The sequence below is a fragment of the Protomyctophum bolini genome, assembly GCF_963924005.1.
Source record: "Protomyctophum bolini genome assembly, chromosome: 14".
Lineage (NCBI taxonomy): Eukaryota > Metazoa > Chordata > Actinopteri > Myctophiformes > Myctophidae > Protomyctophum > Protomyctophum bolini.
The window spans coordinates 2,310,304-2,382,392 of NC_137875.1; the positions used below are offsets into that span (position 1 = coordinate 2,310,304).

General features: G+C 43.3%; 4 protein-coding genes across 4 annotated transcripts; all 4 read right to left on the reverse strand.

Annotated features, from left to right (window-relative positions):
• Positions 1 to 2,284: 2,284 nt before the first annotated feature.
• On the reverse strand, positions 2,285 to 3,439 carry LOC308328321 (kelch domain-containing protein 3-like; the record flags this gene model as incomplete). The annotated part of the gene is made up of 1 exon (XM_080782092.1): positions 2,285 to 3,439. The coding sequence occupies one exon, from the start codon at positions 3,437 to 3,439 to the stop codon at positions 2,285 to 2,287; it is 1,155 nt and encodes a 384-aa protein (XP_080638218.1).
• Positions 3,440 to 13,595: 10,156 nt separating this feature from the next.
• Positions 13,596 to 26,629, reverse strand: LOC308328705 (transmembrane protein 41A-B-like). Its single transcript, XM_080782776.1, has 6 exons — positions 25,871 to 26,629; positions 20,088 to 20,238; positions 18,730 to 18,891; positions 17,851 to 17,908; positions 17,205 to 17,285; positions 13,596 to 16,730 (listed from the first exon to the last, which is right to left on the reverse strand). Exons 1-6 carry the CDS (start codon positions 26,083 to 26,085, stop codon positions 16,489 to 16,491), a joined length of 909 nt encoding a protein of 302 aa, XP_080638902.1. The 5' UTR covers positions 26,086 to 26,629; the 3' UTR covers positions 13,596 to 16,488.
• Positions 26,630 to 41,637: 15,008 nt separating this feature from the next.
• LOC308328322 (threonine aspartase 1-like) lies at positions 41,638 to 43,074 on the reverse strand (the record flags this gene model as incomplete). The annotated part of the gene is made up of 1 exon (XM_080782093.1): positions 41,638 to 43,074. The coding sequence occupies one exon, from the start codon at positions 43,072 to 43,074 to the stop codon at positions 41,638 to 41,640; it is 1,437 nt and encodes a 478-aa protein (XP_080638219.1).
• A 1,469-nt stretch (positions 43,075 to 44,543) lies between these two features.
• Positions 44,544 to 45,548, reverse strand: LOC308327897 (glyceraldehyde-3-phosphate dehydrogenase 2-like; the record flags this gene model as incomplete). The annotated part of the gene is made up of 1 exon (XM_080781522.1): positions 44,544 to 45,548. Exon 1 carries the CDS (start codon positions 45,432 to 45,434, stop codon positions 44,544 to 44,546), a length of 891 nt encoding a protein of 296 aa, XP_080637648.1. The 5' UTR covers positions 45,435 to 45,548.
• Positions 45,549 to 72,089: the final 26,541 nt, after the last annotated feature.

Consider the following 72,089-nt stretch of genomic DNA (forward strand, 5'->3'; position numbering starts at 1 on the left):
AAGCTTGTAGGTCTGTTATTTTTGAAAAATCGTGAAAATGCGGCACAAATCTTTGAATATATATTCTTTCAGAAGACTTTTTGTTTTTTTGTTTTTTTGTTTTTTTAGGTCAGGCCTAAATGTTTTTTTTAAATTGCGTTAAGGCACCCAATATCCTGGCATAGAACACAAACAGCAGCAGCAAACAATAATAATAAAAAAACAAGGTTCCTACTTTGAGCCATCTTCATCAGTGGTGTGAGTCTCACTTCTTTGGACTGGAACCCAGACAGAGAGATGTGGACGGTTCTGGGTCTTCATCAGTGGTGTTGAGTTGGACTGGAACCCAGACAGAGAGATGTGGACGGTTCTGGGTCTTCATCAGTGGTGTGAGTTGGACTGGAACCCAGACAGAGAGATGTGGACGGTTCTCGCTCTGTCGACTCGCTCCATATGAGGGCCGGGAGAGAAGCCATACTACGCCTTGAGTATCTGAAAGAAAGAAGTTCATCATTATGTAACATTACAATGAATGTAGGACCCCCTGGGGGTCCCCAGAACCCACTTTGAGATCTACTGGACCAGACAGTGGCCTTGTGGTTAGAGTGTCCGCCCTGAAACTGGGTGGTCGGGGGTTCGATCCCCGGCCGGGTCATACCAAAGACTGTAAAAATGGGACCCAATACCTCCCTGCTTGGCACTCAGCATCAATGGGGTTGGATTGGGGGGGGTCAAATCTACTAATCAAATGATTCCCGAGCGCGGCACGGCTGCAGCTCAGCGCTCCTTGGCTGCGGCTCACCGCTCCAAGAGATGGGTCAAATGCGGAGAACAAATTTCACTGTGGTAACGTGTGTGATAAATCGTATGACTTTGACTTTTGACTTATGTAGAGCCCGACCAATGTCATAATTTTGAGTCCGATGCCAGTCTCGATTTTGCAGAGTCCTAGAACCCCGATTACTGTAAAAAGTGCAACATTAGCTAATCAATTTGAATTGAATTTGTTTGAGTAAAGATTGTTTTTGACAACATCTAACTAGAATAGCAGATACAGGCTCACAATTGTGAGCTGGAAGATCTGCTATCTTGGAAGGGTTTGAACATTTTCACAAATTACATGCCCAAAACATATGGACGCAAGTTGAAAGCGGTGCTAAAAATCATCGTCAACGCGTTTACTATCAAACCTGTGAGCTACTATAGAGCGTCGCAGTCCCTCCCCCTTTCAGAACAACGAATGGCCCAGGAAATGGTTCTCCATTCATTTTCACCATAGGCGATTCCTAAATTATTTATTTAAAGACGGTTACGCCGCGGACAAAGCCAACTCGGATCGTGACAAATCATGACAATGAACACAATGTTTTGGGCCAAACAAATAATTAGAAAGTAGTTGTTTTTCTTCTTATAAATGGTCTGGACCAATTTATCTGAATGTCAGATAAAACAATTCACTGTAAAGCAATTATTTTTTCCAAGGGGCCAAATGAGAAACAGAAAATATTTTGGAGGGCCGGTCCAAAGGGCTCAACTTAATTATGCATAATATAAATTGTATTTTATTTCTATATAAAAAGCAGTAAATGGCATTGTTTTGCAAAGCAATGGTAAAAGAAATGTGAAACAGTTAACTCAAATTATAGGCAGTGATTATATTGTTGAGACTTGGCAGCCTGGCAGGCATTGATGTGTGCACGTTCGATGCACACATGACGCATGTGTGCAAAACGATGATGGAGTGTTCCAGCAGAGGTGCTAGAGGTGCATGAGAGTAGCTGACACTGAACTGAAATAATTAAAAAGGATATCACAAAAAGAGAATAGTACAAAGTTGATTTTGGTTTTTATTTTAAAAAGTATATCAATTTCATAACTGTGGAAAAAGAATTGTGTAAAACAGACTGAAAGATAAAGGACAAGTACATTCACTAAATGTTCATGTTTTTGTATATTATTTTCTTTTGTGGATTTTCCATGTTTTTTGTGTCAAACTGTTATTCGTGAAATGACAAAGGAACATGGATACTGTTCATTCAAGTGCTGTGGCTGATACAAAACATTTGAAAGGGGAAGGGTGGCTGCTGTTTAATTCTCAACTGTTCTGAATCTCATTATTTACATCACAAGTTATGAGCTTTCTATCTATAGCGCCTCTGCTGGAACACTCCATCATCGCAGTTCCTGTTTACACTGAGCATGTGCAAACCTCCCGCAGGAGCCCAGGCCGCGCCTCCGTGCACCATCCTCTTTATTCATTCCTGGGTGCCAGCAGATCCCTGGCAGTCCGCAGCGTGTTCATTAATCACCCAGTGATTCGCCGAAAAAAGGCCATTAAGAAATCGCCTCCCATGAGTTGTGTCTGCTGCACTGTACAGGATCTTGCTCCAGTGATTTGCATAGCGTCGTCAACACGGGCGTCCTCAAAATCCAAGATATACAGGTCTTCACCATCATCCACCTCTTTGGGTGACGATGAAGACCGTTTGTCATCGGGCTTAAAACCACCCTTAACGCATCCAAAGAGGATCAAACGAGCTCCCAGCATGCAACAGCCCTTCCCCTCTCTCCCGCGCGGGACCTCTGCCGGGAGCTTGGTCCAGGACTTGCTCTCTGGGTCGAATTTCCACAGATCGTTGAAGAGGCGCTTCGGTACGTAAGTCTGGCCGCCGAATATGTACAGCTCTCCGTTGTAGGCGAAGGCTGAATGTCGCGCGCGTCCTTCAGGCCTCAGGGGTGTCCCTGAGGCCTGAAGGACGTCGCCTCTCTGCCAGGTGTTGTTCTCCGTGTCGAACACTGTGACGTCGTTGTAACAGCTGTAATATTCCTCTTCCTGCGGGCAGCCCCCGAACACATACATCTTTGACCCGATCATGGTGGCAGAATGGTCTTCTAAAAGAGGTGTCGGAGGGCCTTTCGTTTCAATTGAAGTCCACTCCATTGGATATGGGCTGGTGTCCAACTTGTAGACGCCAGCGTGTGGAATCCACTCTCCATCCCACTCATGCCACAATCCGTAGACATACATGACCCTCTCCAGGACGCAGGCGGAATGGAAACGCATCGGCTTCTTTGGACCGTCCCCGACAGTCGGAGGCTTGAACCATCGGTGAGTTTTGACATCAAATCCCCACAGCTGGTCGCAGAAACCCACCGACCTTTCGGTGGTCTTTTTCCCTCCAAACACGTAGACGGTGTCTTCTACGAGGACAGCCGTGTGGTACACGCGCTCAGAGGGGAACTCGTCCTTTTGGGGGAACCAGCCACGGGACACTTTCTCCCAGCGGAAAGAGTCTTGGTCCGTGTGCAAGACGTGCACGTCCATCATACCTGAGGTGAGACGGTGACGTCCCTCCAGCCCTCCGAAGGAGTAGATCTGGTTCCCCACGGAAACCACAGCTTGGCAGAAGGTCTTCAGTGATCCTACCGACTCCACCCGACGGAACGAATCTCTCACCATCACCACTGTGGCTCCACGGGGTTGGTTAAATCTTGCTCACCGGTATGGCTCCACGTGGTTGGTTAAATCTTGCTCACCACTGTGGCTCAGTGAAGGCTCTCAATGGGATTGGTTCCTGAAGATTACTGGGGAAACTCACTTCAAACTGAGTCCTTATAGTGATAACGTGATAGCACTTTATATTCATATTATGACATCACCACGGAGCTGTCTAATGCCCTAATATGGCGTGGACGTTCGAAAGCTCTTGAAGGTGTCACACACAGGGCTCTCCATATATGGGCATAAAAGGGTCACAGACAAACAGAGGGGAAAATGGATGCCTCATTGGCCTCTGCGTGTGTGTGTGTGTGACATTTGTGATGATTTGACTCAATAACTCAATGGGTGGCTCTTCATACGTAGAGATGACATCATCACTGACATCACCAGGAATTCGGAATATAAAAGGCGTAGCTGGCAGCAGATTCCGGCTGGCTGCGCACTGAGACAAACAGCGGGAGGCAGTAATACACCGATGGGCGTGAAAAGAAGAAGAAGATTACGGCCGACGCGCTCAAGAGCAGATATTTGATTCGACTGAAACTTTGTGTTGAAATCTAATGGAGAAGGGGAAGCGAGCGTCGCTCTGATCATCATACATCATCATATTCTGTCTCAGCCAATCAGCTCAGCACATTCCGTGCTCGGACGGACGGACAGACAGACAAACCAAGCTGTGCGGGCCAGCCTCTCAAAAATGGCACTACCGGTAAATCCAAAGCGTCTGAATAACTTGAGTGATTGCGAACGCAGTGAGCACTTACTATGAGACCTAGCAGATCATGTCTGTGTGTCTGTCTGTCTGTCCATGTGTCTGTCCCGCTATCCAAATATGGAGTGTGTTGCATCAGCAATCACTCAGCTCCATATATGGGCACAAAAGGGGCAAGTCCCCAAAGCAGCTATACGTCCAAAACCCAAATATGTACGAGCTGCGTTCGCTTCCCGCGTTTGCGCGTCTTACTCGTATAATTGCTATATCGTCCGACGTCAGACCGCCGCGCCATCGACCACAGCTGATGGTCTTTTTTGCATGGAATGTTCAGTTTGATGGTGAACCGTAAGAAATCCCTCCCACAGGCAATATTTGACCCAGAAAGTATGAAAAGCGGAAACTACCGTAATAAACCTTACGGAATTCATCCTTTTGTGGACAATGACAATGACGACACGTTTGTGGACAATGACAATGACGATACGTTTGTGGACAATGACAATGACGATACGTTTGTGGACAATGACAATGACGATACGTTTGTGGACAATGACAATGACGATACGTTTGTGGACAATGACAATGACGATACGTTTGTGGACAATGACAATGACGATACGTTTGTGGACAATGACAATGACGATACGTTTGTGGACAATGACAATGACGATACGTTTGTGGACAATGACGATACGTTTGTGGACAATGACAATGACGATACGTTTGTGGACAATGACAATGACGATACGTTTGTGGACAATGACAATGACGATACGTTTGTGGACAATGACAATGACGATACGTTTGTGGACAATGACAATGACGATACGTTTGTGGACAATGACAATGACGATACGTTTGTGGACAATGACAATGACGATACGTTTGTGGACAATGACAATGACGATACGTTTGTGGACAATGACAATGACGATACGTTTGTGGACAATGACAATGACGATACGTTTGTGGACAATGACAATGACGATACGTTTGTGGACAATGACAATGACGATACGTTTGTGGACAATGACAATACGTTTGTGGACAATGACAATGACGATACGTTTGTGGACAATGACAATGACGATACGTTTGTGGACAATGACAATGACGATACGTTTGTGGACAATGACAATGACGATACGTTTGTGGACAATGACAATGACGATACGTTTGTGGACAGTGACAATGACGATACGTTTGTGGACAGTGACAATGACGATACGTTTGTGGACAATGACAATGACGATACGTTTGTGGACAATGACAATGACGATACGTTTGTGGACAATGACAATGACGATACGTTTGTGGACAATGACAATGACGATACGTTTGTGGACAATGACAATGACGATACGTTTGTGGACAATGACAATGACGATACGTTTGTGGACAATGACAATGACGATACGTTTGTGGACAATGACAATGACGATACGTTTGTGGACAATGACAATGACGATACGTTTGTGGACAATGACAATGACGATACGTTTGTGGACAATGACAATGACGATACGTTTGTGGACAATGACAATGACGATACGTTTGTGGACAATGACAATGACGATACGTTTGTGGACAATGACAATGACGATACGTTTGTGGACAATGACAATGACGATACGTTTGTGGACAATGACAATGACGATACGTTTGTGGACAATGACAATGACGATACGTTTGTGGACAATGACAATGACGATACGTTTGTGGACAATGACAATGACGATACGTTTGTGGACAATGACAATGACGATACGTTTGTGGACAATGACAATGACGATTCGTTTGCCGTTAAAACATCGTACATCCTCGGTAATATTAATGTCAACAGTGTAAACGAAGCCAATAAGAATGATGTTTTGTGGTGTTGGGTGAGGAGTCGGTATAGAAAAAAAGGAATGGAAGCTAACATGGATAGGATCATCTTTGAGTATGACTATGAACGTGGTTATATTACCAAGGTGTTCCTTACTCAACACGTATTGGGTGACAGTAAGTTATATGACCCCGGGGAAACCTATGAAATCTCCGACAATCTTTTAATCAGTATACGTAAATCGATGATTTTGGAAACGGCAAGCTGCTTCACGTTTCTCTCCATCAATGATTCCATCATCAGGCGCTTATCCGCAGTCCTGTCTCACAGGCAGAAGGATTCTGAAGCTACCGAATGGAATAGAATTACCGGTAAACAGAAGGGAAGCAGACTGTTTATCGGAGGCATCCCTACGCCCACTAACACCCCAGACCCAGAACAGAACACTGAAAGTGAAAAGGAGGATGAACTCAAAGAGTTTTTTAAGGAGTATGGGATTGTTCTGGATGTAAAAATCAAGACTGACCAAAACGGAAGTAAGTATTGCTTAGTTACACTTGATCAAACAATTGACAATTTAGCAGGAAAGCTTGGGTTGCATTCAGAACCATATATTGGGAGTTGGATTAACAAAATTAACCCATTCTGACCTGAGATCAGATTCATACGAGGTTTCCACTGGACACACACTGGTCTGATGAACCCATTCTGACCTGAGATCAGATTCTAAAAATGTCAAGTCGTTCTTCGATTTTTCAAAAATAGCAGACCTACAAGCTCGTAGCGCGCCACTCGGTGGCGCGCTATGAGCTTGTAGATCTGCTATTTTTCAATAGCTAAAGCATAACATGATGCTAACACCAAAATGGGCTCCCGTTCAGAATGGGTTAAAATACTATATAAAATGCATTCACATTAACACAGCAACAGTGATCATAAAGCAGTGGGGATTAGACTATTTAAAAATATATATATTTAAAATGTCCACAGCAGTTGGCAGTGCACAAACAAAGTTTTGTAACCCTTCTTTTTAGCCAATTTTGCCCTAAGCCTCCTGCCCGATGGAAACAAGTCCAATTCAGAGTGAAGAGGATGGGTAGAATCATTGTAAATATGAATTGATTTTTTGGTTATGTGTATATATATATATATATATATATATATATATATATATATATATATGTCCTGAAGTTGCAATTGTTTGTCTCCAATGATCTTACTTGCAAATATTGCAAAAAGGCATGGGCTATGAAGTATGAACTGCCCACAGCCCTCCTATGAGACAGAAGACTGAGTAGAAAAAATTGTGGTATTTATTTTCATCATGAACATTAGTGAGGACCAATTATATGAAGATAGGTTACACATATTTTCTATGTGTACCATGTTTTTTTTTTTTTTTTACTGTGTTTTATGTGATTCATGGGTCTGCCTGTTATGCTTTGCTCTACACCAGATGGCCCTTCGGGGACAAACAAATAAATTAACCTGAACCTGAACATAATCACTTTTTTTTTTGAGCGACAGTTCATTGTCACGTTTTTTTTTTTTTAATGTCCGAATTTGTGACTTTTGTTCCGGTAAGGGGGTTCGTACTTTGTCTCACCATCAGTTGTCTTCAGAGGAGGCTGCTCTGTTTGAGGATTCCAGACGAGATGGCAGGTGTACGTAGGGGCCGCGTGGACAACCAGGGGACTTCCAGACGAGATGGCAGGTGTAAGGGCCGCGTGGACACCAGACAGTGAAGTCCGATCATCACACGCGCGGAAGGGGACCTTCCGGCGTGCCTGAGGGAGTGGTAGGGTCAGCCTAACTAGCCCATCTCCCAAAGGCAGGGTCACCCCTACACACCTGATCACATCTGAACCTCTCCCACCCTGTACCGCTGTCGTTCCAGGATACCAGCCATTATTTTCCTTTAAAAGAAAATAAATAAATACAAAAAGGATTAAACTTCTTTCTTCTTTTTTTTTGCTTTTTCTGTTTTTATATGCGTCTATGGAGTTAACGTTACTCTTAGTCTAATAGAACACTGCAGGTGTTTTAAGCATTATGTTGTACTTTAGCTATTGAAAAATAGCAGATCTACAACCTCGTAGCATGGCACAGAGTGCCACGCTACGAGCTTATAGATCTGCTATTTTCATGTGCGCAACACTGGCACCCGACTAAGTATAACCATTCTTTAGAGGAAAGCCAAGACAATTCAAAGAAATAGCCTAAACATACACACCCACAACACCATTCAGTCCAATTCAGAGTGAAGCGGATGGGTAGAATCATTGTAAATATGAATTGATTTTTTGGTTATATATATATATATATATATATATATATATATATATATATATGTCCTGAAGTTGCAATTGTTTGTCTCCAATTATCTTACTTGCAAATATTGCAAAAAGGCATGGGCTATGAAGTATGAACTGCCCACAGCCCTCCTATGAGACAGAAGACTGAGTAGAAAAAAAATGTGGTATTTATTTTCATCATGAACATTAGTGAGGACCAATTATATGAAGATAGGTTGAAAAGTGGTCCTTTGTGAAAACTCTTCATTCCCCTTTCATAATAAGCCATACACTACTGCACTCCACCCCGCTTCCCACTAGGTGGCAGCAGAGTATCTCTCATGACAGGGCAGTGGAAATATTGCATGATCATCATTGTAACATCTTCTACTTTATCACTTTGCTTGATGAGAGCTGATATATACTGTATATTATTAATATTAATGAAATTGATTGAAAACCAACTGCTTCAGACACACCAGTGCAACCAGTGGCATGTTGAATGACTAGCCTACTTTGAAACACTGAAGAAATGTGTCCGTGATAAATGTAGGCCTATACGGCCTAAAATTTACACCAATAGCAGTCTAATAATAATAATAATCAATAATATTAATTATTAAATAATATTATAATAATGTGTTTTGAGTCAAGAGTGCTGGTGATATTGTTAATGTAACACCACGTGACGTGTGTCAAACACTATAGTTATTATTTCAAGTTTCTTCTTACATTATCATGGCTTTCCTTCTCTTCTGTATATTTATACTGTTATGGATAAAACCTCACCCAAGTTCAGCTGTTCAGACCACCGAAAGCCCCCAATATGCCTCACGCAATAGCCTAATATAGGCATGAATCTACTTAATTAATGTCATAAGTCCCTTTATTTATGGACATACTTGTTAATCTTAACCCATTCTGAACGAGAACCCATTTTGGTGTTAGCATCATGTTATGCTTTAGCTATTGAAAAATAGCAGATCTACAAGCTCATAGCGCGCCAGTGGCGCGCTACGAGCTTGTAGGTCTGCTATTTTAGAAAAATCGAAGAGCGACTGACATTTTTAGAATCTGATCTCAGGTCAGAATGGGTTAATCAGACCAGTGTGTGTCCAGTGGAAACCTCGTATGAATCTGATCTCAGGTCAGAATGGGTTAATCTTAACGAGCTGGCCTCGTGCATGCAGGTGGTGCTGTGTGTTTAATGTTGCGCAGTTACAAATTGGCTCGCTGCTGTTCTCCATTCGTCGAGTGCTTAATTATGTTTATGGAGAAAACATTTAAAATTAAAAGTTATCTTTTTAATAACTCACGTATTTATCTCCTCCTCTGCTGTCACGGTGTGTGCTTTCCCGCTTCATTTCCCCCTCTTCTCTTCTCTTCTCTTTTCTCCTGCAAACATCAAACAAATAAACAAATAAACACCTTCACAGAAGGAAAGTGGCGCGCGTGAAAAAAGCCTGAAAAAAATAGGGGGGGCGGGGGAAATAGGCCTAAAGGACAAAAACCACGTCCACCTTGCCTGCATGAAAGTAAAACGATGTAATAGTTATTATAAATGTTTGTATTTTTGTTCCATCTCTCCCAAAATACACTATTGCGATATACTTCACTATATTAATTCATGAACCATGTATGTAATTTTAAATTGGGTCCCAAAGCGGCACTAATAAAGTGTTGCCACAGTCACACAGAGAGAGGCTATACTCATACAAATTACAATGTCACTGTTTACTTTGTGGGCCACTTACCAAACAGTGTGTGTTTGTAAAAAAACAAATATAGGCATAAATGTACTGCATTAATGTCATAAGTCCATTCATTTATGATAAAAAGTTATAAACTCAACATGTTAAACTTAATGGAGTGCATGCATGGTGGTGGTGTGTTGTTGCGCAGTTTAATTAAATTTGTCTCGCTGTTGTTCTCCATTCGTCGAGTGCTTTATGTTTATGGCGAAAATATTTAAAATTAAAAGTTATATTTTTAATAACTCACGTATTTATCTCATCCTCTGTCTCGCACGGTGTGTGTTTTCCGCCCTCTTCTCCTCCTGCATTCTCTCTGCATCAAAGAAACAACTTGCCTGAAGGAAAGTGATGGCGGTGGCGGCGCGCGAGACGAAAACATCAGAGCTACAACATCAGAGCTCGCAGCGCATACAGCGCTGCGAGGGCTTGTATGTCTGTGCTTTTTAGGCGCGCAGCCTGAAAAGTAACCTCGCGAGCTTTAATATCGTTGTGTATGTGAGAACTGACGCACATCAATCAAGGGTATATACAACGCAGCTGCGCGCAGGACCTAAGAGCACCTAGCACAAGGCAGAGTGCTCTGCCACATAAAGTAGTCCCTGGAGAAGCAATACACTACAGATATCTTTGTAAATAAAAAAGGGGGGGAAAAAAAGGAAAACGATGTATTTAATAGAATAATTAGTCTTTCACAAATGCTGCAGCTTCTTTGCTTTTTTTTTAAATTTATTTTTATTGTGTATAGGTAGGCTATAGGCAACTTAAGGAGAGGATAGGCAACTTTAGGAGGATGAAAGACATAAGAATGAAAGTATTACAAGTTACAATTTCTCACTTTGGGTCCCAATTTATTTTCGCACACTGCACTCACTCACTGACAACTCGAGTTCAACACACAACATATAACAGAAAAGGTGGAGATTTTTTTTTACATACCGAGGTGACCGTGAGCAGCTGCGGGTCGAGTTCAATAATCCAATCGAAATGTCACTTTAATCCAACGTCACAATAATGAATAATCCAAGCCGACACTGTCCCAAAATGGGCCGTAGAAATGTAAGACTGCTGGCTGGAAGGGTCCTCATCCTCAAATGGAATTAGGCTGGTGGCATTTTGCTCCACCAAAAGGTATGGCTGGCGGTGGTTATTATGGTGGATCCACATCGTTGGTGGTTCGGTGGCGGGACCATCATTAGTCTCTGCCGGGGCATGGCTACTGTTGCGGGGGGGCAGCGGTGGCACTGACACCGGAGGGGCCGGTGTGTCAGATTTGGATGAAATCAGATCAAAATGAAATGACATCATCCGTCGCCGTGGAAACGGCGTCTTCGGCGCAGATGTTCTAACGGCGACAGAACGCGTAGCTGTCCTCGCAAATGAAACTAGGGGCTACTAATATATACTATTCTCTGCCTATCGGGACGTAACTCGGACGGCGCTGAGTCGGGTCTGGTGGCCGTCGCAACGCTCGGCACGGCGACTCGCTCGGCTAGCGCCTCGCTCGGCGGTGCCTTACGTGGCTCAAGGCCACCAGACACGGCGCGCCTCCGTCGCGAGGCGAGGCGATTTCAAGTTGATCTGCTCTCACGTTAAACCGGCTCACCTGTGTCAGATTTGGATGAAATCAGATCAAAATGAAATGACATCATCCGTCGCCGTGGAAACGGCGTCTTCGGCGCAGATGTTCTAACGGCGACAGAACGCGTAGCTGTCCTCGCAAATGAAACTAGGGGCTACTAATATATACTATTCTCTGCCTATCGGGACGTAACTCGGACGGCGCTGAGTCGGGTCTGGTGGCCGTCGCAACGCTCGGCACGGCGACTCGCTCGGCTAGCGCCTCGCTCGGCGGTGCCTTACGTGGCTCAAGGCCACCAGACACGGCGCGCCTCCGTCGCGAGGCGAGGCGATTTCAAGTTGATCTGCTCTCACGTTAAACCGGCTCAGGTGAGCCGGTATATATACTAATATATACTATTCTCTGCCTATCGGGACGTAACTCGGACGGCGCTGAGTCGGGTCTGGTGGCCGTCGCAACGCTCGGCACGGCGACTCGCTCGGCTAGCGCCTCGCTCGGCGGTGCCTTACGTGGCTCAAGGCCACCAGACACGGCGCGCCTCCGTCGCGAGGCGAGGCGATTTCAAGTTGATCTGCTCTCACGTTAAACCGGCTCACCTGTGTCAGATTTGGATGAAATCAGATCAAAATGAAATGACATCATCCGTCGCCGTGGAAACGGCGTCTTCGGCGCAGATGTTCTAACGGCGACAGAACGCGTAGCTGTCCTCGCAAATGAAACTAGGGGCTACTAATATATACTATTCTCTGCCTATCGGGACGTAACTCGGACGGCGCTGAGTCGGGTCTGGTGGCCGTCGCAACGCTCGGCACGGCGACTCGCTCGGCTAGCGCCTCGCTCGGCGGTGCCTTACGTGGCTCAAGGCCACCAGACACGGCGCGCCTCCGTCGCGAGGCGAGGCGATTTCAAGTTGATCTGCTCTCACGTTAAACCGGCTCACCGGCGGCGGTCCGGGAAGATCATCCATCATCTTCAAGAACCATCCAATATAACAGCGGTGCTGCTGGAGCTGCTGCTTCTAGTAGCTTCTCCTTCTCTTAAGGCTTTGGAGACGGTTTTCGAAACCAATCTGAAATCCGTTTTTGAGACATAATACTAACTCGTACTATAGTGTGGCCGACGTGCGCGCATTCGATTATTGCCCAACTTCTATCTACTTTGATGCCGGATGTAAACAGGAAATACACCTGTCCAGCGTGCACCGCGGTGGCCGGCCGTGATGACGTCTTCATTGTGTATATTTTTGTAAATATTGCACTAAATCCCCCACAAATAACCAACAAGAACATACACTTTATGCAAAACATTGCTTTTAATTATTTGAGTTAAAATGGTTATGATATAATTATTTTCCATTAAAATAAAAAAGGAAAGAAATAGGAAGAAATTCCCCTCCAGACCACTGGGGGTGCTATAGCCCTACTTCCCACGGCTATGTCTAAATGTATCATAGGGCTACATTTATTTCTATGCAGGTCTAATATATTCATAACAAAAGCTTGCAGCTAAAGTTTTTAAAGCTCAATCTTTTCTGATGTAGCCTAATAGTTATTATAAATTTTTGTATTTTGTTCTTTCCCTCCCAAAGTACAATATTGTGATGTACTTACAATATATTAATTCATGAAACCATGTATGTAATTTGATTGGGTCCCAGAGGGGTACTAATAAAGTGTTGACTACAGTCACACAGAGACAGTGGTCCTTGTATAGGTGCCAATTGTCAATGTTTTTATGTTTAAGTGAATTCATGAGTAAGATTAAGAATTAGTTTGGTAAAAACAAAAAAAGGGTAAAAAGCTATGCTGGTTATTTGATTGCATCTTTGAAACACAACGACTCACTGGCCTTGGAACATCTCGGGATCCCCCAGGAGGAAGTCACTAATGTGGCGGTTGAAGATGGACGGATGGATGGACAAAGATTGCAAAACAAATGCCTAAATAAGCTGAATAAATAGTGCAATTTTATTAAAACGACAATACATTATCACTATCAGTGTAATCTCATTTACTCACACTATACATCATCATTAGGTCACTGACACGCATGGATATACTGCAGTAAAGTGCAAAATCATTCCAACAAAGTGTGTGTGTGTGTGTGTGTGTGTGTGTGTGTGTGTGTGTGTGTGTGTGTGTGTGTGTGTGTGTGTGTGTGTGTGTGTGTGTGTGCGTTTTAAGTAGTAAAGGGCAAGTCTGCGTTTCACATGGACACAACAACATCACATTGATGAATTGAACATGGTGGACCCTCTTTGTAAACAAGTGTAATGCTTTATTGCATGGGTCGTCCACTCACGGTTAACAGTCTTTGTATTGACTTTGTGCTTGAAATGTACTGCAAACTGTTAATAAATATTTCAATCAATCAATAAATCAATCAATACTGAAATACTGTGCCTATACAATTTGGAGGTATTTGTACTTTAGCTTACGTACGTCCAATTTTCAATACTTTTACTTCTACTCCACTACAGCTCCGATCCAAATATCCAGAAACGACAACAAAGTGTTTCTACATTGTGGTATTGTTGCACCCATTTAGGCCTAAGGCCGATTCTAAAAACGCCTCTAAATCCTGACCTAAGGTTTCTCAAAAACTTCAAATATTTATATAGCAGCATCAAAAAATTAACATTTTTGAATACTGTACATACTGTACAGAACCCAAATATGGGTGCCCGGCCTGAGGGGGTAAGATACCAATAGGGGTTCCCGCCCAGAATGGGTTAATATTACACGAGAGGGTGTGGTTTAACGTGATTATTGCCACGACAGTGATGCGGTCAGTAACGAGACGTAGTCGAGTTCCGCAGGTTAGTGTTAGGGAATATCTATGTGGAAAAATGAATGTTTTGAACTGTACTTTCTTTTTATTTTTTAAACCCCAAAAATCCCTCCAATTAAAATTCAGATGACTGAGGTTTATACAAAACTAAATATCTCTAGGCTTTGGCACTTCATGAACTTCATGTCCCAGGGGGGGGGGGTTGTAAACACCTTCAGCCCGGCCTCTTACTTTACGTCGTTGATACGTTGGCGTTTAACCCGACTTATTTAAGCTTCTTGACTTCTTCCTACTTCTTCTTCCTCTTCACCCCACCTTCGGAAACGTTGAGAACCCCTGCGACAGCACACCGACTAAAATGCTGATTGCTTGTGTATCGTCCCGGGCCAAAGAAATACACGAATAAATACAAGACTAAATAAATTCATAAATAAAATACATTAAAGTCGTCGTTATACGATTGATCGCACAAGGATAAACATTTAAGACACTGAGGCTGTTCAAATAAAATGTGTAGATATTAGTAAATCAACATAATAACACGCCGATGTTTTTAGCAAGGTGACGATGTTGGGACGGCATGGCTATTATTAATTAAAGGGTCACTTCACCCTTTTTGCAAAAAAATATATGTTAATGACGTTTAGAAGCTTTAGAACACTTTCCTGGGGGTCTTTATGTGTGTAATATGTGGTTTTAGATATTTTAGATTGTAGCAGTGAGCCTGTTGTCTCTGATGTCATGGACACTGGGCTCACTTCCTTCCTGGACTACATGTTGTCTCAGTAAGACAGCTCTCCCCCCTATCCACAAGGAGGAACAGTGCACCAAAGAATTATGGGAATTGTAGTCCAGGAAGGTAGTGAGACCAGTGTCCATGACATCAGAGACAACAGGCTCACTGCTACAATCTAAAATATCTAAAACCACATATTACACACATAAATACCCCCAGGAAAGTGATCTAAAGCTTCTAAACGTCATTAACATATATTTTTTTGCAAAAAGGGTGAAGTGTCCCTTTAAGGGGTGCAAGTGTCTGGTCCGACGTACTAAACAGTGCGACAGGCATTAGTCCGACGACCCCAAACCCTGACGTAACAACGCTAACCTAAACCCGACCGCAACGCGGAAGCCACGGGTGATTTTTAACTGGCCTTACGTCGGGACTGTTAGTATCTTTGACCGACGTATGCGCCCCAGTTATTAAGACGGTGGTGAGAACCCAGCAGGTCCGTGTATGTAAATATAAATATAAATATAAAACGCTCTCGCTCCCTCTGCAATCACAGTGGTGGAAAGTAAAAGGCCTATTCATAGTGCAGTTTTCGGTGAAGAGGTGACCACCGGTTGGTAAAAACAGAGAGATGTGTTTGTGTGAGCGGTGGGTGAGCACCGCGGCTTCAGTGACGTCATGTTGTAGTTTTAGTAAAAACAGAGAGATGTGTTTGTGTGAGCGGTGGGTGAGCACCGCGGCTTCAGTGACGTCATGTTGTAGTTTTAGTAAAAACAGAGAGATGTGTTTGTGTGAGCGGTGGGTGACCACCGCGGCTTCAGTGACGTCATGTTGTAGTTTTAGTAAAAACAGAGAGATGTGTTTGTGTGAGCGGTGGGTGACCACCGCGGCTTCAGTGACGTCATGTTGTAGTTTTAGTAAAAACAGAGAGATGTGTTTGTGTGAGCGGTGGGTGACCACCGCGGCTTCAGTGACGTCATGTTGTAGTTTTAGTAAAAACAGAGAGATGTGTTTGTGTGAGCGGTGGGTGACCACCGCGGCTTCAGTGACGTCATGTTGTAGTTTTCGGTGGCCAGCTCTTCAGTGACGTCATGTTGTAGTTTTCGGTGGCCACCTCTTCAGTGACGTCATGTTGTAGTTTTCGGTGGCCATGCTCTTCAGTGACGTCATGTTGTAGTTTTCGGTGGCCACCTCTTCAGTGACGTCATGTTGTAGTTTTCGGCTGTATAGTTGTAGTTTTCACCTCTTCACCGCAAACTGGACTATATATGAATGAACAGGCCTCGGCGCTCTTCGTCGCTCCCTCTTCAATCACCGCGTCTTGCGGCTCTCGGGACACGCGGGTCCTCCGTCGCCGCCGCCGCTGGCATCGAGTCCGTCCAGCTGGAGGTGTCCGCGGCTGTAGCGTCGGATCAGCGCGCCGGGCAGCAGCGCCACGCAGGCGATGCTCAGCAGCTGGGCCAGCGTCGCCCACGTGAAGATGTCGTCCAGGGACGAGATCTCCGACAGGATGGAGCCCGTGCGCACGCAGATGAAGTTGTAGGGAGTCAGGCCTGTTTATAGGGACAGAGGTCAGATTAGAGCAGATCAGAGGTCAGATTAGAGCAGATCAGAGGTCAGATTAGAGCAGATCAGAGGTCAGATTAGAGCAGATCAGAGGTCAGATTAGAGCAGATCAGAGGTCAGATTAGAGCAGTGGTCCTGAGCCTACAGCAAGTATACCACAACGCACGCACGCACGCACACACACACACACACACACACACACACACACGCACATGCGCACGCACGCACGCACGGCAATAACAACACACCGCATTCATGTCTCGTAGCGTGCTGTACAGTATATAGTGAATCTGCAATGAATGCATGTCCCCCATGATGTCATACGCCCCTCATTTTTGCATATGTGTGTGTGTGTGTGTGTGTGTGTGTGTGTGTGTGTGTGTGTGTGTGTGTGTGTGTGTGTGTGTGTGTGTGTGTGTGTGTGACTGTGTGACTGTGTGACTGTGTGTGTGTGTGTGTACCTATCAGAACAGAGAAGAAGAAGATAGGCAGTGGGACAGACAGGATGGGACAGGTGATGTTCAGGAACCAGTTTGGCGTCACTATAAAAAGACACAAAGACAAAGTCACTTATATTTTATATAATATCATTCTGACTGAATGTATTGTTCAAAGAGTGATCTTATTATCTAGACTATTTAAACACCAACAAGTGACTATAGAGCGCCGCAGTCCCGCCCCTTTCAGAAAAGCGAGTGGCCCAGGAAGTGGAAGCCCCATGCATTCTCCCATCGGCACTTTTAATATAATTTATTTAAAGACGGTGACGCCGCGGACAAAGCCAATTCGGATCGTGACAAATCATGACAATGAACACAATATTTTGGGACGATCAAATCATTAGAAAGAAGAAAAGAAAGTCAGGAGACAACACTATTTGTTTTGTTTTTCGTCTTATAAATTATTTGATCGGCCCAAAATATTGTGTTCATTGTCATGATTCGTCACGATCCGAATTGGCTTTGTCCGCGGCGTCACCGTCTTTAAATAAATTATATTAGAAGTGCCGATGGGAGAATGCATGGGGCTTCCACTTCCTGGGCCACTCGCTTTTCTGAAAGGGGGCGGGACTGCGGCGCTCTATAGAGGCAGTATTAATTTACTTACTGGGGAAGAACCGAAGGAAGAGCAGGAAGAAGAACAGACTGCTGCGATTCTCCTCCACCTGTAGGGGGCGACGGAGAGATTACAATGAATCACACTTAACCCATTCTGACCTGAGATCAGATTCTAAAAAACGAGCTTGTAGATCTGGTGTTTTAGAAAAATGGTGACAATGCGGCGCAAATCTTTGAATATATATATTATATATATATACGTTTTTAGCTCAAAGCTTTGCTTCTGGGGGGGTCCCTGGAACAACATATTTTAAGATGGGGGGCCAATTACATATATTCTTGGGGGTCCCTGACATGAAAATGTTTGAAAACCGAAAAAACAGCTCAAGTAAAATTGTATTCAATAAACTTGAACAACTGTCAAATCAAACTAATAATAATATAAAACAATGGCACAGCACACGCACGCGCACACACACGCGCACACAGTGCCACGCGCACACAGTGCCACACACACACACACACACACACACACATTTCGATTTCTTTATTTGAATCCACAAATTACAATTAATTTCACAAGGAAACAAATATAACGGGGTTGACAGTTCATGTTCACTTAAGGATATACATGGCACCTCCTTCTCCACACAGACAAGCTGCCTATAACAGCCCAAACAGAGCTCAGTATTTGGCAAGTTGTCTGGCTCTGCTTTTTGTCATTTTTTTGCCAGCTATTCTTAGGCCACTCATGGTCAGTTTATGCACACGGCCCAGGCTTCCGAATATCAGTATGGCAAATCTACAGCAATACCCCAAGTTTGTTATACTTCCAAGTAATTGTTGATATTAGAATAACACACACACACACACACACACACACACACACACACACACACACACACACACACACACACACACACAGTACCTTTCTCTGCAGCATGTCCACCTTGTCAGGGAACAGCTGGATGACGTACTTCTTTCCGAACGTGGCCGACAGAAGGTAGCAGAAGGTGGAGCCTATGGTTGCTAGGAGACAGGCCAACGCCAAGCCTTCCCACGGCCCGAAGATAGCCCCCGCTAGCATGTTCTGGGGAGAGTACAAACACTCATACTTTATTTACTTGTATTTAGTGTAGAAGCCAATTCACTGTGTTTTTTGATTATTATTTCTGTTATTATTTAGCCAAGAATATTCTGAAGATACTTGGTTAATTGGGTTAGTGGGTTCGGCATAGACGGGCACGCCTCCAGGCCTAGGGCTTAATTATGGACAGCCTGTGTGGGGGAATTCATGCACCTTGTGGATACATGGTTTTTACCAGCAACATGGAAGATGTTTGTACCATGCAGTTTACTTGAAATAAAAGCAAAGAAAATGAAGGTACCAAGTGGACAGTGACATTCTTCCTACTGCGTACACCTAAACCCACAGAATGGGTGCATCAGTGAGTTTGTTATACAAAAGGTCGAAAGCTGACAAACTAGCACTTACAATGAGTATTATTTAACCAGTGAAAACACACAGGAGTCGAAGGAGTCAAACAATTGTATTCATTATGTATTCAATTAATGTATGGCCTTAACAGGGATCACACAGAGTGAAACACTGGATGTTTAATTTGTTTTTGAGTGGTGCAACCACTCCAAGGAACAGCAATGCCTGTGTTCACCTATACTGTATGTGCCTATGTTGTGTTGGTTAATGAGAGAGAGAGAGAGAGAGAGAGAGAGAGAGAGAGGTGGGGGGTGGGGGGGAGTTGCACCACTCAGTTCACACGGGTGTGATTTTTAATTGATATGGACTGGAGTGAAAATAGTCAGCTATCTATTCTCTATGTTTTATTGCTTAATTGTTTTTGTGTCTTGTACCAAATGGACCAATAGTGTCTGCAATGCAATGAAGTTTATCATACATCATCATAGTAATACTACTCTGTTTGTACAGGTGTGTGTGTGTGTGTGTGTGTGTGTGTGTGTGTGTGTGTGTGTGTGTGTGTGTGTGTGTGTGTGTGTGTGTGTGTGTGTGTGTGTAGGCGTTGTTTCCTTTATCCATGATTTATGTCTGCTGCCCTGTGTCCGACATGTCAGCTGTACTGTATGTAACGATGCTTTGCCGTCCATGCACGTTGTAACTGGCTGCTCTCCCACTGTCAAACTGCACTGTTTGTGTCCTTTGTACAGTAACAAGGTATTCCTGTACTTTTCATTATGTGGACATAAATAAACATTTCAAATGTGTGTGTGTGTGTGTGTGTGTGTGTGTGTGTGTGTGTGTGTGTGTACCAGGAAGGAGGAGCCCGGTATGGCGAAGCTCTGCTTGTAGAGGTATGCGCTGCAGAACAGCAGCAGGACGTAGGCGTGATGCTCCGTCTTATAAACCTTCAGCGTGTCGGCCAGCTCCCTGAGCTCGTCCAGGTCTGACGGGAACTTCAGCCTGAGGACGCACGCACACACACACATAACACACACACACACACACACACACACACACACACACACACACACACACACACACACGTGCATGCCATAGACTGTAAAAAATATGGACAAAGCGTTCCCCGGGTCTAACATGAAGGTAAAATGAAGCCTGTCAGTCCTTGCACTGGAAGTCGCCATCTTTCTAGATCCGTTTGGGCCCAGCTGGCCCATTGGCTGGCCCAGACAACGAGGCGGGACTTCCCCCCTTCTTCTCCGTTGGTTTTTATTTTGACTCGAGTGGGAGGGGAATCCCTATCATAGACTGTAACGGTAGCCACGCCCCTCAGAAACATGCGCGACTTTATGGTCATTTTTTTAATTAATGGGACCATAATTTTCCAAAAAGAATATTATGACATTAGAAATGAGACTTTAAACTAGTGACTGGAAGAAAAAAGTATTCATGACCATGTTTATTAAGGTAATACAGTCTAGGTGAAGTTGGGCCCAAATACATGGACTTCTATGGAGCTATGGGTTTTTCTGGGTCCAATGACAGCGCCACAACAGGCCATTATATGAACTTTCATTTCCTTAGTGGCTTCAAAAAATAACTGTCTGACTGCCCCCCTGGTGCATGCACTCGGACAGAAAGATACACAGACACACATACACACACAAAAGATGCGCATGTGTGAAAGGAGACTTGTAACTAGCAATTAAAAAAGTATTTATGAAAAGGTTGATAACTGAGGTGTGTGTGTGTGTGTGTGTGTGTGTGTGTGTGTGTGTGTGTGTGTGTGTGTGTGTGTGTGTGTGTGTGTGTGTGTGTGTGTGTGTGTGTGTGTGCGTGCGTGCGTGTGTGTGTGTGTGTGTGTGTGCAACAAGATCTACTTGATTGAAGGACAGAAATAGGCTAGGGTGCTTGACTGCTCTCTACACTCATTCACACGCACACACACACAGTCACACACACACACACACACACACACACACACACACACACACACACACACACACGCAACTTAATAGTTTACAGCTGCTCTTGAAAAAACACCCTGGTAGATACACAACTTATAATACACACACACACAATACACACATATAGGGTTAGGGTTAACCCTAACCCTAACACATAGACTGTACAACTACTGCAAAAACACACACAACACATACACAACTTAAAATACACACACAACACAGACACCAACTACTGCAAAAACAACACCTACACAACTTAAAATACACACACAACACAGACACCAACTACTGCAAAAACACACAACACATACACAACTTAAAATACACACACAACACAGACACCAACTACTGCAAAAACAACACGTACTACACAACTTAAAATACACAACAGCAACATTGCAGCTGAATGGAAAGCTTGAATTATCCTCTTTCTATATAACTGCATGATCCACCATTCATTTCTATCTATATAAAAATCCACCGTAGAGACGAATGTTTTGAGCTATACTCTCCGTCAAGACATTCCTTGCAGGCGAGGAGTATGGAGGCGCTGATTGTTAATCACTGAATGGCCCTGTGTGTACTGTAACTGTACCACCGTTTTGGCATTTGCACAATGCAGGTGGCAGCAGGAGGTTGCTTTACGGAAAACGAGCGCTTCCGAACTCTTGACAGAAAGTAACTCGTATGACAGTCCAGACTAAAACTGGCTTTGAAAGTTCCCTTGAGAACTTTCAAAAGGATCATCTTTGATGTACAATCCAACACTTGCACATGTCTGGATATGTACTAGCCTATGTTTATGCCTATATATCTATTATATCGGCTCAAATCGTGGAGATTGTGTATATTTGTGTATATGGTGTATTTTGCCCTGCTACTAAAAAGAAAAAAGTAGGACAGGTAACTTGTAGTTATGCATAGGTACTTTAAGGTGTATTACGGATGTTGTATTTGCTGGTTCAAAATGTAACATTGACGATGTGGTATTGAAGTGTAATTTTTATTTCTGCCTCTTGGCCTTCAGTTCCCACTTGTAAAAGAGACGCAGTCTCAATGTGATTTTACTGGTTAAATAAAGGTTAAATGAAATAAAAACTACTGTCTACTGTGGATTTTTATGAAACAAACACTTTGCAGATATAGTCAGGGAATATTATCTGGGAATACATGTCCTACCAAGAATGTTCTTCACCAATGTGTTTGTAAAGGTGTCTACATGTCCCACATTGGCTTCTATTCAACCACCCTAGAGGAAGTTTTTACAGCTGCTGAAAGTTGGGGTTCCATCAACAGCCAAAATAATGGCAAAATGTTCTACATTTCATTATGCTTTAAGTAGAATGTGACGTGCCCAAATAAGGGGTTTTCATGATTCTGAATCCATTCCCAGGCATTAGTTTTGCACGAAAAACACAGCTTGGGCTGAAAGTGAATTTAGCCCTTTATACAAACACATTGTTGGTGAAGGAACTTCTTGGTGAGAAATGTATTCCCAGATTGTATTAATATCCCCTGATTGATAGAAAAGAGGATAATTCAAGCTTTTCTTCGTCTATGGGGGTCATACTGTTTATGGTCTATGGGGGCAGAAGAGTGTCTTGGAGTGATGGCTGACGGTGGGTGTGTGCGCGTGTGTGTGTGTGTGTGTGTGTGTGTGTGTGTGTGTGTGTGTGTGTGTGTGTGTGTGTGTGTGTGTGTGTGTGTGTGTGCGTGCGTAGACTGATCTAAGTGTGAGGCAAGGGCTGTAGGGGTGGATCGAGTGCCTTGCAGGTCAGGTCACACACACACACACACACACACACACACACACACACACACACACACACACACACACGTTAGCCATCAGGATGCCCACAAGTATCATATCCTGCAGGGTGTGTCCTTGCTGATTCGGAACATACTGCGCACACGCACACGCACGCGAGCACACACACACACACACACACACACACACACACACACACACACACACACACACGCACACACACACACACACACACACACACACACACACACACGCACACACACCCCCCTTTGGGAGGGACACCGCGTCATTCATGTTTTGACATCTTGGAGTCGCTCTATCATCAAATTCTATCATCAAAATGATCTCACACTCTCTGGCACGTTGCAAAATGCCCTTTAAAACACACACACGCACACGCACACGCACACGCACACACACACACACACACACACACACACACACACACACACACACACACACACACCACACGCTAGGGTGACCAGAACCATGCAGTTAATTTGGGGGACAGAAGAGTTGCTCGTGTGGGACAAGTGGGACGGGATAGGTTTAGAAATGTATTAAGTTGCTATTAACCCATTCTGACCTGAGATCAGATTCATACGAGGTTTCCACTGGACACACACTGGTCTGATTAACCCATTCTGACCTGAGATCAGATTCTAAAAATGTTAGTCGTTCTTCGATTTTTCAAAAATAGCAGACCTACAAGCTCATAGCGCGCCACTCGGTGGCGCGCTATGAGCTTGTAGATCTGCTATTTTTCAATAGCTAAAGCATAACATGATGCTAACACCAAAACGGGTTCCCGTTCAGAATGGGTTAACCCAATCTGAATGGGATCACCTTTTGGTGATTTAAGCATTATGTTATATGTACTTTAGATATTGAAAAATAGCAGATCTACACGCTCGTATAGTGCGGCACCGAGTGCCGCACTATACGAGCTTGTATGTCTGCTATTTTTGAAAAGTCGTGAAAATGTGGCACAAATCTTTGAATTTATTCTTTTAGAGCGAACGTTTTTTAACTCAAATCTTTGCTTTCTGAGGGGGTCCTGAAATAACATATTTTCAGATGGCGGTCGTTGGCCCAATTTCATATATTTTTGGGGTCCTTGACATGAAATATTGAGAACCACCGACATAGAAACATAGTTATTTCAGAAAACTGTCAAACTGATATTTCTTTTAATTTCGACGTCAGGCCTAAATGGGTTAAATGCCTTGCTGTCATTCGACCATACAGGACTGATATAATTGCCTATATCATTTCGTTATTAAACCACTTTGGCGTCTCACATTTTGTTTTAAAATGATACTTTTGGTCATGGATGGTATGGCTGACTCGGTACTGTATTTCTCATGTTATATTAACCCATTCTGAACGGGAACATTTTGATGTTTAATAGCATCATGTCGTGCTTTAGCTATTGAAAAATAGCAGATCTACAAGCTCATAGCGCGCCACCGAGTGGCGCGCTACGAGCTTGTAGGTCTGCTATTTTTTAAAAATCAACTGACATTTTTCAGAATCTGATCTCAGGTCAGAATGGGTTAATCAGACCAGTGTGTGTCCAGTGGAAACCTCGTATGAATCTGATCTCAGGTCAGAATGGGTTAACAGGCTTAAACACACATCTTGCTGGAAGAGAGACAATGAGAGAGCTTTACGACCGGGTCTCAAAGTCTGGGATGCCAGAAAACTCTTGGAAATTAGGGACTGTCCCACGCAAAGGGGGACATCTGGTCACTTTAACGCGCGAGCGCGCACACACGCACGCAACCACACACACGCACACACACACACACACACACACACACACACACACACCATTACAAGTAATGTGATCATGTCAAACTTCATATGTGACCTGACACGACCCCCTTAGAGGAGAGGAGAGGAGAGGAGAGGAGAGGAGAGGAGAGGAGAGGAGAGGAGAGGAGAGGAGAGGAGAGCGATTCTAACGTCCCTCTAGTCTAGATGTTGCCATGTTGCAAATTTGGTGGAAAATGACAGCACAGAACTGCCAAAACTGGCAGAGCCCGTATACGATCGGCTCCGATTTCCGATCAGGTGATCGGATCGAGATAACCCTATATCTGACCCATCTTTCTTAATTGTTTGTTTATTTTTCTTTATTTTTTCCTATCACACACTGGTTTACACCTGCTGTGATTAGACCTGTCACAATTATTATACATAATCGACATAATCCTTTGCATGTTGAAAAATTTTCATATATCAAATATGTCAGTATGTAATTGTATAGATTTAAGATATTTGTCAAATGCTTTGCTAACCTGTGCAAAGTTTGATTACGAAAGCCAAACAAACAGTAAACGTATATATTATATATATATTGTATACATTTTTATACTTATAGACTACTTTTAATGTAATAATCACCCCCTGTCCTATTGTTTGCTTTAGGCTTTACCTGATTGTACTGATTGCATTGTTGTTGTTTTGATTTTTCTTGACCTGTACAGCACTTGATGACAGTCGTTTTAAAACGTGCTTTTTTAAACAAAGTTTGATTTGATTCGAATGCCAACAAAGTGAAAAACACAGTTAAATTGTTTGAATGGTATAAATCAATTTATATTTTGTAATCCAGCTGCCTAGCGTGACGGGACAATGTAGCCTAGTTGGTTGATTCATAATTTGTGCATTTAGATTAGAATTGATTTAACACCTTCACTATCACTACTTCTGCCTCAGAAAAATAATGCATTCATTAATCATAATAATTCACATTATTATTAATAAGTATCATTAATAATGAATGCACTAATAAATGCATTCATTTTAAGTCATTCTCTTCATGTTTGGGGGGTCCAGCTCCTCCTACTCCCTGAACAAGTTCGAGAAGAGAAGCAGGAGTCCACCCACCCACCTGTACTCCTTCACGCCGTCACCAGGGTCCTTGTTGTTGTTGTGGTGGTCCGCTGGTTCTGCTGCTGTCTCCCCCTCCTCGCCCGTGTAAACATACTGCTGTGGTTCTTCTGCTGCCGGTACCGGTATCGGCATCGGGGGAAGGAAGGCGGCCAGCAGGTAGAGGTAGAACGTGGCCGCGGCCACAACGGCGAACAGCCCCGCTATGGAGCGCATATTGCCGGGTTGGTGGGTCAGTGAGTGGCGGTGTCTGGGTCTCGGTTGTCAGCGCCTCCCCTGGCGCTCTCTCTCTCCCCTCCTCCTCCTCCTCCCCCGGGTTCCAAGGCTCCCACCGCGGCTAAACTTTCACCGCAGCTGCCGCTGGCTGGCTCCCCGCGGTAGAAGCAGACCAGACACTGACAGATAAGAGACAGACGGACGGAGTACGGACGGACGGACGGGTCGGGCTGGTCTGGCGATCACGGAGGAATATGAAAAGTGAAAATGTCCAGTGGCTGCTGGACTGGTCTGGACTGCATGGTGGTATACATGACCGCTGGCATGCTGACAGGCAGGATCACATGGGTGGTCAACAACCACTTGGTTTACAGGCTACTCTCTTAAAGAGTCTAAAAGTAGGCTATCTATATTAGTTAGTTGACGTTTAGTGACGGCGACGTCCATACCATACGGATCATCGATACGATCGTTATATTCCAAGTAATTCCGTGTACATTTTGTCCCCGCTGTGGCGGACTGAGAAAGTCACACACAAACTATAAACACAACACGATATGCCTTCCTGACCCCGACCGGGTCTGTAACGTTCAGCCTTTTCTGCTGTGATAGAACGTTACCACCAGAGGTCAGCATTGGACAGAGAAAGAAAGAGAGATTCAGTGTATTGATTGAAACGTTGCATTAACAGATTGAAGAATCAATGGGTATACACTAGTCCAGTCCAAGGGATTGGTACAGGTCATTACAGCATCTGCTACTAACCAGAAAAAGCAGTAAGAGACTTGTTTACATCAGGGTCCTCCATTTTCAATTCATCAAGAACAATTAAAGACATATATAGGCTAGACATCAATGCAAAGTAAAAATGAAAAATATGATGATAAAGTCGAACAAACTGTCTTTTCTATGCAATTAAAATACAGACAGACAGACAGACAGACAGACAGACAGACAGACAGACAGACAGACAGACAGACAGACAGAGAGAGAGACAGACAGACAGACAGACAGACAGACAGACAGACAGACAGACAGACAGACAGACAGACAGACAGACAGACAGACAGACAGACAGACAGACAGACAGACAGACAGACAGACAGACAGACAGACAGACAGACAGACAGAGATTTCCTTAACAAGTGTTACCAATTATAGGCCTACTAGTAGCTGCTATAATAATTAAGGCTCTGTTCTATTTGGAATAGCACAATGGACGGACGGAGATGAGGGTACCGAGGCTAGCACAATGGTAATACCACTTTTTTTTTTTAAATATATTTTTTATCCCACTATTTTGTAACCCATTTTTCACCCCTGTGTCAATCATCTAATGTGATCCTGGGCTCTACACACCCTCCACCAACCTAGTCCCCATATATGGGGGACAAGGGGAGACCAACCTAGTCCCCATATATGGGGGACAAGGGGAGACCAACCTAGTCCCCATATATGGGGGACAAGGGGAGACCAACCTAGTCCCCATATATGGGGGACAAGGGGAGAGCAACGGACTTGAACTCATGCTCCCTTCATGCCTGAGTGTCCAAGTTGCTCCTTTACACCTGACAGGGGGGAGTTTTCCCTGGTTGGACGTATAGCGCGTGGAAGGAACACGTTATTCCAACCAGTTCCTTTCCCCTCCATCAGGCGCCCCGGCTGGCCAGGGGGAGGCAGTTTAGTGACCAGGATTACAGCATGTTTTTTGTGAGGGTACCTACCCTATAGGGACACAGGGAGAACATGCAAACTCCACACAGAAAGGCCCTTTCGCCAACCCCGCCTTCGGGGTATGGGCACTGATGACGCGGAGGAGGAAACACGCCTATATACTATACTATATACAATATACAATGTGTAGCCTACTATAAAGCCTACGTAACGAGCTATAAGTCTGTCTAAAATACTATCTTAGTAGTGTTGTTAAACACGTGACTGTATTGACTGTATATTAAAGACACCTAGTATTAAAGAATACTAGGAAGGCCCACAGGCCCACTGTGGCTGCCACATGACGTCCTGGTGGGGTACTGTTCATTTGAGCGGCGCTGGCCCCTCCAACATTATTTGGTAACCAAGTCTATGGACTTTTAATGTTTTAATGTTTGCTCAACACACTGACTGCCAGATACGAATAGGCTACAACTTGTCCAGCCTTTTTTGCAGGGCGCTAGTCCTATATGCACAGCTTTGTGTGTCCGTAGCATGGAATGTGAACATTTGATTGGCTGAGCACGGGATGTGATGATGTATATGATGATAAGAGCACCCCTCACTTCACACGAGTGTGATTTCTTCCGTTGAGAGTTGAGACCCTTAGTTTTGAAGGTCCTGCGCGATGATCCGCATGTAAACAAACACTGTGTACATATTGTAAACCCTTTCAATATAATAAGTACTTTGATATAATTAAAGTATCCATTTATATTGAGGTGGACAAGAGACAGACTGTTCCAATTAAACTCAACTCTTAACTGTCGGCCGAGAAGTCTGTATATTCCATAACGGTTTGTTAAAAATGTCTGTGCTTACGTCACGCCCCAAAACATACAGCCTACATATTAACTGTACATAACCCCACAACTACATACATCCACCAATTATGACCTTGATTAATTAACAGTACATTTTCTGCCTTTTTTTGGATATCTATCTTGACACCTAAGTCGAGGATTAGATTCAATTCACGGTTTTGTTGAAGTTGCATATTTGTGGTTTTTATTAAACAATTCAATTCGCGGTGGGTGGGGAAAATAGGTCCTAGAGGCCGAGACGTCCGTGAGTGAATTAACCGTTTTAACAATTCAACCGACGAGTGAGTGTTCGGCTTTCTCTCTCTCTCTCTCTCTCTCTCTCTCTCTCTCTCTGCAAGATATACCTTAACAGTTGAAGCCATGGAGCAACCGGAGGCGGGTGTACAGACAGAGACAGGCGGAACGAGGGGTCTGCAGACGGAGGCAGGCGGTACGAGGGGTCTGCAGGCGGAGGCAGGCGGTACGAGGGGTCTGCAGCAGGCGCAGGCCAACAGGTCAACAACGACGATGACCCTGCAGGCCATGAGCACCGCGCGGCTCCAGCAGCGCCTGCGGCGCACGGACGAGGACATCACGGTGATCGAGCGGCAGTTCCACCAGATGGACCGGAGCCTCCTGAAGCTGCACCGCCGCTGGGAGAGGAAGAAGGAGGAGGTGGACGCCCTGCGGAGGAGCGTGGCCCTCAGGAAGAGCACGCTGGAGCGCATCCAGGAGGAGACGTCGCGGTGCCTCCACGCCGTTTATCCCACGCCGCCGCCGCACCAGAGGCCCTGGAGGAGGAGGAGGAGGAGGAGGGGGGGGGGCGGAGGAGGAGGAGCCAGACTACGGCGATGACGACGACGACGAGACGGACGGCCTCGACGAGGATTTGTCGAAGATCGATGAATATTTGGAGAACGTGAGACGAAGCACTGCGGAGGAGGCAGAGGACGAGGAACCTTTGGCGAAAGTGGACGGATGTCCGTCGAACGTACGCAGCAAGCGCCCGGCGAAGAAAGCTCAGGAGTGAGCAGTTTACGGACTCTTAAGGTCCCTGCACACTGGACCGAGGAGAACGAAGATGACCAGACCAGGATGAAGCACGTCCATGGACGGACCTGCGATCAGAACCTTTTTCAGAGAAGCAGGTTTACTAAAATGTGAGAAGAGTCTCCATGTTGACACGCTGCAAGCTGCAGTGGACTTTCATCTGAATGTATTTAGTTTATTCACTATTCACTTTTATTTATTCACTTTCATTTGGTTGTTTGGTTAGTTAGTTATAGTTAGTTATTGTGTTAGTTACTTCGTTTTAGCTGGCAATTAACTAGTTAGTGAGTGAGTGAGTTAGTTTTAGTTTTACGACACCGACAGACTAGAAAGAGATGCACATCAGCGCAACGTTTACCCGCTGTTAATTTATCTGCTGCTGACATCAACTTTAGAGAGGAGAGAACACGCGTTTGTTTACCTGATCACTCTGACATCAACTTTAGAGAGGAGAGAACACGCGTTTGTTTACCTGATCACTCTGACATCAACTTTAGAGAGGAGAGAACACGCGTTTGTTTACCTGATCACTCTGACATCAACTTTAGAGAGGAGAGAACACGCGTTTGTTTACCTGATCACTCTGACATCAACTTTAGAGAGGAGAGAACACGCGTTTGTTTACCTGATCACTCTGACATCAACTTTAGAGAGGAGAGAACACGCGTTTGTTTACCTGATCACTCTGACATCAACTTTAGAGAGGAGAGAACACGCGTTTGTTTACCTGATCACTCTGACATCAACTTTAGAGAGGAGAGAACACGCGTTTGTTTAATTACCTGATCACTCTGATATCAACTTTAGAGAGGAGAGAACAAGCGTTTGTTACCTGATCATTCGTCAATTCACCCTCGTGATGCTTTTGCGTTTCTCCCTCTCGGGTTAGAAGGATAATTCGATTCCACACGTCCTCTCATGAGGTTGTAAACATCAACTGTTTTGACACGAGGGGGGGATGCGATTGAAGCGAGATTATTTTACTTGTTAATCGGTACTATAGCCTCTCCTATGCACAGCTTTGTGTCTCCGTTTTAGTAGCATAATTATGGGATCCTTGGTACGGAATACAACTAGAAAGTTCTGCCCTTGATTAAATCTCTCTTGCCATTTAGATGACACATTGTGATGTCACTTCTGTCTGATTGGACATTATATTAAATCAGAAAAGGGACAGACAATGCAGACAAACAGGTTTACTTTAGCTGGCATAAGAGTTCTCAGACCTAGAGCAATAGTGTGTTGCTCACAGCAACCACGCTAATAATTAATACAAATGTAGGGGTCTTTAGACAAGTGGTTCCCAAACCTTTTCATGTCAAGGACCCCCAATTTGACACTTTGACACTCTCAGAGTTACAGACCCATGAGGGTCCATTTTGGTTCCAAACTATAATTTCATTTAGCTGGGGACCCCCTGGAACTCCATCAAGGACCCCTGGGGGTCCCCGGACCCCACTTTGGGAACCACTGCTTTAGACTATAGCTAAACTGGTTTAGACTAGTTTAGATGACTTAATACCTGATTCAGTTTTAGACCAGATATTCCGTGATAACAGTTATGTTGTCACAGCTGTGCTCAATATCTAGTCACCACTGGAGAGAGATGTGAAACGCGCATGTGATGTGATTACTTTCTGAAACAAATCCTTAATTTGATTTTTAAGTCAGATCACATTAATGCCGAAGGCCGCAAACCGTAACCTCGCCCCCAACACCGCATGACATCATCATAGGCCTACTGGTGTTTCGTGACATCACCATGCTGGTATTTGATTATGTTGTACTCAAGAGGGCGCTACATGTGACTGGCATGCATTGTTATGTGTTATATGTGTGTGTTTTACATGATCTGATGTCATTGCGAATACAGTGAGCACTTACTATGAGACCTAGCAGATCATGTCTGTGTGTCTGTCTGTATGTCTGTGTGTCATGCTGTTACCCAAATATGGAGTGTGTTGCATCACACAAACAAATCACTCAGCTCCATATATGGGCACAAACGGGGCCAGGTCAAAAACTTAACTTAAAAAACCCAAATATGTAGGAGCTGCGTTCGCTTCCCGCGTTTGCGCGTCTTACTTGTAAGTTAGACTGATATAAATTATAGATTAGCTTCAGACAAGACAAGTTTCTGTCCAAAGGGGAATCGTCGACGTCGGCATGGTTCTTTGGTGTGACTGTTTTAAATGTTTAAAAGTTCTGAAAGTTCTGAAAGTCATATACGTTGGAGCGGCTAGATCCCTTAAAAGAAAAATCACACACGTGTGAAGTGAGGGGTGCTCTTATCATCGCACATCATCATGCATCATCTCATACTGGCCAATCAGAATGCCTATTGCCTGTGATTGGTTAGCTGATTTGCTTGTGTACATATGACGTATACATTTTCCCTTCAATCTCAATGGCGTTTAATGTTTTGATGTTTAATTTACGTCATATGTATAGCGTAATTCTGACGTCATTTCTCCGTTCATTGTCAATGGCAAATCTTGAGACGTGTCTGGACAAAAGCTGTTTATAGAAGGGTCTAGCGCCCCTCAAAAATAAATATGAAATGGCCGATCCAATGGGCTTGTAGATCTGCACAGGAACCATTCTGTTTTCAACTGTATTAACATTGGCAGTGGCGCACGCACCCACGCACGCACGCACGCACGCACGCACGCACGCACGCACGCACGCACGCACGCACGCACGCACGCACGCACGCACACACACACACACACACACACACACACACACACACACACAGGGAGGAAGAGAGATATGGACAAGGCTGCACATTCCTGGCAGATAACGCTCTCTCTCTCTCTCTCTCTCCCTCCCCCCCCCTCTCTCTCTCTCTCTGTCTCTCTCTCTCTCTCTCCCTCTCTCTCTCTCTCTCTCTCCCCCTCTCTCTCTCTCTCTCTCTCTCTCTCCCTCTCTCATACTTGTCTTTCCAGGATGAACTTTACAGAAAGCCGTGAAGCAGAAACGTTCCTGTTCTAGTGAGATCCAGGGTTAGTATTGATCAACCATCCAGAGATATCCAGGGTTATTGATCACACTTCCAGGGCTGTATAGTCTAACAACAGCAGTCCTACAGTTTTACATCAGCGTGTGAAGAAGAGATGCAGACCGCCATCTTGAAACCAGTCATCAAGTTACACAAAATAGGTACTGATATAACTATGTTTACTGTAAGTCTAATCATTTAGTATAGATATGTACTGATATAACTATGTTTACTGTAAGTCTAATCATTTAGTATAGATAGACATGTAACTATGTTTAATGTAATGTATTAAATGCAATGACCCGCAGAAACTTCAAAAGTGCCTTCGCTCCCGCAAGATTCCAGTTGCAATGCAGGACTCCAAAGTCTATAATCTCTTCCACACAAGACATCTCTAAATCAAATGGGATTAGTGTTCTCGCCCTAAAGCAGGAGTCAGCAGCATTCAGACCAAGGACCCCTTAGCTGAGAGAGAGAGAGAGAGAGAGAGAGAGAGAGAGAGACATCATTGTACAACAATTGTGTTGCATGTTAAACTTATTTTATTTTATTTTTTGCTTTACAGCTTCACATCACATTACAATATTACATAGACTTATTTGACAGCAATATCATCAGAAAATTCCTGTTTTTTTTTACAAAATATATTTTCTGTTATAATGTCTTGGATTCATGTCCACATGCATTTTCTTAAATCTTCAATATTTAGACTATTTGACGTTTTGCTCTTTATTTAGTCTGCTATCTTTTACATTTTTTTTAGACCAGTCTATGGAGTCCAGACTGCAGGTGAAGATGAGCTCTCCAGACCAGTCTATGGAGTCCAGACTGCAGCTGAAGAGGAACTCTCCAGACCAGTCTATGGAGTCCAGACTGCAGCTGAAGAGGAACTCTCCAGACCCGGACAGGACTGTTTCTGTTCAACAGAAGGAACCTGCAGACCACCAGGACCTCGGTAAGTTCCATGCTGTCTTTCAGACCCTTCCCATCGGGGGCGTGGCCACAGACCATCATCAGTGTCCATCTCTTCCTGTCCTCCTCTACGTCACATGGGTTCCCAAACCTTTCAGTCCCCGAGCCCAAAATGTTTCTGCCATTGAACTCGCAACCCCAACCTAACCCCGGACCTGACGTATACACATGAACGTGCACGTTTGGTGCGTACAGTATTTGTCTGCACGTGTAATGTATTCAGCCTATGGGGCTATTGAGGTTTTGTAACACTTATGGTGAAAATGTAGCCTTGGTTTACAGCCTGATTCGCTGGAATGCAGTGGATCAGGCTAGAATCCAGGCTAGTTTAATTTGTAATCAATTTTACATTTTGTATTTCACTCATTCTGTTCAATTCTATATTGATGACCCGAAAGGGTCAGATCAACATATGTACTGGCCATATATGGATCGTGTCTTGAGTGTATAGGGTTTGATGAGGTCAGATCAACATATACAGGAAGGACAGGTGGGGAACGATCATAGATGGTCAGAACAGGTCAGCTCCATATATGGAGATCTAAGATCTAGATTCATTGGTTTAAGGTCAGATTAGAGTAGAGTTGCTGGCCGGCTCCATACATGCATAGCGACTGTTGCTCAGCTGATATATGGTTTGGTACACTTGTGTTACCTGTCATAACTGTCATCAATGTTAAATCGTGCACACACACACACACACACACACACACACACACACACACACACACACACACACACACACACACACATATTTGCTAAATGAATGGCAATAATAGGAATGCCACGATAACGCAATGGTGACAGAACATTGTTGCAGGGTATATTTTTCACCATGTTGCCCAAGATGAAATGTGCACTTAAACTGCAAGGCTGCATGGCTGTGTTGTTGAACACATACACAGCATAACGTCAGGACAGTTACTCGACTCACCCGCCCAGGTGATGGCAATAATACTAAATCACTGTAAAATAAACACATGTTTCACATGTCCATCCATCCATCTTCAACCGCTTATCCGTAGTCGGGTCGCGGGGGCAACGGCTCCACCAGAGAGCTCCAGACTTCCCTCTCCAGAGCAACATTAGTGACTTCCTCCTGGGGGTTTCCGAGACGTTCCAAGGCCAGTGAGTCGATGTATTTCCTCCAACTGCGCCTTGGTCTGCCCCGGGGTCTCCTCCCAGTGGGACGTGCGTCGAGGGCCTCCCTAGGGAGGCGCCCGAGAGGCATCCTAACCAGATGCCCGAACCACCTCAGCTGGCTCCTTTCCAGGCGAAGGAGCAGCGGTTCTACTCAGAGTCTCTCTCGTGTGACTCGAACCCTATGTCTAAGGGAGATGTCAGCCACCCGTCGAGGAAAACTCATTTTGGCCGCTTGTATTCGCGACCTTATTCTTTCGGTCATGACCCACACTTCATGACCATAGGTGAGAGTAGGAACACGTCATGACCATAGGTGAGAGTAGGAACGAAGATTGCTCGGTAGACAGAGAGCTTTGCCTCTCTTTTCGTCACAACAGTGCGGTACAGCGACTGCAATACCGCCCCTGCCGCTCCGATTCTCCAGCTGATCTCCTTCTCCGTCCTCCCCTCACTCGTGAACAAGACCCCGAGATACTTGAACTCCTTCACCTGGGGTAATGCCTCATTCCCTACCCGGACTGCACAATCCACCGGTTGGTTTCCTTCTGAGAACCATGGCCTCAGATTTGGAGACGCTGATCCTCATCCCACCCGCCGTTTCACAACATGTTTCACAACATGTTTCACATGTTGCATCCTGAATCACTATTACCGGTATGAGCATGTTTAGAAACACATGCAGTTCAGGCTGTTAATATTCTTGACAGCAGATGTATGAGTTATGGAGACGGTCAGTAACAACTCCTGTAATGCCTTTGGTCTTTTTTTTTGGTCTGATAAATTAACCTCTTGCTTTTGACAGTCTATTCTTCAGGTCCTTCATGCCACCCCACCCCCCTATTTACAAACTGTGCTTCACACTAGCTTTCCTACATAAAATATAGTCCCCCTGTGTGCCCCTACCGCCACTCTTATACATTACCCTGTGTTGTCTATCTCCTCAGATACCGGTCCTGCCCCGTCTTCAGTTAAACCAAGCTGCTGTGACCAGTGTGGAAAGACATGCGCTTCAGCTTCTGCCCTTAAAATACACAAGAGAATTCACACTGGAGAGAAGCCTTACTGCTGTGACCAGTGTGGAAAGACATGCGCTTCAGCTTCTGCCCTTAAAATACACAAGAGAATTCACACTGGAGAGAAGCCTTACTGCTGTGACCAGTGTGGAAAGACATGCGCTTCAGCTTCTGCCCTTAAAATACACAAGAGAATGCACACTGGAGAGAAGCCTTACTGCTGTGACCAGTGTGGAAAGACATGCGCTTCAGCTTCTGCCCTTAAAATACACAAGAGAATTCACACTGGAGAGAAGCCTTACTGCTGTGTCCAGTGTGGAAAGAAATTTAGTTCATCTTCTAATCTCAAAACACATCAAAGAATTCACACTGGAGAGAAGCCTTACTGCTGTGACCATTGTGGAAAGACATTCACTTCAATTCAACATCTCAAAAGTCACCAAAGAATTCACACTGGAGAGAAACCTTATTTCTGTAACCAGTGTGGGACAAGCTTTGCTCAACGTTGTAGCCTTGAGGCACACAAGAGGATTCACACTGGAGAGAAGCCTTACTGCTGTGACCAGTGTGGGAAAAACTTCAGTCACTTGTTTGCTCTTAATGCACACAAGATAATTCACACTGGGGAAAAGCCTTACTACTGTGAACAATGTGGGTCAAGATTCAATCGAAGGTCTAACCTTATGGTGCACAAGAGAATTCACAGTGGAGAGAAGCCTTACTGCTGTGACCAGTGTGGGAAAAGCTTCGCTGAGATGTCTACTCTTACAAATCACAAGATCCGTCACACTGGAGTGAAGTCGTTTGGTTGTGAAATATGTGGGAAGTATTTTACTCGTTGTGAACATTTAAAAAAACACCAGCACATCCATGCTGGAGAATCCTTAGACCCAACGAGGAGAGAGAAGCCTTTCTGCTGTGACCTGTGTGGGAAAAACTTTACTAAATTGTCTCACCTTGAGTCACACAAGATAAGTCACACTGGAGCTTACTGCTGTGACCTGTGTGGGAAAAACTTTAATACATTGTCTCACCTCGAGTCACACAAGACAAGTCACACTGGAGAGAAGCCTTACTGCTGTGACCAGTGTGGGAGAAGCTTCGCTCACAAGTGTTCTCTTCAAAGACACATGGTAATTCACACAGGAGAGAAACCTTACTGTTGTGACCAGTGTGGGAGAAGCTTCGCTCACAAGTGTTCTCTTAAAAAACACATGATAAGTCACACTGGAGAGAAGCCTTACTGTTGTGACCAGTGTGGGAAAAAGTACAAAAGAATGGGTGCTCTCAAACTTCACAAGAGAATTCACACAGGAATTTCTGCCGTGACCCATCCAGGACCATCTGGAGAGAGAAGCCTTTCTGCTGTGACCCATCCAGGACCATCTCTGTCAACCAGTGAGAACATATCTGATGAGTGATGTCCTCTGGACCTCCATGGAGGACATGATGAGTGATGTCCTCTGGACCTCCATGGAGGACATATCTGATGAGTGATGTCCTCTAGAGACCTCCATGGAGGACCAACCTGTGTGATCTGATGTCTCAACCGTGCCTTCAAATACTGAACATCCTTTTCTGATTTGTAAACTATACTAAAAGTGCTGCCCCCTGGTACTCAGAGAAGGGAAAGCGCTTTTGGAGGTGCACTCTAGAGGCCTGTCAATGTGGCATTTAAAATTACACGTTTGGTTGGATGTTATACTACGCGCACATGCACGCACGCGCACACGCGCACACACACACACACACACGCACACACACACACACACACACACACACACACACACACACACACACACACACACACACACACACACACACACACACACACACACACACACACACCTCGATCCAATCCAGCACTCACATGCTCACATACCAGGCTCTCACTCTCATGCACGGTCCACTGTGTTCTGGGCTTAGAATTTAGTCTTAGATTTAGTCTCAGTCTTTTGAATAAAACACCATTTAGTTTTAGTCCTATTCAGTCAACTGAAATAGTTTAGTATTAATCTTGTCTTAGTCGACTAAATATCAAAAACCTTAGTGCTATATATATATTGTGCCACTCCTTATGCCTTATCCCTAAACTTATTTGCCTTTTTTATTTTTACAATTTCAAACATTTAAAAATAGTTCAACTATAGCTGAGCTCACAACATGTCAATGTAGATCGGATAGTTGAAGGATTTTAAACTGTTTTTCAAGATGGTCAAATAATGGCACGGATGTTTAACCCATTCTGACCTGAGATCAGATTCATACGAGGTTTCCACTGGACACACACTGGTCTGATTAACCCATTCTGACCTGAGATCAGATTCATACCAGGTTTCCACTGGACACACACTGGTCTGATTAACCCATTCTGACCTGAGATCAGATTCTAAAAATGTCAGTCGTTCTTCGATTTTTCAAAAATAGCAGACCTACAAGCTCGTAGCGCGCCACTCGGTGGCGCGCTATGAGCTTGTAGATCTGCTATTTTTCAATGGCTAAAGCATAACATGATGCTAACACCAGAATGGGTTCCCGTTCAGAATGGGTTAAAGATAAAGGCCATTAGCATTTTATTCTTTGCCTCTTAGGCTTACTGTTCACTTTTACGGCAAATTCAGATTTATTCTTAGTCTTAGTCATTTATTTGGTCAACAGAATTAACACTGCTTTCAACAATAAGTTGATTATTTTGTTGTATATATATATTTTTTTTTACTTTAATTGTACTACAGATAATGAACCTGTAGTTGAATTGTTACAAATGTTTATTTAGTGTTTCCTGTTTAAATATGATCATTATGTGATGATGGCAACAGAGCAGATTGTTATTAGAACTGTTATGTTATATCGTTCTATTACATTATGCTCTCTTAGCATAGGTCTCTCTACCATATCTCTCTCACTATCTCCCTCCCCCCTCTCTCTCTCTCTCTCCCTCCCTCTCTCTCTCCCCCTCTCTACCATATCTCTCTTTCTCTCTCTCTCTCTCTCTCTCTCTCTCTGAAACAGTGAAACTGTGAAAATCCAACATCAATAACATCTTGTTCAACACGGCTGTGTTTTGAAGCAACGTTGCAGCGTTTCTTTGCCACTGTGCTGGCCTATTAAACATCACCTAATTGTAGCTCTGTGCACCTATTGACTCTAATAAAGATCCCACTTAGAAATACTTGAGCTGTTGTTTGTTTCTATTATTTATAACCCTCCTTCTTGCCCTGAAGTGTCAGACCAGAGGTGACCAGAGTCAGAGTCTGTGTCCCGTTGTATGGAATGATAATAAAGCTATATGTGGATTGTCGACCTTGAATTGCAATAACATTGGCGCAGGCATTGGTGCACGCAAACACGCACGCACGCACACACGCGCACGCACGCGCACGCACGTACGCACGCGCACGCACGCACGCGCACGCACGCGCGCACACACACACACACACACACACACACACACACACACACACACACACACACACACACGGTGAGAGAGAGAGAGATGGAGACTGCACATTCCTGGCTGATAACGTTCCCTCTGTTAAGTTAAACAAAATAGATTTAACTATGTTTACTGTAATCATTTAGTATTGATGTACTGATTTAACTAGGTTTACTGTAATCATTTAGTAGGCTATAGATATGTACTGATTTAACTAGGTTTACTGTAATCATTTAGTATTAGATATGTACTGATTTAACTGTTTACTGTAATCATTTAGTATTAGATATGTACTGATTTAACTATGTTTACTGTAATCATTTAGTAGGCTATAGATATGTACTGATTTAACTAGGTTTACTGTAATCATTTAGTATTAGATATGTACTGATTTAACTAGGTTTACTGTAATCATTTAGTAGGCTATATATATGTACTGATTTAACTAGGTTTACTGTAATCATTTAGTATTAGATATGTACTGATTTAACTGTTTACTGTAATCATTTAGTATTAGATATGTACTATGTTTTACTGTAATGTAACTTAAAAAAGTGCCTTCGCTCCCACAAGATTCCAGACATTCCCAACGCAGGACTCCAAAGTCTAATCTCTCGTTCGTTCCACATAAAATACCTCTAAATAAAAAGGGATTAGTGCACTTGCCCTAAAGCAAAGCTCATCAGTGTTTTTCAGGCCAAAGACCCCTTAGCACAAGACAGACAGACAGACAGACAGACAGACAGACAGACAGACAGACAGACAGACAGACAGACAGACAGACAGACAGACAGAGAGCAGGGACCCCTACTACATAATTATATACAATTGTATATATATATTAAACGTTTTCTAAGTTTCATAGATAGCATGCATGACATTACATAGACTTATTTGACAGCAACATCAGAAAATTCCTGTTTTGGTTTACAAAATATATTTTCTTTTAATGTATTGGACTTTTTTTTTTTAATATTCAATTAGACAATTTGCTGTTTTGCTTTTTACCTAGTCTGATATTTTTGTATTTGTTTTGACGTCCACAGTCCACTGTGCTGGCCTATATTAAACATCACTTGTATAGCGTTGTGCACTTGATCTCTAATAAAGATCCCACTTACACATATTTGAGCTGTTTGTTTGATTATATTATTACACAACCCTCCTTCTTGCCCTGGACTGGGAACCAGAGTGGGGTCACAATATTCACGCGCATGTGATATAAATAATCCATCATGAAAAAATGAAGAAACGGATTAACCTGTTCTAGAACGAATGCTATTTGGTGTCACGTCGCACCGCTGAGACGACCCACATGCGTCAGCTGAGTACCTATCTGTCTGTGTCCCCTTTGTGCCCATATACGGAGATATCTGTATCTGCATTTCTACCTTATCTCCCCTTTGCAAAGAGGGGGACATCTGGACCGTCATAAAAAGCTTCACTTTTCCTAAAGGTGTACAGGCGTCTGTGCAAAAGACGCCTGTTCACTTTGCTGGCGAGAAACTATCTGGGACCGAGAACAAAGGTGCGTCGCCTACAGCAACCACACTAACTACACAGAGAGGAGTGTTTGTATATAGGAGCCATTAGAAGAGAGGCATTATTTAAAGTATTTCCAGTATTATTTTTGACCACTGGGGCTATGAGAAGCACAGCACAGGGGTGTGCATTTAAATAAGGTGACACAGGTGCACTGACACAGGGATCGGGGAGCCAAACCGTTCTTATACCTGCAGGCAGCACAGCAGCACAACCACAAACAGACGGAAAGGAAAGAACGATTCAATATAACTGGTATGTTTAACTGCTCAGTGTTTACTAAATAACACTCAAACTGGATCAAAGACTGGACATCCATCCGTTACTGTTTTCTGTGTGTGTGTGTGTGTGTGTGTGTGTGTGTGTGTGTGTGTGGGCTACTGCGTATAGGATCACTCCCATACCGTATACCTGTGAAGTAACTGCAGGACCTGGCTGGAAGGTACAGGGTTCTATATGGAGAGGTGAAGGAGCCCTCGGGTGTGGAGATTCACTCCAGTGTGTTCGTCAACATGGCTGCATGTTGATCAACATGCAACCATGTTGATCAACATGGCTGCATGTTGATCAACATGCAACCATGTTGATCAACATGCAACCATGTTGATCAACATGCAGCCATGTTGATCAACATGCAACCATGTTGATCAACATGGCTGTATGTTGATCAACATGCAGCCATGTTGATCAACATGCAACCATGTTGATCAACATGGCTGTATGTTGATCGTAACGAGTAACTAAAGTTTTCAAATAATTGCAGTGAGGTAAAAGTAAAAAGAATTGGCTCTGAGATGTAATGGAGTAGAAGTAAAATTACTGGAAGTTGGAAATACTCAAGTAAAGTACAAATACCTCAAAATTGTACTCAAGTAAAAGTTACTTTCCACCATGACTCTTCTTGGCCAGTCGACACACGCCGCCCTCGATGGCCAGCGACCGGCCGGGGACGGCGCCCGGCGGCAGCCTGGATATGTGGGCGGTGGCTCGGCGGTCCCGGGCGGACATGAAGCCGACGCACATGCTCTCCGTGGTGTGACTCCACAGGAACTCCACCAGCGCATTGTCGTCGTCTCCGCCGCCGCCGCGCGCCGTGGCGCCTTCTTCCACGGAGCGGCGCAGCGCCACCACCCCGCCCAGCACGCGCGCTTCGCCCGCCAGGAAGGGCGAAGCGACGAACTTGTTCTGCATGGCCTCCAGCACGGCCTGGTGGGGGGGGGCCTCTTCGGAGGAGGAGGAGGAGGAGGAAGAGGAGGAGCGCATGGCGGCCGAGCACTCCCTGGCCAGCGTGGTGCGGATGAGATGCTCTCCGCAGCCCGAGGTGCTGGCGGCCGTGGCGTAGGAGGAGGAGGAGGAGGAGGAGGAGGAGGAGGAGGTGCGATGATGGGAGGCGTTCTCTGCCCAACAGCCACATCCGTAGTGAGCGGCCTGGCCGACCCGGCCCGGGTGCTTCATGGCGATGCCCCCGCTGGACACGGCGGCCGCCACGTTCCCCTCCTGGTCCACCACGACGGCGCCCACCGTGTCCAGACGCCCAGAGCCGCCGCTCTCCTCCTCCTCCTCCTCCTCCTCCTCCTCCTCCTGCTCGTTCCCGTTCGATCGTCGTCGTCTCTTCTCTGCGTGGTTCGGAGCCGTGACCGTCTCCTCGTTCGATCGCCGTCCGAATTCCTCGACGTGGTTCGGAGGATCCGCCGCGTCCGTCTTTTTCTCCGCCAGCTCCATCTTGCGTTTGTTCCTCTTGTACGACGAGAGGCTGGACTCGGTGACCATTTCCTCCGGCGGGCACGGCGGTATTCCGTGGCTGGCGGCCCAGTCGCGCGCTCCCCGTCCCACCAGCAGACAGGGGGGTATCCGTCCGGCCGAGAGCGTCCCTTCGCGCGCTTCGCTCAGCACGCGGCCCGCCACCCGGACGGGGTTCTTGACGCCGCCGAGGGAGCCCACGGCGCCGTAGTGCAGCGACTTCCCGTCCATGACGCTGGCGTCGCACTCCACCTCCCCCGACAGGTTGAGGCTGGAGCCGGTCCCGGCGTTGGTCAGCGGGGAGTCCTCCAGCTCCACCAGCGCCGCCTCCGCCGCTTCCACCGCGGGAGCGCCGGCCCTGAGTCTGTCCACGGCTCTCTGGCAAGCTCTTCTGCACATACGCCTGTACGCCTTGGCTTTGGACTCGGAATGGTACCCGGCCCCCGCGTGCACCAGCACGAAGCCGCCACCCGCCGCGGCTGTCGTCGTCGGCCCGTCGGACTCGCCGGACGCCGTGCCCTGCCGACCGGGGAGCGCGTCGGCCAGAGGAGGACCGGGCTCACCTGCAGACTCCATTAAACTACTGCACGTTCCTCCGGGTGCTACTACTGCATGCACCACCAGTCCACCACACCTTTGTTCTGCCTCCGGGTACTACTACTGCATGCACCACTACCCCTTTGTTCTGAGTACTTGACTACTGCTACTACTACTATGACATCATATCAATGACATATACCAACTTAAGAGAGTTCTCCATATATGGGCCACTGGGCCAGTGTCTCAATCAATCAGCTTCAGGAGATTTCGGGGCCTAAAGCCCAAACCACACCAATGGGGTGGTGCGTAACCCTAAAGCCCAAACCACACCAGTGTGCATAGGAATATAATGGTTGTTTATTTATCGGGCCTAAAGCCCAAACCACACCAGTGTGCAGGAATATAATGGTTGTTTATTTATCTAAAAACACACAGAAAAGGTATACACAATAAAGCAACACTGCTCACGTTGTCGCAAAACTCTGGTCCTAATTGAACAGTAATAATATCACAAATATCACAAATCAATAAGGTGCATACAGTTTGTATATATGAAGTAGCAGTAGCCTAAAACTCTTGTACTTGTAAACAGCATACACTATAATAAACCTCCAAATGACTCTCTTTATATGTCACTGACAGAGTAATTTGACCCCCCCACCTTGCCCATGGTGGTGCCGCAGGCTCCGCTTGAGGCTTGAGATGAGTGAGAACTTTATATTTGAAATCTGAACATTGATGTATAGACGTTTATTGTAAATGGAATAAAAGTGCGTCTTGTATATATCATAATAATAGGTCTGGACTTTCCGAGGGTGAGTGAACAAATGTCCTCTTTTCTTTTCTCTCTGAAAGTGATCCAAAGACCCTGTTTCTGTTTCCCCCAAGCTAAGATTGTTTTGTCATTTTCAGTTAAGTTTTAGTTTGTTGTTATTTTTGAGGGGCGCTATAGCCCCTCCTATATAAAGGTTTAATGTTTGTCTTTAGTTCAATGTTTGTTTTGTAAACGCATTGAACAATGAAGGGAAAACCTACGTCATAATGTGTCATTTACGTCATATTGTCTCTTTATTGTTAATAGCGTTTAATGTTTGTGTTTGCACCGTTTGTTTCAGATCAACATTACATCACCTAATCAACATGAGTTAGACTTTAATATATTAGCACCCCTCACTTCACACGGGTGTGATTTTTTCTAATTCAGTTAGTTTTAATTATTTTCAGAGCAGATTTGCTAGTTTCTTTTAAATTATTTGGCAGGTGCCGGATGAATAGGCCTAGTTAAAGTTACACAAATGCTTTTTTTTGGTTTTAATTTTAGTTTTGGTTATTTATTTAGTTTTAGTTAACTATAATATAGTTGACGTTCTCCCACGGGGTTATTATATTGATTATATTATAATCACTATAATAACCCTGTGGGAGAACGGGTCGGAGGTGAGGCGATCGGTCCCCGTTTGCAAGGACTGTGTTGTGGCAGGAAGTGACCCCCCCCCCTCCCCCGCCTACTCCTTTGAGTGCATGTACGCCAGCAGGTCGGCCACGCGGTGGCTGTAGCCAAACTCGTTGTCATACCAGGAGACCAGCTTGACGAAGCGGTCGTTGAGGGCGATGCCGGCGCCCGCGTCAAAGACGGAGGAGCGGGTGTCGCCGACGAAGTCCGTGGACACCACCTGGTCCTCGGTGTACCCCAGCACGCCGCGCATGGGCCCCTCCTGCGAGGCGCTCCTCACCGCCTGCTTGATCTGCTCGTAGGACGCGGGGCGGGACAGGCGGCACGTCAGGTCCACGACGGACACGTCGGACACGGGCACCCGGAACGCCATGCCCGTCAGCCTGCCGGCCAGCTCGGGGATGACCTTCCCCACGGCCTTGGCGGCTCCCGTGGCGGCGGGGATGATGTTCTGGTGGGCGCCGCGGCCGTCGCGCCACGCCTTGGCGCTGGGGCCGTCCACCGTCTTCTGGGTGGCCGTGTAGGCGTGCACCGTGGTCATGAGGGCCTCCTCGATGCCGAAGCTGTCGTGGATGACCTTGGCCAGCGGGGCCAGGCAGTTGGTGGTGCACGAGGCGTTGCTGACCACCGTCATGGAGGAGGGGTCGTACGTCTCCTGGTTGACCCCCATGACGAACATGGGGGCGTCGGGCGACGGGGCGGAGATCACCACGCGCTTGGCTCCGCCCTGCATGTGAGCGGAGGCCTTCTCCACGCTGAGGAAGACTCCGGTGGACTCCACCACGTACTGGGCCCCGGCGGCGCCCCAGGGGATCTCGGCCGGCTGCCGGCACTGGAACACGGAGATGGGGTTCCCGTCGACCAGCAGCTTGTCGCCGCCCTGGTGGGAGACCTCGCTCCTGTAGCGCCCGTGGGTGGAGTCGTACTGGAACATGTAGGCCATGTACTGCGGGTCGATGAAGGGGTCGTTGATGGCCACGACTCTGATGCCTTTCTGCAGACAGGCCCTCAGGACCAGGCGGCCGATACGACCGAAGCCGTTGATTCCAACACAGAGTTCGGACGTGCTGGAAGCCATCGTAGAAATATATATATATTTATATATATATATATATATATATATATATATATAAGGGCTCCGTGGAGTTGTGACTTGTGTCTTAGAGGTAGTCGAGGCTCTGGGTATCGCTGATGGTCGTGGAGATATCTGAGTCACTTGCCTTTTATGTGTTTGGCTGCGATGCTTGTGTCATTACGACGATGTCGTTCATATCCTTATATGGAGCCCCCCCAATGTCAGACATGCCCAAAGATGGGGTCTATGATGTCAGGCTTGGGTGTTCCGCCTAGACCCATATATGGAGCTTCGATGGGATGGGGGGGGGGGGGGGGGGGGCTATGATGTCAGACCTGGGTATGTCAATTATCTCCAAATATGGGGATGTCTATTAAATTATCTGCAGGTAGTCCAGAAGCGGTATCCTTATTGGTGCCTCTCCTGGTGGCCTTGTAGGCACATGGAGCCTCCTTGAGGTCAAAATGTCAGGAGAGGAACCTATCCCCCCCACTCGAAGATCTGAACAAAGATTTCCATCTCGAGGGAAGGTGGGATACAGTATATTGTCTTAAGCAAGACCATGTATACTGGCACCAGGTCCAGGGTCAAGGGTCATGGACCATGTATACTGGCACCAGGTCCAGGGTCAAGGGTCATGGACCATGTATACTGGCACCAGGTCCAGGGTCAAGGGTCAAGGACCTCCACATATCAATGCACGTCACAATGTAGATGAACTGGAGAACTGAACCCACGTCCCAATGTTTTTTGTTTATCTGTTTTGTCTGCTGGTCAGTTTGGTAAAGCATGTCTTTTGAAAACATTTAAAAACCAATACAAATAATTAAAAGGGAGACTCACAATGTAATGAGTTGAGCGACGCCTAGTACAAGAAATTGAGGGCACCAATAAGTCAGAATAATAATAATAATAATAAACTTAATTTGTATAGCACCTTTCATACATAAATGCAGCTCAAAGTGCTTCACAGGGCAGGACACAAAAATAGAATACAATAAAACACAAGTAGTTAAAATGATAAAACAATGGCAAAGAACAAAATTGAATATAAGAACATAAAATAAATAAAAACACCACATGCAGCAAATCAGTCAGGACAGGGTAGGAACGTGCATATTAAAACTCAACTAAAAGCAAGAGTGAAGAGGTGAGTCTTGAGTTGAGATTAAAAAATGTCTACAGAGGGTGCGTGTCTGAGCTCGAATGGTAGTTTATTCCAGGCTGTTAGGCCGTAGAAGCAAAAAGCTGCCTCACCATATTTATTTGTGCACATTCTTTTAGGCACTTCAAGTAGGCCAGCATTGGAGGACCTGAGGGGGCGGTTAGGGACATATATATAGGTAGGCAGTCACGGAGGTACGGAGGTGCAAGACCATTTAGGGATTTAAAAACAAGTAAAATAATTTTAAAATCAATTCTAAAAACCACTGGGAGCCAATGCAGTGATGATAGAACTGGGGTGATGTGTTCATGGAGCCGTCATGAACAATACGCAAACTGTCAAGCTGGCTACAACTGGGTAATTTTCTTATAGTGCAGTATTAAACATTCAGAGGCTGCATCATTATTTTCAGTGACATGAATCATTTTGTTACTTTTATAAAAAATGTAGACAGATGTGCTGGCACTGGTGGCAGTGGTGGATGCCTTTGAGGACCTGAGCAAATCCCTTCATTGAGGAGAGTGGGGCTCTGCTGGACTTGGATGAGTCAATGTTCATGCCTCCAGATGTGGACGAGTCAATGATCATGCCTCCAGATGTGGTAGATCAGGGGTGCCCATTACGTCGATCGCAAGCGCTGCGCAGGTAGACCGCCTGAAAAAAAAGATACACAATGCAGTGCCTTGTTTTCAAGAGAGTCTACTCTACATGGTCTGTTGTGTTGTTAACAATTAAACACATTAAAAGGATATCAATCATAATATATCAAGATGCGCGCGGCAAATAAGCCTAAAACATATCACTTCCATGCAGAGTGGGAAGAAGATTATATTTTCTGTATATGTATTTTCTTTTGCAAAGAAAGGAAACGTGGAGGGGCATATCTTATCATAGAAAGTACAACATTGATGAGAAAGTAAGAGACTCTGTGTTACCTGTTGTTTCATGGCTTATTGGTGGTGTGCTCTTTAAACGAGATAAGGGTTTATTGTTCCTATAAATAAAGAATGTCAATCATCAATCACTATCCATGTATTCAGTAAACATTGTTTAACATTCATGTTATTCCTGAAGCTAGTCGAAGACGGTCCATTCATTCATCCTTACATGTTCATTCATCCTTACATATATTCAGTAACAGTTACACCGCTCCTCCACCAGGTGGCAGCAGAGGCAGCGGCGCATGCTCGGTGTGCTATTGTCACACATCAACTTCCGTTTCGTGACACGTCGATTGAACCGGAAGTCGATGCGTGTTGTTGTTTTGGCGGAATCGGAGACAAGCTCTTTGTTGATCCTCACCTGGAGAAAAGAGACATTTTCCACATTCTATAAGTTCTAAGTATATTTAACAGCGTAACGTTTATCACCCTGAGCTGGAATCGACCCCCGATCTCCAACTCTATGGAGCAGCCACGCCAGGAGAGCTAGCTCAAGGTACGGCCGGGTCCTAACAACTGAAGCTATCACTGTCTCGGGACTTCAGCGGTGTTTCCTCCTTCATTCAGCCCAGCTTCGAGTTCCATTTTTCGACGTTGAAGCCAAGGAAACAGCGGTAGTTTGGAAGAGAGTCTCTTTGGTGTACTGCAAATGTCTCCGAAACGAGTCAAATGGAGGACATTTGACACACTATAGCCTGTAAGTTATAAGTAGCCTATATTTAGTACACATTCTATATTACAGTAGGAACAGAAACATTTACACATTATATAAGTTTAATTACATTAAGTCGGTTATTCGGTGCCACTGAAATGTGACGACCCGAAATCATCTCGGGACTCCAGCCGTATTTCCTCCTTCATTCAGCCCAGCTTCATGAGTTAAATTTCTCGGCGTTGAAGCCAAGGAAACCGCGGTAGTTTGGAAGAGTCTCTTTAGGGTAGATGCCTCCGAAAGGAGGTAAAGCGAGACAAATGGAGTCTGTACGGCCGAAGATACATGAACACATGACGTCCTTGGGAGAGGACATATTGTGTGTTTTGGACAAACAGCAGCGTGGTGCTGATGTTTGTTGTGTTGATGATCATGTCAGAGTGTTTGTGCTGGAACGCCTCCGTATGGCCGCGGCGTGGATGTGCAGCCTCTTCCAGAGAGAGATGGAGACACTAGAAACTCTGCTGGAGAAACAAAACAAACTGCTGGACATTGATTTTGATATGGACATCGATCTACACGCTGCAGGTATGTGTTAGACACAACACTAACCCACACACACACACACACACACAAGAGACTTACAGTAAGCAAGCACAAAACATGGTAATCCATAGCTCTATAGCCTCTAATGCGTTGCATAATTGCATTTACTCTCAACTTCCGGAGCTCGCATGAATGCAGACTAGCCTCTCATCTTTAGCCTAAATAAAAATAACGTTTGATACTCGCAAAAACAAAGACTGGTTGTGTCATTAGTGGAAGCACTCTGAGGCCCCCACCACACGTATAAATGGTACTTTTTGGCTAAAAGGGGATTTTGTTTGGCTAGAAAGGGCCAAAAGGCGTCTGCATTCATTGCGAGCCCCGGAAGTCGAGAGTAACATAGCTCTAAATGCAACGCATTAGAGCTACTAGAATTTCGCGGCCCTTCGAGGCCGCTCATCCCAGAGTTACGTTACAGCGCAATATGGGAAGAAGGAAATTGCGGAAGTTGACAGACTCCACATGTAGTAACGGATGGGTTATTGGTTAATATTATGTGTTGTTGCACGCACACACACTCACTGTGTTGTTGCACGCACACACACTCACTGTGTTGTTGCGGGCACACACACACTCACTGTGTTGTTGCTCGCGCACACAGACTCATACACACAGTCACTGGTTACTTTGAATCCGTGGTGGGACTGGGAAAGAAATAATGCACGGAAGAACTTGGCATCCGATGATTGTTGCGATGAGAGGTGGTGTGTGTGTGGCTGGATGGCCATCGTATTCGACACACGTACACCCTGGGTGAATAGCAGTGATGGGCAAGCTACTTGGAAAATGTAGTAAGCTACACTACCAGTTACTCTCTTGGTAACCTGACTGTAGAAAGTAACAGTACAGTAAAGAACCTGGGGGTTATTATTGATTCTGAATTGAATTTTAATTCACACATTAATCATGTTACCAAGATTGCCTTTTTTCACCTTAGAAATATTGCACGAATCAGAGCCTATTTGTCCTTGGACGATGCAAAAACGCTAATCCACGCCTTTGTTTTTTCTCGGCTTGACTACTGCAATGCACTTTTTTCAGGACTGCCTAAGAAAACAACTGACAGATTACAACTTGTCCAAAATGCAGCAGCCAGAGTTTTAACTAGAACTAAGATGAGAGAACATATTACTCCAGTTTTGGCATCACTGCACTGGCTTCCGGTCGTTTTTAGGATTGATTTTAAAATTATTTTACTTGTCTATAAAGCTCTCAATGGTCTCGCACCTTCCTACCTATATGACTGCCTGCCTAAATATGTCCCATATGTCTGGAAGGAAGCTAAATATGGCGACAAATCCGCTAAGTTGGCAACACTGGTTGGCATGCTCTGAATGAAGAACTAACACTAATACCATATGTCATATTAACCATGTTTATTAAAACGGTTTTAGAATAACACAGATTGCTCCAGCACCTTCCTCTTTCCACTGCTGATCATGTCCAGCGCATGTAAGAATTAAGCAATATCTGCAAGTTAGCTGACGTGTGACGGGGTGTTTTAAAAATAATAATAACTAGAACTGCACTCTGTCGAGTGCCTACTTGTTGCACACTAGTAGGCCATACATGGCCTACTAGTGCGCAAGCAGAGCGCGCAAGTACTGTCGACCGCTACAAACTGTCTTGCTACCTACCTACTTTATGCATGTAAAAATATAGTATTATGAAGAATGGTACAAGTTTCTATCTATAAAAGAAATTCAGTTTTATCGATTTAGAATTATTCTGGATCTTTTTAGTTTCTCAAAGAAAAATAAATCATCGATATTCAATGAAAAAAAAGTGTATGAACTGAAATAAAATATGTTATCACGTATACAGTATAATTAATTAATTGTTTATTTTTAATTGTCAATTGCTTTAAATTTACTTAATCTTGGACTATAGTGATATTAATACTAAATGCCTCTTTGTATATGTAATTTGTAAGTTGATTAGCGGTATACTGTTAGTTTGCGCCACTTTTGATGCGTATGCACCGTCCCAGCATATGACGTCAGGGTATAACTGGAGCCGTCCTGAAAACAGTCGTTGCTAATGACGATAAAGAACACCCTCTCGTGTAATATTGCTATATTCAGCTATTGCTCACGCCTGCTGTCAGCTGGTAATGTGTCAAAATCAAATGACTGACAGCTGTCACACAGCGTGGTACAGACTCAGAGCACCCTGCCACCGCCATGTTCAAAATGCACACGTGTGTATGTGATAGCTCCGCCCACAGAGGTTGTCATATTAAAACATATAGGTGGAGGTGCGTGCGCTAATTATACGTCACACTTACGACACACATCAGCGTTTATTTCATTGACTGTCAAGGGTTCCAGCCTCCAGGAAGAAACCCTAAATACAAAGGGAATACACCATTGCACCTAAAAAACACACCAAGGGGTCTAATAAAGTACTGTCAGCTCATAGACGCATGCAAAACTGGAAAAATTGTGGCACTCCATCTTTAAAGTATTTATTGTATTCCTTCATTCTAGAGCAGTGTGTGGAGTCCAGTCTGCAGGTGAAGATCAGTTCTCCAGCCATGACTGGTTCTATTAAACAGGAACCTGAAGACCATCTTGAACAGGACCCTGAAGACCACCTTAAACAGGAACCTGAAGACCACCTTGAACAGGAACCTGAAGACCACCTTAAACAGGGACCTGAAGACCACCTTAAACAGGAACCTGAAGACCACCTTGAACAGGACCCTGAAGACCACCTTAAACAGGAACCTGAAGACCACCTTGAACAGGAACCTGAAGACTACCTTAAACAGGGACCTGAAGACCACATGGATCCCAGTAAGTTTAAAGCACTCTGTCTTTATTTATTTTATTGGTGAAAGTGGATCGGTACTGAGGGTGTAAAGATGTCTTTATTTATTTATTTTTGTGAAAGTGGGTCAGTACTGAAGGTGTAAATATATGAACCGATATTAATCGGTTATCGACTTAAGCATTAACAATGTGACTACATCGATGCATTGATCTAAATGTATTTTGAATGGGACGATGGTTGTAAATGTTTTCAGTTAACTGAAGCTTTGCAGTTAATTCTACTTCAGTATACTATTAACTATCCCCGGCCGGGTCATACCAAAGATTATAAATATGGGACCCAGTGCCTCCCTGCTTGGCACTCAGCATCAAGGGTTGGATTTACTACCTCTCATTCAGCTCGTCTCACATCTTCTATGAGAGCGCTGCATTGTAAACAAACAATGGTCACACTATTTACAGCACAGAGTGCAGTCAGTTCACCGTCACATTTCAATGTTCAATGTTTCAATCTGTTAATACTTCTTACAGTCACTACTCTGTACTACAAGATTCAAACCTTTTATAGAGTCTCTTTGTATTTTTTCCTAGACTTTCTGCACGTCACTGTGTGTAAAGAGGAGGCTCCACCTGAAGAGGAGAGGAGCTCCAGTCTGGTCCAGGTGGAACCACAACCTCCACACATTAAAGAGGAACAGGAGGAGCTACTTCAAAGACCAGAAGAGGCTGGTGGGTCAACGTTGACATTACTAGCAGTGAAAAGTGAAGATGATTATTATGAAAACAGAGAGACAGAGCCTGTAGCCGGCACCTCGACTGAACACATGAAAACACTAGCTGATGTAGAGGACTGTGGAACATCACAACCAACTAGTGATGAGCAGCTCCTCTCTTCAAACTGTTCTGAATCTGGCACTGAAGACAGTGATGAGTTGGAGGAGACTAGGACAGATCAGTCAGCTTTAAACACACTGAAATCACAAAACACACAAAATGTGGGGGGACAGTGCAAGCTGTCCCAGGACCTAAAATCATCAAAACAAACTGACTCCATGAAGAGTCACACAGGGAAGAAAGGTTTTAGCTGTACAGAGTGTGGCAAAATGTTTAATCTAAAGGCATATCTAAAAAGACACATGAGGATTCATACAGGCGGAAAACAAATTTCTTGTACAGTATGTGGTACAGGCTTTACTCGGACAGAGCATCTAAAAACACACATGAGGACTCATACGGGTGAAAAACCCTATACTTGTACAGTTTGTGGTAAAGGCTTTACTGTGACAGGTAATCTAAAAACACACATGAGGACTCATACAGGTGAAAAGCCCTTCTCAGTATGTGTAAAAGTATGTACAGTATGTGGCAAATCTATGACAGGTTGTCTAAATACACACATGAGGACTCATACGGGTGAAAAGCCCTTCTCTTGTACAGTATGTGGTAAATGCTTTAATGAAACGGGTAGTCTAAAAAAACACATGAGGACTCATACGGGTGAAAAAAAGCCATTTCCTTGTACAGTATGTGGTAAATGCTTTAATGAGACGGATAATCTAAAAGTACACATGAGGACTCATACGGGTGAAAAACCCTGTACTTGTACAGTTTGTGGTAAAGGCTTTACTGTGACAGGTAATCTAAAAGTACACATGAGGACTCATACGGGTGAAAAACCCTATACTTGTATAGTATGTGGTAAGGGCTTTACTTTGAAGTGTATGCTAAAAGTACACATGAGGACTCATACGGGTGAAAAACCTTATACTTGTACAGTTTGTGGTAAAAGCTTTACTGAGAAGTGTAGTCTAAAAGTACACATGAGGACTCATACGGGTGAAAAACCCTATATTTGTACAGTATGTGGTAAAGGCTTTATTCATACTGGTGCTCTAAAAGTACACATGAGGAATCATACAGGCGAAAAACCCTATACTTGTACAGTATGTGGTAAAGGCTTTATTAATACTGGTAATCTAAAAATACACATGATGACTCATGGGTGAAAAACCTTATACTTGTACAGTATGTGGTAAAGGCTATACTGAGACGAGTAGTCTAAAAGTACACATGATGACTCATACAGGTGAAAAACCCTATACTTGTACAGTATGTGGTACAGGCTTTACTAAGACGGGTAAGCTAAAAGTACACATGATGACTCATACAGGCGAAAAACCCTATACTTGTACAGTTTGTGGTAAAGGCTTTAGCGAGACGGGTAGTCTAAAAGTACACATGAGGACTCATACGGGTGAAATGCCCTTCTCTTGTACAGTATGTGGTACAGGCTTTACTAAGACGAGTAGTCTAAAAGTACACATGATGACTCAAACAGGCGAAAAACCCTATACTTGTACAGTATGTGGTAAAGGCTTTACTGAGACGGGTAATCTAAAAGTACACATGAGGACTCATACGGGTGAAAAACCTTAAACTTGTACAGTTTGTGGTAAAGGCTATACTGAGATGAATAGTCTAAACGTACACATGATGATTCATACAGGCGAAAAGCCCTTCTCTTGTACAGTATGTGGTACAGGCTTTACTCGAACAGATCATCTAAAAACACACATGACTCATACGGGTGAAAACCCCTATAATTGTACATTTTGTGGTAAAGGCATTACTCAGACGGGTAATCTAAAAACACACATGAGGACTCATACGGGCGGAAAACCCTATCTTGTACAGTTTTCTGGTAAAGGCTATACTGAGATGAGTAGTCTAAAAGTACACATGAGGACTCATACGGGCGGAAAACCCTATACTTGTACAGTATGTGGTAAAGACTTTAATATGACGGGTAGTCTAAAAACACACATGATGACTCATACAGGTGAAAAGCCCTTCACTTGTACATTATGGGGTAAAGGCTTTACTGAGAAGGGTAGTCTAAAAGTACACATGAGGACTTATACAGGGGAAAGCCTTTAGTTTAAAACATGATCAGTCAGTCTAATCCAGGATGACAATGATTCAAAATCAGAGGAATTACATTATCTGACAAACATGACACAAACAAAACACACGTTAATAGTTTCTTGTGATGTATTTTTGTTTTATCTTGTGTATAGATCTTATTTTCTATTCAACATTGTGGAATTTCATGTTTATTTTCTCTTGCATTATTCCCTCCAGCTCTTACTGGTACAATATGAGCATCAGTGTGTGTCCACATTGGTCAGGATTTTCACAAGTCATATTCATGCAATAAATATTATGTTATGATGATATGCAGTAAGTGATGGTGCAGTACTAGTAGTGATGACAAGCTGCTGGGTTTGTGTAGCTGTTCACTGTGTGTTGTTTACATTGGTACATTATCATAGTACATAATATGGTAGATTCCATTGTTACATTATCATAGTACATAATATGGTAGATTCCATTGTTACATTATAATAGTACATAATATGGTAGATTCCATTGTTACATTATCATAGTACATAATATGGTAGATTCCATTGTTACATTATCATAGTACATAATATGGTATATTCCATTGTTACATTATCATAGTACATAATATGGTAGATTCCATTGTTACATTATCATAGTACATAATATGGTAGATTCCATTGTTACATTATCATAGTACATAATATGGTAGATTCCATTGTTACATTATCATAGTACATAACATGGTAGATTCCATTGTTACATTATCATAGTACATAATATGGTAGATTCCATTGTTACATTATCATAGTACATAATATGGTAGATTCCATTGTTACATTATCATAGTACATAATATGGTAGATTCCATTGTTACATTACCATAGTACATAACATGGTAGATTCCATTGTTACATTATCATAGTACATAATATGGTAGATTCCATTGTTACATTATCATAGTACATAATATGGTAGATTCCATTGTTACATTATCATAGTACATAATATGGTAGATTCCATTGTTACATTATCATAGTACATAATATGGTAGATTCCATTGTTACATTATCATAGTACATAATATGGTAGATTCCATTGTTACATTATCATAGTACATAATATGGTAGATTCCATTGTTACATTATCATAGTACATAATATGGTAGATTCCATTGTTACATTATCATAGTACATAATATGGTATATTCCATTGTTACATTATCATAGTACATAATATGGTAGATTCCATTGTTACATTATCATAGTACATAATATGGTAGATTCCATTGTTACATTATCATAGTACATAATATGGTAGATTCCATTGTTACATTATCATAGTACATAATATGGTAGATTCCATTGTTACATTATCATAGTACATAATATGGTAGATTCCATTGTTACATTATCATAGTACATAATATGGTAGATTCCATTGTTACATTATCATAGTACATAATATGGTAGATTCCATTGTTACATTATCATAGTACATAATATGGTAGATTCCATTGTTACATTATCATAGTACATAATATGGTAGATTCCATTGTTACATTATCATAGTACATAATATGGTAGATTCCATTGTTACATTATCATAGTACATAATATGGTAGATTCCATTGTTACATTATCATAGTACATAATATGGTCGATTCCATTGTTACATTATCATAGTACATAATATGGTAGATTCCATTGTTACATTATCATAGTACATAATATGGTAGATTCCATTGTTACATTATCATAGTACATAATATGGTAGATTCCAGAGACGGTTGAGTTCTTTTTTTTATTTTTTACTTTGATTGTTTATATTCTACAGAGATTAGTGTCTTTATTGAGGTGTTTTTTTCTGAACCTAACGGGTTAAATTACTAAATTACGTTTAGAAGATTTAGAACACTTTGTGTGTGCATATTACACACATAAGTGTCCCTTTAAAGAAACCGTTTTATACCTGGGTTAGGGTGATGGAAATATTGATGTTTTAGCTTTCTTGGTTTAATAAAGGTTTCAACACTGCACTATGTGTGCTTTTTATCATTACAGAAATGGTATCAAAGATGTGTTGTATTTACCCCATAGCTACTGTGAACAATACAGTCCATTTACAGCCTGTATACCATGTGCTTAAGCTGTTACTACAGGTTACATGAGTAAGTATTCATTTTACACTATATTCATATTATTAGAGTTGTGGTGGTTGTTGTTTTTGTTACCGCTTGGAGGCATGACTAGCGGTGACTGTTGGTCCACACACACACCCAAAGTCAGGGTCTTTGCAAAGAAAGGAAACATGTACAAAAAAGTACAACATTTCATGGCTTATTGATGAGAAAGTAAGAGACTCTGTGTGTTGTTTCATGGCTTATTGGTGGTGTGCTCTTTAAACGAGATAAGGGTTTATTGTTCCTATAAATAAAGAATGTCAATCATCAATCACTATCCAAGTATTCAGTAACATTCATTATATTCCTGAAGCTAGTCGAAGACAGTCCATTCATTCATCCTTACATGTATTCAGTATAACAGTTACACCCCTCCTCCATCAGGTGGGAGCAGAGAGGCAGCGGCGCATGGTCGGTGTGCAATGGTCACACATAACTTCCGGTTCGTAACACGTCGGTTGAACCGGAAGTCGATGCGTGTTGTGTGTTTTGGCCTCCTTTAATACTCTATGGTTTTGGCGGAATCGGAGACAAGCTCTTTGTTGTTCGTCATCTAGAGAAAAGAGACATTTTCCACATTCTATAAGTTCTAATTATATTTAACAGCTTAACGTTTAACGGCCAGATGTATGGAGAACCGAGATGACTGGAGACGACGATGGAGGGCTCGTCTGAGGACGACGTAGAGAGAGTTTATCACCCTGAGCTGGAATCGACCCCCGATCTCCAACTCTATGGAGCAGCCACGCCAGGAGAGCTAGCTCAAGGTACGGCCGGGTCCTAACAACTGAAGCCATCTCCGTCTCGGGACTCCAGCGGTGTTTCCTCCTTAATTCAGCCCAGCTTCGAGTTCCATTTGTCGGCGTTGAAGCCAATTAGGAAACAGCGGTAGTTCGGAAGAGAGTCTCTTTGGTGTAAATGTATCCGAAACGAGTCAAATGGAGGACATTTGACACACTATAGCCTGTAAGTTATAAATAGCCTATATTTATTCTATATTACAGTAGGAACAGAAACATTTACACATTATATAAGTTTAATTACATTAAGTCAGTTATTCGGTGCCACTGAAATGTGACGACCCGAAATCATCAATCAATCTCTGGGCTCCAGCCATATTTCCTCCTTCATTCAGCCCAGCTTCATGAGTTAAATTTGTCGGCGTTGAAGCCAAGGAAACCGCGGTAGTTTAGAATAGTATTTTTGGTGTAAATGTCTCCAAAAGGAGGTAAAGCGAGTCAAATGGAGTCTGTACGGCCGAAGATACATGAACACATGACGTCCTTGGGAGAGGACATATTGTGTGTTTTGGACAAACAGCAGCGTGGTGCTGATGTTTGTTGTGTTGATGATCATGTCAGAGTGTTTGTGCTGGAACGCCTCCGTATGGCCGCGGTGTGGATGTGCAGCCTCTTCCAGAGAGAGATGGAGACCCTAGAAACTCTGCTGGAGAAACAAAACAAACTGCTGGACATTGATTTTGATATGGACATCGATCTACACGCTGCAGGTATGTGTTAGACACAACACTAAACCACACACACACACACACACACACACAAGAGACTTACAGTAAGCAAGCACAAAACATGGTAATCCATAGCTCTATAGCCTCTAATGCGTTGCATAATTGCATTTACTCTCAACTTCCGGAGCTCGCATGAATGCAGACTAGCCTCTCATCTTTAGCCTAAATAAAAAGAACGTTTGCTACTCACAAAAACAAAGACTGGTTGTGTCATTAGTGGAAGCACTCTGAGGCCCCCACCACACGTATAAATGGTACTTTTTGGCTAAAAGGGGATTTTGTTTGGCTAGAAAGGGCCAAAAGGGGTCTGCATTCATTGCGAGCCCCGGAAGTCGAGAGTAACCTAGCTCTAAATGAAACGCATTAGAGCTACTAGAATTTCGTGGCCCTTCGGACCGCTCATCCCAGAGTTACGTTACAGCGCAATATGGGAAGAAGGAAATTGCGGGAGTTGACAGACTCCACAAGTAGTATTGGTTAATATTATGTGTTGTTGCACACACTGACTCAATCACTGTGTTGTTGCGTGCACACACACACTCACTGTGTTGTTGCTCGCGCACACACACACAGTCACTGGTTACTTTCAATCCGTGGTGGGACTGGGAAAGAAATAATGCTCGGAAGAACTTGGCATCCGATGATTGTTGCGATGAGAGGTGGTGTGTGTGTGGCTGGCTGACCATCGTATTCGACACACGTACACCCTGGGTAAATAGCAGTGATGGGCAAGCTACTTGGAAAATGTAGTAAGCTACACTACCAGTTACTCTCTATTAAATATAGCTCAACTACAACGGAAGCTATCCCCAGAGAATTGTAGCAAGCTACACTATAAGCTACATGGCAAAAGTTGCTAGCTACATGGACACTACTTATGGGACTCGATTAAAATTTTAATCTAATTAATTAGAGGCTTTGTAATTAATTGATGTTGATTAATCACATTTTAAACGCATATCAATATTCGACCTGAGAACAGTGAGAAACCTTTTTTTGATGTTTTTTTTTTTGTATCCCAGTGAATCAATGAATAGTGACTATGGAATTCCACTAATTTTCAACATTTTACTGTCATTAATATACCTTTAGAGTTGTTGTGTGGAAATAATAAAAATGTCCCCCCATTCTTTGTTGCCTAGAACTGGAAGTAAGTGTCTATATGAATAGTTAGCTGATGCTAAACTCTTCTCTCCCCCTTCTGTCTGTGTGTAAAGAGGTTTCATCTGAATATGAGAAGTGGAGATCCAGTCTGATCCAGGATGAACCACAACCTCCACAACATCAGAGGAGATCCAGTCTGGTCCAGGTGGAACCACAACCTCCACACATTAAAGATGGACAGGAGGAGGAGTTTGATGTGTCATCATTGACCTTACTAGACTGGGAGATGAGCTGTGCCACTCTCGCAGGTATATAAAATCAAATATCACTTTATCGATTATAATCTAACAAGCGACATGTTATGACCTGCTGATTTCTGCCGAGTTCCTACCGCAGGCGTGCATTAATAGCGACTTTAAGCAACGACGGATACGGCAGTCGGCTATGGCAACCGGAAATGGATCAGTGCTCGATAAGTAAACCTGCTCTCCGTCGCAGCCCTTTCTACTACGGGAGAACCTACACTTATACGTAGTGTCTACAACGCCATGTCATAACCATGTTTATTGAAATTGTAGCTGCCTGTCATACATTTGCACCGATTGCTCCATCACCTCTCTTATGCTGTGTAATGTGTTGGCATGCTCTGAATGAAGAAATAACACTAATACCATGTCATATTTACCCATTTAGGCCTGACGTCGAAATTTATAAAATGTCTTCTAAATTATGACATTTTCACAATTCTTTCAAAAATAGCAGACCTACAAGCTCGTAGAGCGCCACTCGGTGGCGCGCTATGAGCTTGTAGATCTGCTATTTTTCAATAGCTAAATTATAACATAATGTTTAAAACACCAAAAGGGGTTCCCGCCCAAAATGGGTTAACCATGTTTATTAAAACGGTTTTAGAATAACACAGATTGCTCCAGCACCTTCCTTTTTCCACTGCTGATCATGTCCAGCGCATGTAAGAATTAAGCAATATCGGCAAGTTAGCTGACGCGCGATGGGGTGTTTTAAAAATAATAATAACTAGAACTGCACTCTGTCGAGTGCCTACTTGTTGCACACTAGTAGGCCATACATGGCCTACTAGTGCGCATGCAGAGCGCGCAAGTACTGTCGACCGCTACAAACTGTCTTGCTACCTACCTACTTTATGCATGTAAAAAAGTAGTATTATGAAGTATGGTACAAGTTTCTTTCTATAAAAGAAATTCAGTTTTATCGATTTAGAATTATTCTGGATCTTTTTAGTTTCTCAAAGAAAAATAAATCATCGATATCCGATGAAAAAAAAGGTATATAAACTGAAATAAAATATGTTAGCACGTATACAGTATAATTAATTAATTATTTATTTTAAATTGTCAATTGCTTTAAATTTACTTAATCTTGGACTATAGTGATATTAATACTAAATGCCTCTGTGTATATGTAATTTGTAAGTTTATTGTTGCGGTATACTGTTAGTTTGCGTCACTTTTGATGCGTATGCACAGTCCCAGCATATGACGTCAGGGTATAACTGGTATAACTACCTCTCAATGATGACGTAATAAAGATGTGGATTAAAGGACCCAATGCCAGAGTGTAATTGGTTTTCGATGGTGACGTAATGACGATATGTTTTAGTGTCGGGAGGATTAAAGGTAATGCTCCTATGTATACATACATACAAACTGGCACCATTGCCGTATCAGTACGTCATTTCCTGGGACAGTGCATCGAATATCGTCCTGGGCGAAACTAGTACTTGCACGCTCTGCTTGCACAAGTAATAATATATTTTTTAATGTTTGACACATGCTGCATGGAAGCCTCACCATGGCAACCAATGTCGCCGTCATCGGAGGCTGTTTGCTTTACGATTTTGACAGCTACGGCGTGGGCGTCATAGCCGCCGTACTTCCGCGTAGCGGAGCCGTCCTGAAAACAGTCGTTGCTAATGACGATAAAGAACACCCTCTCGTTTAATATTGCTTAATTCAGCTATTGCTCACGCCTGCTGTCAGCTGGTAATGTGTCAAAATCAAATGACTGACAGCTGTCACACAGTGTGGTACAGACTCAGAGCACCCTGCCACCGCCATGTTCAAAATGCACACGTGTGTATGTGATAGCTCCGCCCACAGTTCATATTAAAGAATATAGGGGGAGGTGCGTGCGCTAATTATACGTCACACTTACGACACACATCAGCGTTTATTTGATTGACTGTCAAGGGTTCCAGCCTCCAGGAAGAAACCCTCCATCTTTAAAGTATTTATTGTATTCCTTCATTCTAGAGCAGTGTGTGGAGTCCAGTCTGCAGGTGAAGATCAGTTCTCCAGCCATGACTGGTTCTATTAAACAGGACCCTGAAGACCACCTTAAACAGGGACCTGAAGACCACCTTGAACAGGAACCTGAAGACCACCTTGAACAGGAACCTGAAGACCACCTTGAACAGGAACCTGAAGACCTCCTTGAACAGGAACCTGAAGACCACCTTGAACAGGAACCTGAAGACCACCTTGAACAGGAACCTGAAGACCACCTTGAACAGGAACCTGAAGACCTCCTTGAACAGGAACCTGAAGACTACCTTAAACAGGTACCTGAAGACCACCTTGAACAGGACCCTGAAGACCACCTTGAACAGGAACCTGAAGACCACCTTGAACAGGAACCTGAAGACCACCTTAAACAGGAACCTGAAGACCACCTTAAACTGGAACCTGAAGACCACCTTGAACAGCAACCTGAAGAAGACCACCTTAAACAGGGACCTGAAGACCACATGGATCCCAGTAAGTTTAAAGCACTCTGTCTTTATTTATTATATTGGTGAAAGTGGGTCGGTACTGAGGGTGTAAAGATGTCTTTATTTATTATATTGGTGAAAGTGGATCGGTACTGAGGGTGTAAAGATGTCTTTATTTATTTATTTGTGAAAGTGGGTCAGTACTGAAGGTGTAAATATATGAACCGATATGAATCGGTTATCGACTTAAGCATTAACAATGTGACTACATCGATGCGTTGATCTAAATGTATTTTGAATGGGATGATGGTTTGGTTGTAAATGTTTTCAGTTAACTGAAGCTTTGCAGTTAATTCTACTTCAGTATACTATTAACTATCCCCGGCCGGGTGTCACACTCTGTACTGAGTGCGGGTAGAATGAGCCATAGGCACTTGAATTAGTCCTCAAAAGTCAAAGGTCAGGCCCCTCCCACTAGACCAAACCATCCCTGTCTGAAACTTACAAGTTACATCCCAGTTTAGCCCATAATATAATAATAATAATATAATTTCCATAATGGTATAAACACCATGCAGTCTAACACCTGGTCTATTGACCATATTACTCAAACAAGTATTCCTATAATAACTCTTCTCTTTAAACAAAACCCACAGATGATATGGTCCACTCATGATCTCTCCCTCCATATAAGGCCGCCTGAGCCACTCCTCTGGTGTTTTGCCTCTGCCCAGAAGTCAGGGAATATACTGTGGTAAACAAGAAACAAAAGTCATAACCTTGATACAGACGATGGTAAACAAAGAAAAAAATAACAATACATTTGGAAAACAGCACAGGAACAATGTTAATACCAGTTTTAGTGTGTGCACTCACCAAACTAATGAACAAGGCCCCTGGCTATTGTGCCATGGTGTATTGTAGAGTGTTATGCGTGTGATGTGCCGTTAGTGGCAGGGTGAACTGCCACACCGGGTAATACCAAAGACTATAAAAATCGGACCCAGTGCCTCCCTGCTTGGCACTCAGCATCAAGTGTTGGATTTGGGGTAAGTCCCTGCGTGTCCAGGGGGTGTACTTGTACATCACGCTACAGAAACAGGAGATAGGCTCCTGCCCATGGGCCTCATGGCTCGGCAAGGCTTACTTACTATTAACTTTTACTACTACTTTTACTTTCTAAATAATAATGACCATAGACATATAATAATAATAATATCTCAAACTTATATAGCGCTGTTCTGAGTACCCAAAGATGCTTTACATGGGGGCAGGGGTAACAACAAAAAGTCATCTACCTTTTTTTATAACGTCACTCTCCATTGGCCAGCAGCGGGGACGTGTCATCTAGCCTTTCTCATATATATCTATGATAATCACTACCTCTCATTCAGCTCGTCTCACATCTTCTATGAGAGCGCTGCAATGTAAACAAACAACGGCCACACTATTTACAGCACAGAGCGCAGTCAGTTCACCGTCACATTTCAATGTTCAATGTTTCAATCTGTTGATACTTCTTACAGCCACTACTCTGCACTACAAGATTCAAACCTTTTATAGAGTCTCTTTGTATTTTTTCCTAGACTTTCTGCACGTCACTGTGTGTAAAGAGGAGGCTCCACCTGAAGAGGAGAGGAGCTCCAGTCTGGTCCAGGTGGAACCACAACCTCCACACATTAAAGATGAACAGGAGGAGCTACTTCAAAGACCAGAAGAGGCTGGTGGGTCAACGTTGACATTACTAGCAGTGAAAAGTGAAGATGATGATTATGAAAACAGAGAGACTGAGCCTGTAGCCGGCAACTCGACTGAACACATGAAAACACAAGCTGACTGTGGACCATCACAACCAACTAGTTATGAGCAGCGCCTCCCTTCAAACTGTTCTGAATCTGACACTGAAGACAGTGATGAGTTGGAGGAGACTAGGACAGATCAGTCAGCTTTAAACACACTGAAATCACAAAACACACAAAATGTGGGAGGACAGTGCAAGCTGTCCCAGGACCTAAAATCATCAAAACAAACTGAATCCATGAAGAGTCACACAGGGAAGAAAGGTTTTAGCTGTACAGAGTGTGGCAAAATGTTTAATCAAAAGGTATATCTAAAAACACACATGAGAATTCATACAGGCGAAAAACCATTTCCGTGTACAGTATGTGGTACAGGCTTTACTAAGACGAGTAGTCTAAAAACACACATGAGGACTCATACGGGTGAAAAACCCTATACTTGTACAGTTTGTGGTAAAGGCTTTACTGAGAAGTGTAGTCTAAAAGTACACATGAGGACTCATACGGGTGAAAAACTCTATACTTGTACAGAATGTGGTAAAGGCTTTAATAAGACGGGTAGTCTAAAAGTACACATGAGGATTCATAAAGGTGAAAAGCCCTTCTCTTGTACAGTATGTGGTAAAGGCTTTACTGAGACGGGTAGTCTAAAAGTACACATGATGACTCATACAGGTGAAAAGCCATTTCCTTGTACAGTATGTGGTAAAGGCTTTAATGAGAAGGGTCAACTAAAAGTACACATGAGGACTCATACGGGTGAAAAACCCTATACTTGTACAGTTTGTGGTAAAGGCTTTAGTGAGACGGGTAGTCTAAAAGTACACATGATGTCTCATACGGGTGAAAAACCCTATAGTTGTACAGTATGTGGTACAGGCTTTACTAATACGGGTAATCTAAAAGTACACATGAGGACTCATACGGGTGAAAAACCCTATACTTGTACAGTATGTGGTATAGGCTTTATTCATACTGGTAGTCTAAAAGTACACATGAGGACTCATACGGGTGAAAAACCCTATAGTTGTACAGTATGTGGTAAAGGCTTTACTCAGAAGGGTAAGCTAAAAGTACACATGAGGACTCATACGGGTGAAAAACCCTATAGTTGTACAGTTTGTGGTAAAGGCTTTAGTGAGACGGGTAGTCTAAAAGTACACATGAGGACTCATACAGGCGAAAAACCCTATACTTGTACAGTTTGTGGTACAGGCTTTATTCGGACAGAGCATCTAAAAACACACATGAGGACTCATACAGGCGAAAAACCCTATACTTGTACAGTTTGTGGTAAAGGCTTTAGTGAGACGGGTAGTCTAAAAGTACACATGAGGACTCATACAGGCGAAAAACCCTATACTTGTACAGTTTGTGGTAAAGGCTTTAGTGAGACGGGTAGTCTAAAAGTACACATGATGTCTCATACGGGTGAAAAACCCTATAGTTGTACAGTATGTGGTACAGGCTTTACTAATACGGGTATTCTAAAAGTACACATGAGGACTCATACGGGTGAAAAACCCTATACTTGTACAGTATGTGGTAAAGGCTTTACTGTGACGAGTAGTCTAAAAGTACACATGAGGACTCATACAGGCGAAAAACCCTATACTTGTACAGTATGTGGTAAAGACTTTAATATGACGAGTAGTCTAAAAGTACACATGAGGACTCATACAGGCGAAAAACCCTATACTTGTACAGTATGTGGTAAAGGCTTTACAAATACGGGTAATCTAAAAGTACACATGAGGACTCATACGGGTGAAAAACCCTATACTTGTACAGTATGTGATAAAGACTTTAATATGACGAGTAATCTAAAAGTACACATGAGGACTCATACAGGCGAAAAACCCTAATCTTGTACAGTATGTGGTAAAGGCTTTACTGAGAAGCATAGTCTAAAAGTACACATGAGGACTCATACAGGGGAAAGCCTTTAGTGTTTAGTTTAAGACATGATCAGTCAGTCTAATCCAGGATGACAATGATTCAAAAGCAGAGGAATTACATTATCTGACAAACATGACACAAACAAAACACATGTTAATAGTTTCTTGTGTTGTATTTTTGTTTTATCTTGTGTATGGATCTTATTTTCTATTCAACATTGTGGAATTTCATGTTTATTTTCTCTTGCGTTAATCCCTCCAGCTCATAGGTTACTGGTAGTCCAATATGAGCATCAGTGTGTGTGTGTGTGTGTGTGTGTGTGTGTGTGTGTGTCTGTGTGTGTGTGTGTGTCTGTGTGTCTGTGTGTGTGTCTGTGTGTCTGTGTGTGTGTGTGTGTGTCCACATTGGTCAGGATTTTCACAAGTCATATTCATGCAATAAATATGATGATCATTGATATGAAGTAAATGATGGTGCAGTAGTAGTAGTGCTGACAAGCTGCTGGGTTTGTGTAGCTGTTCACTGTGTGTTGTTTACATTGTTACATTATCATAGTACATAATATGGTAGATTCCATTGTTACATTATCATAGTACATAATATGGTAGATTCCATTGTTACATTATAATAGTACATAATATGGTAGATTCCATTGTTACATTATCATAGTACATAATATGGTAGATTCCATTGTTACATTATCATAGTACATAATAGGGTAGATTCCATTGTTACATTATCATAGTACATAATATGGTAGATTCCATTGTTACATTATCATAGTACATAATATGGTACATTCCATTGTTACATTATCATAGTACATAATATGGTCGATTCCATTGTTACATTATCATAGTACATAATATGGTAGATTCCATTGGTACATTATCATAGTACATAATATGGTAGATTCCATTGTTACATTATCATAGTACATAATATGGTAGATTCCATTGTTACATTATCATAGTACATAATATGGTAGATTCCATTGGTACATTATCATAGTACATAATATGGTAGATTCCATTGGTACATTATCATAGTACATAATATGGTAGATTCCATTGTTACATTATCATAGTACATAATATGGTAGATTCCATTGTTACATTATCATAGTACATAACATGGTAGATTCCATTGTTACATTATCATAGTACATAATATGGTAGATTCCATTGTTACATTATCATAGTACATAATATGGTAGATTCCATTGTTACATTATCATAGTACATAATATGGTAGATTCCATTGTTACATTATCATAGTACATAATATGGTAGATTCCATTGGTACATTATCATAGTACATAATATGGTAGATTCCATTGTTACATTATCATAGTACATAATATGGTATATTCCATTGTTACATTATCATAGTACATAATATGGTATATTCCATTGTTACATTATCATAGTACATAATATGGTATATTCCATTGTTACATTATCATAGTACAATAAAGTACATAATATGGTATATTCCATTGTTACATTATCATAGTACATAATATGGTATATTCCATTGTTACATTATCATAGTACATAATATGGTATATTCCATTGTTACATTATCATAGTACATAATATGGTAGATTCCATTGGTACATTATCATAGTACATAATATGGTAGATTCCATTGTTACATTATCATAGTACATAATATGGTAGATTCCATTGTTACATTATCATAGTACATAATATGGTAGATTCCATTGTTACATTATCATAGTACATAATATGGTAGATTCCATTGTTACATTATCATAGTACATAATATGGTAGATTCCATTGTTACATTATCATAGTACATAATATGGTAGATTCCATTGTTACATTATCATAGTACATAATATGGTAGATTCCATTGTTACATTATCATAGTACATAATATGGTAGATTCCATTGTTACATTATCATAGTACATAATATGGTAGATTCCATTGTTACATTATCATAGTACATAATATGGTAGATTCCATTGTTACATTATCATAGTAAATAATACGGTCGATTCCAGAGACGGTTGAGTTAGTTTTTTTATTTTTTACTTTGATTGATTATATTCTACAGAGATTAGTGTCTCTATTGAGGGGTTTTCTTTCTGAACTTAACGGGTTAAATGACTAAATGACGTTTAGAAGATTTAGAACACTTTGTGTGTGCATATTAATTACACACATAAGTGTCCCTTTAAAGAAACCCTTTTATACCTTGGTTAGGGTGATGGAAATATTGATGTTTTAGCTTTCTTGGTTTAATAAAGGTTTCAACACTGCACTGTGTGTGCTTTTTATCGTTACAGAAATGGTATCAAAGATGTGTTGTATTTTTTTACCCCATAGCTACTGTGAACAATACAGTCCATTTACAGCCTGTATACCATGTGCTTCAGCTGTTACTACAGGTTACATGAGTAAGTATTCACTTTACACTCTGCAAACATTTTATGAATATTTATATTATTAGAGTCGTGGTGGTTGTTGTTTTTGTTACCGCTTGGAGGCATGACTAGCGGTGACTGTTGGTCCAGTCAGCATCGGGGGAAATCTGAACAAGCGCACGCACGCCCCACACACACACACACACACACACACACACACACACACACACACACACACACACACACACACACACACACACACACACACAAACACACACACACACACAGTGTGAGCCTGTAGATCTATTTTTATTTAAAACTGCTGAAGGTTGTTTTAATAATTTGATTAATTATTATATCTACACCTGAATGAAGATAACAATGTGAACCACTTCCTTTTTTTGAGTGGTGCAACCACTCCAAGGAACAGCAATGTCCGTGTCCGCCTATCTGTGTGACGTTAACCCACCCATGCACCTATGTGACTGTGAGCACCAGTATATGACTATTAGTACCAGTAGGGGGCGCTGTCGTGCCAGAAACAGAGAGAGAGACAGTGCAGCACTGTTGGCTGCTAATGAGAGGGGGGGGGGGGAGTTGCACCACTCAGTTCATACGGGTGTGATTTTTATGTAAAAGCTCACTTACAATTTACAATTTAGGCATTTAGCAGACGCTCTTAATCCAGAGCGATTTATATTAAGCAAGAACAAAAAAGCATGGGAGTACATCACATAAAAAGCAGTTATCATGAAACATGCGTAAGCTAAGAAAGTAACAGTGGAATATCTATATAATGAAACTATACATATAAACATATATACTACTATGCTATACATATGTTACGTACTATGACGTGCTATGACCACATACAATGCAATTATAGTGCTGTCAACATAACATGCTATAAGTCTGTATCAAATGCTACAAGTCTACAGAAATGCACTTAAGCTCAACTTAATTTAATTAACTATTTCATTTTTAAATACATATCCTCTCTCAAACGTATTCCAGTGTGCCAGTGACCACCCTCCCCTGTGCCAGTGACCACCCTCCCCTGTGCCAGTGATCACCCTCCCCTGTGCCAGTGATCACCCCCCCCTGTGCCAGTGACCACCCTCCCCTGTGCCAGTGATCACCCTCCCCTGTGCCAGTGATCACCCCCCCCCTGTGCCAGTGACCACCCTCCCCTGTGCCAGTGACCACCCTCCCCTGTGCCAGTGATCACCCTCCCCTGTGCCAGTGACCACCCTCCCCTGTGCCAGTGATCACCCTCCCCTGTGCCCGTGATCACCCTCCCCTGTGCCAGTGACCACCCTCCCCTGTGCCAGTGACCACCCTCCCCTGTGCCAGTGATCACCCTCCCCTGTGCCCGTGATCACCCTCCCCTGTGCCAGTGACCACCCTCCCCTGTGCCCGTGATCACCCTCCCCTGTGCCAGTGATCACCCTCCCCTGTGCCAGTGACCACCCTCCCCTGTGCCAGTGATCACCCTCCCCTGTGCCAGTGACCACCCTCCCCTGTGCCAGTGACCACCCTCCCCTGTGCCAGTGATCACCCTCCCCTGTGCCAGTGATCACCCTCCCCTGTGCCAGTGACCACCCTCCCCTGTGCCAGTGACCACCCTCCCCTGTGCCAGTGATCACCCTCCCCTGTGCCAGTGATCACCCTCCCCTGTGCCAGTGACCACCCTCCCCTGTGCCAGTGATCACCCTAGGTCACATTAAGTTTAGACTAGTGGTTTTCAACCCTGTTCATTATCAAGGTCCATTACATGTATTCAGCATTTGAGCCACAGACCATTTGACGACATTAAGCCTCTCAGACACAAAACCAAAGAATACTCTGTTTGTTGTTGGATACGATTCTGTCCACAATTCCATGTGTACCAAAGGAGAGATAACAGGAACAATTATATTAAAATACTGTAACTCTTCAGAGCATAAACTGAACCAGGGAACACCTGGAACTTATGTAAAGGCAATCTGCGGGACACATACTCAAAAGACAATTCATAAACAATGAATAATGAGGCAACACAAGATATCAGAGTCCTAGAGTATAAGGATTTTACTCGAGTAAGGAGACAAGACTTACATGACATGTTCATGCATGGAAAACCCAGTCTGGCTCCCAGAATGACAAGAAACATCAGCTTATATAGCTTGCTCTCACACAGACAACCCCCAACATATAGATAGCCTCAAGGCATTCACCAAATGGGACGGTGGCATCATAAACAAACAGCAAAACAGCAAACAGCCTGTAACTTGGAGTATTATTACAATGTTTATCCCTAAATTTCCACGACAGAACCCCCTCAAGGACCACTGGTGGTCCCTGGACCACCTGGAACCCCCTCAAGGACCACTGGTGGTCTCTGGACCACCTGGAACCCCCTCAAGGACCACTGGTGGTCTCTGGACCACCTGGAACCCCCTCACGGACCACTGGTGGTGTCCCTGGACCAGAGGAAGAAGCCCTGGTCAGTGATCTGTTATGTTTTATTTTGTTTTTTTCTCTTAATAAAGTCTGTTCCTAGTTCCCTTGTAAAGCGCTTTGGGTATTTAGAAAAGCGCTATATAAATCTGAGCTATTATTATTATTATTATTATTATTATTATTATAATAGTCTGGCCAGGCTAATTCTATTGCACAATATCACATCTAATTGATTTAATTTCATCCATAATTTAACTTTTAACCTTTTTAATCACTACAATCACTAATATAAATATACTGCATGCTATCCTGACATCTATGACATCCATGACTGATGTTTCCAACGCCCCCAATCCAGGTTCAGACAGACAGTCAGTGGGGAAGATGGCTGAGGAGATGTTGGTGACAATAGGAGGCTCCAGGCGCTGTGGGTTGTGCTATAACTAGTGCAATAGTGTTTATTTTATTGTGTTATTATTTTTGTAGGCCTACAAGATCTCAACAAACTAATCTCAGCTAGATTATAGTCACGACTGTACCGTTTTTTTTATTTTTTATTACGGATATTATAAATGGAACAATATTGCCTGAGTCTACATGGTCTGTTGTGTTGTTAACAATTAAACACATTAAAAGGATATCAATCATAATATATCAAGATGCGTGCGGCAAAGAAGCCTATTAAAACATATCACTTCCATGCAGAGTGGGAAGAAGATTATATTTTCACGATGTCGCATTCCAACTTTGTTTGCCTTTTATGCAAAGTCAGCGTCTTTGCAAAGAAAGGAAACATGGAGAGGCAGTTCACATCTCGTCATAAAAAGTACAGCATTTCATGGCTTATTGATGAGAAAGTAAGAGACTCTGTGTTGTTTCATGGCTTATTGGTGAGAAAGTAAGATACTCTGTGTGTTGTTTCATGGCTTATTGGTGGTGTGCTCTTTAAACGAGATAAGGGTTTATTGTTCCTATAAATAAAGAATGTCAATCATCAATCACTATCCAAGTATTCAGTAAACATTCATTATATTCCTGAATGAAGCTATAGTCGAAGACAGTCCATTCATTCATCCTTACATGTATTCAGTATAACAGTTACACCCCTCCTCCATCAGGTGGGAGCAGAGAGGCAGCGGCGCATGGTCGGTGTGCAATGGTCACACATAAACTTCCGGTTCGTGACACGTCGGTTGAACCGGAAGTCGATGCGTGTTGTGTGTTTTGGCGGAATCGGAGACAAGCTCTTTGTTGTTCGTCATCTAGAGAAAAGAGACATTTTCCACATTCTATAAGTTCTAATTATATTTAACAGCGTAACGTTTAACGGCCAGATGTATGGAGAACCGAGATGACTGGAGACGACGATGGAGGGCTCGTCTGAGGA

Coding starts and splice junctions, on each gene's coding strand:
- LOC308328705 (XM_080782776.1), bottom strand. CDS start 26,085: ATGCGCTCCATAGCGGGGCTGTTCGCCGTTGTGGCCGCGGCCACGTTC. Junction 17,909..18,729: donor TGGACATGCTGCAGAGAAAG/GTACTGTGTGTG, acceptor CGCCCCCTACAG/GTGGAGGAGAATCGCAGCAG. Junction 17,286..17,850: donor CTTCCTTCGGTTCTTCCCCA/GTAAGTAAATTA, acceptor GTCTTTTTATAG/TGACGCCAAACTGGTTCCTG.